General features: G+C 50.4%; 3 protein-coding genes across 3 annotated transcripts; 1 reads left to right on the forward strand and 2 right to left on the reverse strand.

Moving 5' to 3' along the window:
• Positions 1 to 2,690: 2,690 nt before the first annotated feature.
• Positions 2,691 to 4,981, reverse strand: LOC120646320. The gene is made up of 4 exons (XM_039922940.1): positions 3,685 to 4,981; positions 3,391 to 3,549; positions 3,160 to 3,290; positions 2,691 to 3,066 (listed from the first exon to the last, which is right to left on the reverse strand). The coding sequence occupies exon 1, from the start codon at positions 4,807 to 4,809 to the stop codon at positions 4,000 to 4,002; it is 810 nt and encodes a 269-aa protein (XP_039778874.1). The 5' UTR covers positions 4,810 to 4,981; the 3' UTR covers positions 2,691 to 3,066; positions 3,160 to 3,290; positions 3,391 to 3,549; positions 3,685 to 3,999.
• Positions 4,982 to 39,248: 34,267 nt separating this feature from the next.
• LOC120645766 lies at positions 39,249 to 40,915 on the reverse strand. Its single transcript, XM_039922510.1, has 4 exons — positions 40,749 to 40,915; positions 40,132 to 40,663; positions 39,769 to 40,068; positions 39,249 to 39,494 (listed from the first exon to the last, which is right to left on the reverse strand). The coding sequence occupies exons 1-4, from the start codon at positions 40,913 to 40,915 to the stop codon at positions 39,249 to 39,251; spliced, it is 1,245 nt and encodes a 414-aa protein (XP_039778444.1).
• A 10,770-nt stretch (positions 40,916 to 51,685) lies between these two features.
• LOC120645767 lies at positions 51,686 to 57,823 on the forward strand. The gene is made up of 3 exons (XM_039922511.1): positions 51,686 to 52,207; positions 52,643 to 53,638; positions 57,767 to 57,823. Exons 1-3 carry the CDS (start codon positions 51,686 to 51,688, stop codon positions 57,821 to 57,823), a joined length of 1,575 nt encoding a protein of 524 aa, XP_039778445.1.
• The last annotated feature ends 13,311 nt before the right edge of the window (positions 57,824 to 71,134 follow it).

Genomic DNA, 71,134 nt, shown 5'->3' on the forward strand with positions numbered 1-71,134 from the left:
GTAACAACTAAGCTTTGCTAAGCATAGGACATTACAAGTTAAATTTGAGAAGGTGGCAAAGTTGTCCTATTAAACAAGGACGGATTATGCATAAGAGAATTGGCTTGCAATCAACTCCTAGAAGTAATGCACAATCATGAAATAAACCAAATTTTATGATTTTATAACGATTATAAAAAGGGTAGGTATAAATGCATCGGGGCTGGCCTTTAGTCCCTGCTAAGTTAGTATCTTCAAAAATCCCTTCCACAATAGGAATAAGATCAAGAACTTCCTCGGTCTCCTGGGGATCTTCAGATAATTCCACAAACTCCACTTCAGGTGCTTTAGATTCTACGGTAGGATGCAAGTCAATATTAGCGTGCAAAAATTTTGATAAAATAAGACTGTACAACTTATCTCATGATAACATTGCAAGTCAACACTATCCTACCCACAAAAGAATTAACCCACCATTTTCTTAATTACTAATCTACCTTATGCATTTTCTTCTATTAAATAAAAGGGTTTCACAATTAATTTCTAACTCAAAACCTAATTCCTATGAATTATCAAGAATATGTGATTAATAAACAATTATTCATAATTTTATACATTTTATAATTGTTAAGTACTTATTTAAATACCTTAAATAAAAGGCATAGAAATAAATACTCGATACTATTATTATTTTTCTTAGAGTTTAAGAGTTCTCATGCATAAAAGAAAATAAAATAATCCTAGAAAAATTGGGCTTGTTAGATTTGGATAAATCTACAAATATAAAGAATTATGGAAGAAAACAGAATTTACATCTAATTCTATTAAAATCTACACAATTTTACAAGAAAACCCTCTTCACCCTCATCCTTCTCCACTTAACCCTGCTTTCTTTCACTAAACCCCCTCACTTTTCTTTTCTTCTACCCCAAACTCCTTTTCCCCTTCCTCTGTTTCTTCACGCGCATAACCCACGGTGGCTGCCCCTGGCACGCCGGCGACGAGCTTGCCGTGAGACCAGGCCGGCCCGCGCACAGGGATCGCCCCCAAGACCCCCACGCGCACCAGCCCCCAAATCTCCTCCACAACACAAGCCCAGACCCAGAACGCCGACACAGGCGACAACCAAGGCACGACGCATGGCGGCCGGCCATGGCGAGCCCCCCCCCCCCCCCCCAACAGCCCCGACAGACCACCAAGACAGCAGCACCCTCACCACAGGAGCACGCCTACTCCCAACCTGGCCCTGGAAGCGCCAGAGCACAGGGCTCAGCGGCGACCCCCATGGCCACGGCGGCGCGACAACGTTTCGGCCATCCCGACCACGAAACGGGCCGACCAACAGCCCCTACCCCATCTACAACCTCTTTCATCGCTTCTAGACCACCCAGAACTGGAATCCAAGGTCGGGAGGACCATGCTCACCGGCAACCCCCAGCACGACAACGACCCGATGAAGAAGATGATTTTGGACCCGGAGCTGCCGTGAAGGATTTGGCCCGGGAAGGGTTCGAATGGATTTGTAGTGATCCTGGGAGGTCGTGTGTGCTAGGAATCAAACCAATATCATGCGAGGGAGACGATTTTTTGCGAAGAACAGAGAGCTCGGTTTGGGGAACAGAATGGCGCGAAGTGGAAGATGATATGTTCAGACACGGTGTTCTGTAGCAGTCTGAACAGGGTGTGTTTCAGTGCAAAACCCCAATCTTTGAGCCTCTGTTTCCACAAATTTCATTACCAAAATTCATAATCTTCCAAAACGAAAGTTGTATCCCTGACGTTTCTCTAAAACTTTTCTTCCAGAAACATCCTTAATTTAGGCCTCTAACCTGGTCGAAATTGCCTCAGAACAAGGCAGGTTCAGGCCGTTTTTCACAGTTGCAGACTAGACTCTTCAAAACCTGAGCGTTGCAGTGCACTTTTCTCCAAAATTTTTCACTGTACTTCAAAATATCCCAAAATAAAAGTTGTAGATTTCATATTTACATACAACTTCTGTTTAAGATACACCTTTCAATTCTGCCTCTAAAGCACCCAGATTTTACTCTGAAGCAGGGAACCGAATGGATGAATCCATTCAGTTTCGTCAGAACCTTCCAAGTACAACCCGATGCTCCACTTTGATCCTTATTTTAACCATTCAAATCTAATTTATGATACTCAATCCCTACTTTAACATGTTAAACATATAACAAAGAATCCATTTTTCATATGTAAACCTCTCTCCTACATCCAGATTCTTCCAAAATTTCAGGCTAAAGGTGACTATTTCACCATATTTTTAAAACTGAATTGGCAATAGCCATTCAGTACTGTCAGTTAACTGACAGTGCCAAACCCAACTGTGATCTTCCAGAAACTAAAAATTTTCTCTTCTTCCTGTCAAACCACTTGACCAAGATAATTATTATAGATTAAAGTTTACTCACAGTCCAAAATTTCCTAAGGTTTTATAAGAAATCTTTTCTCAATAAACAAAATCTGGATGTGCTTCCCTTGGAAAACTACTTGTAGATCATGCAATGGTGAAAAAAACTGTCAAATGCTGTGTTAAATACAATTGAACCTATTGTTGTGTTTTGGCTGAACCAGCCGGTGATATTGGCACTGGTGATGGCTTTCAGAAAATATACAGAGTATAATTCTCTAAGTCCTAATAACCAAGGATCCAAAACCCAGAAACACAAAATTCACAGGACTCCTAGAGCACATACTTCACTCATCATTAGATTGCTGGCGTGTAATATTTTCAGAGGCAAATAAGTGCAACACAATACATTTACTCTCACTTCATTCAGTTTTCAAAACTGGAAACAGCAGATGTACTACTTATCCATCCCATCCTGATCCGTAACATGTTAACACGTACATTATAAAGATACACATCATATGAAGCAAAAGGTACCAAATCCTCAAGGGTTGGTTCAGGAACCACAAAGAGAACTAATCATTTGCACTACCAAAAGTTACTGCACAAGCTAAAGGGCTAACAGTGGTATCTTCAGATAGGTGAACTGTCACTGCAGTCTTGCCCGAATGATTAAGTTTCAGCAGTTATGCAAATCCATTGTTCTCCAGCAAGCAAATCTGAAACATATACAGCATGAATGTTTAGGATAATAAATTGAAACATTTACACGTACATTGTAAAGGTGTAATGATTTAGTTAACTCCACTTACCCCTAGGACAATTTGTGGCAAACATATTGGTGTAGACCAATGTCGCGGCTGTATCTAGCCCTGGTGAAGCAACCCGCCCTCACACATTTGATCCCAGGACAGCAGTGAGCAGTTATGTTGTGATGCTCTACCTGATTTTTTTTTAGTAAAGTATAAGGAATGCACATGAGTTAATAATTTAAACGGTTGGTTTTGCATTGAAGTGCTAATTCTTTTAGTTGGACATATTACCTTGTTCTGATCTTTAGGCAGCTCCTTCTCTCCGCTAGCAAGGTGGCAAATAAGGCAGTAAGTGTAACCTTTTCGGCAGAGCAGGGCCTTGATCCGGTAGCTCTGATGCATTTTCATTTCCTGGTCAGCTTGTTCCCTGTAATCCTCATCCTCATTGCACTAATTGGAGAAGAAAGAAACAAGGAAATTAACAAGCATAAATGAGGAAGTGTTCACATGTTCAGAAAATGCAGAGTCCAAGAAAGTGGTTCTCTCACGGGCATTGAACAGCAAATCTCACCAAAAGAACCAAACCTGATCCTGATCGGGAGGCTGAGCCTCACGTGGCGCTGCGCGCTTGGCCTTCTTGTTCTTCCTCGCGACGACGAGCTGTCGACGCCGTCGCGCATGGGAGCTCGCCTCGCTGGCTTCGCCGCTCCCGCCTGCAGGCGCTGAAGGAGCCGCGAGGTCGGGCTGGACGAGCACCGCGTCGGAGACGACAGGCGGCGCGTCGAGCTCGTCTTGCGGGTCCTTCTCGGGGACGGCAACAGTCTGATCATCCTCGCCACCAGAGCACCAGCCGTGCGCCACGGGGACGGCGCCGGGCGTGGCTGTGGCGGTATCGTCCTTTTATTCGCCGCGATCGGAGGACTCCGCGGCGGCGTCGATCTCCTGCTTGACGAGGCTAGGCGCGACGATGCTGCGGTCGCCGCCGATCTTGGTGCGCTCTGCACTCGAGCTCCCGCCCGCAGGTGCTGAAGCCGCGACGTCGCGCTGGACGAGCAACGTGTCGGAGACCACAGGAGGCGCGTCGACGGTCACGTCGTCCGCGGCGTCAATCTCCAGCTTCACCGGGGGGCTGGGCGCGACGATGCTGCGGTCGCCGATCTTGGTGCGCTCTGCACCCCCAATCCCGCCGGGCGCCAACAGGTCGGCGCTGGGCGCGGCCGCGGCGTCCATCCCCTGGCCGCGATGAAGTGGGAGGCGCGGCAAGTCCTCCTGGTTCCCCGACTCGTCGCGTGTCGTCGCGGGCGCGGCGTCCCTGCTGGCCTCGCCGTCGCGGGTCTTGCTCTTGCCGCGGTCTTCTTGCGCCGCCGAGGGACTCCCGGTGACGAGGCTGTTGCCGGAGCCCCTCGCATCGCCGTGCCCGTGGTCTTCTTCCTCCCGGAAGCGCGGGGTACTTGGCGGCCGCGGTTGGCCGCGGCCTTGCACCGCCGACGGCAGGCTCTTGGGGTCGCCGGCTCCCGCTGCGGTGCGGGCGTCTCCCTCCTCCTCGGCGCGCCTTAGGCCTCCTCTCTTGACTAGGAGCGCGGCGCGACGAGCAAGCCGGCTCCGCATCGCCGCGGCGGCGCGGCGCACCCATGCCCCACCCCTGGAGACGAGGGCGGAGAGGAGGCCGGCCCACCTCCGCAGGCGGCCCCGCCGTGGCTTGGGGTCCATCTCTCCGCCCGCTTCTTTTCAGCCGACGTGCGGCGGGGTGGCAAGCTCTCTTGCTTGGCTTGTTGGGAGGCAGGGAGGGGGAGGCAGGGGAGCAGGAAGGCGAGCGAGGGGAAGAAGAAAGGCTGGGCGGGCGGGAGGTGAAATAAGCCGAGCGCGAGGCCGTTCCGTTGGGGGTCAAGTGCCAGCTGGCCGTTTCGAGGCGGTTACGGTTCTCAGCAGGAAATTTCATCAAACAATACCCTTTCGCATTTTAAGCTTTATTATCAAAAGTTTGAAACGAGACTATTTAAATTCCACACATGTGTTGCAGTTTGATCTCGAGATCATGAGATCCAAACAAGGGGATTTGTCTTCAAGAATTTATTTTAAAATTAATCACAATGTGCTCATATTTGGCTTATTATTGCTTGGTGCTCAGTTGGTTTCGTGCTTTGGACTACGGGTCAATCTAATAAGTTGATAAAATGAATCAAAATGACATTCCATATAATTAATTTGGGAGAATAAATAAACTAGAGTGTGGTATGGTTTCATAATTAATCAGCTGCTCCAGAAAATAAGATTGGGTACCCTATTGCAATACTGCATTGAATATTGAAGTTTTGGCTAGGCACACCGTAACACACCACAAGTTTCAGTCCATGCAATAGTTTAAAATTTATTTACTTTGTTAGGAGGAAATGTAAATAATCATGGAAAATATCATTTTCTAAATAAGATATTCATTCATGCCGGTTCCATTTGAGTTTTGGTTGAAAAATGAATTTTCACGGTTCTAAATTTCGAAAAGAATTCAAACCCATTATGGTTTGGAGATTGGAAATTTATAAAACCTACTCGCGCTTAGGGGTGCAAAGAGGTGACCCTTAGGTGCACCTCTAATTCTCTTTAGTTCAAAATTTTATACTACTTCTCTAAAATAATATTACATTTTGAAAAACTAGTACAATATTTCCATCTTCACTGTGCAGCCCGAAGGCCACCACCGTTTTGGGCCGAAACCAACTGCAGCTGCTGCTGCAATTGCATTGCCCGGTGGCACCTTGCTGAAGCCCACCTCGGTTTCCTCCTCCAGGCCTCCTCTCCGTGTAACCGACATCCCAACCCCACCTGTCAGCCCCTCCACCCACACTCGCCTGCAAGGCTGCAACAGCTATAGTTGCCCGCCGCCACCGCCATTGCCCACTACAAAATTCGTGGCCCGGCCCCGGCCTACGAGTCCACCGCCTCGGGAGATCTCTGCTGGTTTCCACCATGATCCCCATCGCATCTCGTGCCATAGTGCCCACATGGCCACATACATGATGCCATCGCTCAGCTTCTTGGAGCCATCGCCATCGATCGCCTCCGGGCCGCCGCCTGCTTTCCACGCCGACAATCGAGAACCCCAGTGATGGTCTCGACCCTGCAGATCATGTGTGTTCACCGTCGCCTTCTGTCCTATTGCATTGCTTCCAAGCCTCCTGACTCAAGGGCCTCGTTTGGATCACGCTAGATACTAGAATGCGCGTCTCTCGAAAAAAGAATCTCATATGCATGGAGTACTAAATGAAGTCTATTTGTAAAACCCTTTTAGGAATGAGTGTAACTTTTTGCGACGAATCTAATGCTATTAATGAATTGATGATTGTCTACAGTGATGCTACAGTAACTATTCTCTAATCACGCGGTCAAAGATCTCATTAGATTCTTCAGGGTACCTAGCACAAGGGTTGTGGAGTTATTTTTACAAACTGCCTTCATTTAATACCAGTAATTAACTGTCAAAGTTTCCTAGCGCAAGTTGTGCTAGGAAACCAAACAGGGCCAAGTTCGGACGACGAACAAAGAAGTCCGGCGATCTTCCACCGCTTGTCATGCGAGCGCCGCAATCCCTTGATCATCTCGATCCGGCAACCTGAAGTTAGGGGCGTGAGCGTGATCCGAGCAAAGGTGCCTTAGTAAGCTTCTGAGGGGCGAACCCCCCCCCCCCCCCCCCCCTCCAGCTGCCACATCAGCAGACCCAACTGCGACATCATGCAAGGATTATTACAAGCCACGTGTGTTACGAATCAGCCCTTTTCACGATATCAAGACCCCGAACCCGAAACGTTAGAATTCTTCACTGATATGACACCAGAACCTTGGTTAGTTTGCCTTTTTTTATTATCTTCCATGCTATAGTTTACATTTTTTTAGTGATTCTTGGGGTCATATAGTAATTTCACTAGGTGTTTATTTAAGTTTTTCTGCATGATGTACTGTTTATTTATATTTTGTATATGGTTGAACAAAAGGCTTTCGTTAGCTCGTTGGGCTCGTCTCTCTCCAGTCTGCAGGCGCGAAGCTAGTTCTAGATTTAGCTTTCGTTAGCTCGTTTGGCTCGTCGCAGCTTGGATCGTCTCTCTTCTGTCTGCAGGGGCGAACCTATAGGTTCCGTTTAGTACAGCTTCAACTTCTCATAAAACGGCTCCCGAAGCAGCTTCTCCGGTGGGCCATGGTGGTGCGCCATGCCTCACCCAGGTGTCCCACAGCATGTCGGTGGCAGCGGTTGTAGGGTGGCCCATAGTCGAATTTGTTTTTTATAATATTTTGTTATCTTCAGAACATCTCTTGTGATGAATATTTTTCTTCAAAATAATATTCTTGGAAAATTATATTTTGTTTCAAAAAAATATTTCTTATTTAAAATTTAGTTAAGTGTAGTTCCGTGTAAGCATGGCTGCACATGTGCACAGCCCAGCGATGAAGCCCACCTTCTACGATGGCAGCGATTGCAGTCGCACGGACTATATATAGACGCCTTGTACAAATGTACAACCAATAATTTTAACAATATATTTCATTTAGTTTGCAAAAATATATAGGGATTGTGTGTAGTTAAATAAAATTAAATAAATAGCCTCCTTGGGACCTACCTGGGCTAGCTGCTATGTTGGGTGGTTTCTTGGCGTTAGCCCAAGGAGAAAGGAACGACAGACACAACAAACGCTGGAATCATGTCTTCAATTTGACGTGCACCTGTCTCTCCTCTTTCTCTTTGACTCCCTATGTTGATATCATGTAAAAAACATAGAAATGTCATGGTGAAGAAAAGCATACAAAAGAGCAATTAGCCATAAATGGCCATGTAGCTCGTGTACACGCTGCTCGACAAGGTACCGTGCAGTTTAGGACAGTCCCAACCCTCCACATCAGATGGTGTCCAAAGAATTTATTAGGGTGCCAACTAAGCAAAATTCTGATGTGGCATGGTAGTTATGGAGGAAAGAGAACAAAAATGCAAGTAACGGTGTTGCATGCAGGAAACTGCGTCGAGGCGCGTACCAAGGCGTAGGAAACGATGGAGTTGGGCGCTGGAGCAATGCATTCGTTTCTTCCCCACGCGTCTTCCCCAACCTCCCGATCCGCTGTGGCGGTCACCATGCTGCCGCCATGTTCAAGCTTGCGCACCAGCATTTTTGTTGCCCTCTTCCGAATCCTCTCGGCCCCAACAGAGGCACCAGTGACTGGGCCGTCGTTGCTCCACTCGCCGGTGGTGTTCCCGGCGCCGGCGGTGTCCCAGTAGTGGCCGGTTGTGCAGCTTGTGCTCCAACCGTGAGCCCGTGATCACCGGTGGAGCTCCAGGAGCTGTAGTGGCCGGTAGTGCTAAAGATCAAATTCCAGCATCTTGTGTTATGTGCAACTGATTCAGAATGTGTTGACAGTTGACACCATTCCAACGATTTGCGTTTATTTTTCTTCTATCTAAAATTTTGCTTAGTAGTACTATGTGTTAGATTACTTTGGATCGTGTAGTGGTAGATCGAGTGGGTGACGAACTTGACCAAGAGGAATACCTTGCTGTTTCCATGGTGCGGCCGCGTTCGTCGATGGAGGCTGCGCACAGGCAGCGACGGGAGGTGTAGATGCGTTGTAGTGGCGATGGTGGCATGGTGCAGGGTTGGCAGCGTTGTAATCGACGGCGAGCCAGTGGCGGCAACGACTCGGCACAGTGAAGCTTCCCGTCGCTCTCAGCCCTCCCTCTCGATTAGTCTAGGGTTTTAGGTGGGGAACGGTGGCGGCAGCGATTAACCTCGTACCCCGAGCTGCCAGTCCCCACCTCCTCTTTATAGGGCTGCGTGACAGGGGCCCATCAGCCTCTTCTTGGGCTGGGCGCACCTGATCAGGGCGCGAGTTAAGGCCCCAGACATGGCCGTTGGGCCAAGCCTGATGGAGATCAATCTAACATTCTCCCTCTTGATCTCCTCTTATACTTTCAACTTTATATCTTTTACTTCTTTTCATATTTCATCATAGATTAATGCATAGAGCAGCTTCATCGTCACGGTCAGTTGCCGATAGATTCAACAGCTACAATACATGTCTCTGTTCTGAAATAGATACTTTAACTTTGGGGCCCTTTATTATCCGAAAAATATAGGCTATACCATAAACCCATGTCAACTATGTGTTCTCTGTACACACTGGGCAGCAAGCCTTTAATAAGTGGATCCACAAATACATGTCTGTCATTCTTTTACTCAATGCATTTTAACATAATTCTGGACTTTCTCCTTTACAACATATAACTTTGTGTCAATGTGTTTGGCACCACACTTGACTCGTTGTCATAGGAGCAAACTACTTAAATGGTTATCGCTGTTGTCAACCATCATCAACTCCGGGTACAGGTTCTCTTAACCATTTTGCCTGTCCCTCGGCCTCGTATCATGCTATACCATGTCTTTGCATCACATTGATGTTAATTGTTTTATTTTGGAGATTTTCCACACAAAAACTCCAAGTGTGAAAGTTAGCGACAATTGTGGATTTCGCTACATATTTCACAAACTCTACTTTTGTACTCACAACCCTTTGGGAGAACTAGTTATTTCTTTCTTAGCATGAGGCCGATATTCTCAATTTCATTCCAATGATCTATATCTGGATTGAACTTTTGCCAAAATGACCCGGATAAACAAACTATGTCAGGGTAAATTCTTTACTTGCGCACTCATAAAGCTTCCAACAGCTGAAGCATATAGAATCATTTTCATTTGATCTGTCTTACATTGGTTCCTGGAACACTAAAGTTTCATAACTATTACTCTTGACCATAAGGAACAGGCACAGCTTTGCTCGCAAGCATACTTTATTTCTTTTAGAATCTTTTCTAAGTATGCATTTGGGATAGCTTTAATACCCCTTTCTTTTATCTCAGTAAGTTTCAATTCCTAGAATAAAAAAACCCATCACCGAGATCAAAACTTGAGGACAAGAATTCTTTATCTATAGTGGCAGATTAACACCACCACTAATAAGTAGGGTGTTATCTTCATTTAAGTTGCAGAAATCAAATTTCCCATTCTTAACTTTGCTTAAAAACTATTGTCCTCCTCGATTCTTTTAATTCTTACTATTTCTATGAACTTTAGATACCACCATCTCAAGGCTTTAAATGGGTTTCTTCTTGTGGTATCTCATATATTCTTTCTTTCCATGACAAAACGTCAAGTAGTGTCATGTAAACATTTCTTCTCTTTGTGTGAAACTTTTGTCACAAGCCTTGCGTTATATCTTTTACCATTCCCTCTAGAGTCACATTTATCTTTGTAGGTCCATTACAACCTACTGTGATGACTCTTTTAGGAATCATTTTCCTTTTCCATGGACTTAGCCCATAGAATTCTCATGACTTCTTCAAATGAGGTGGAATCAACCAACATTTCTTTTCTTGGCACATTATTTTCTATATGGGGCTGTTGTTGCTCTTTGCCAAAAGGCAATAGACTCTACAGGCTCTTGCATAACAAGACCCTTCTTTACATTATTCATCTTCTTTGAAAAGCTAACAACATCAACAAGTATGAGAAACTCATTGCTCTTGAATCATTGAAGTGGACACGCATTCCTACTTCTCTTCAAGTCTTAGGTCTCTACATACCATGCTCCCCCAGATTATTCCATCTTCTGTAAAGATGGCATATCAGTAAATCTCTTGTTTGGGTTCCATCTGTTAAAGTCTTTATATATGCTCTGAAGCACCGTCTTACTATCTTTGAGGGTTGTCCAGTATGAATATTGGCTAACTCACTATCTTCCTTTTCGAACTGTAAAAACTCACTATCTTCTTTACATAGGGGTATCAATATAGTGACCGTTGTACTCCCCCTGGCGGTCATATTTATCTTTGATAGATTATCTTTTGCTTTTCAATGCATAGTACGCATCATAAAGTGTAGGGAAGTATCTTTCTTAACTGTTTCACATTTCTCCCCCTCGAAATGTGGCATGAACTTTTCTGCCACAATTTCGAAATATATTCATAACTCTTGTGAATGAGGGAACTTTTATTACTTCATCCACATGATTACGTCATGCAGGACAAAGTAATTTCTAATTCGTATGGGAGTACTTTTTTTCACGTTTCACTTCGAGAACTCAACAGAGTCCTTTATGACCAGTAATTTAGCGAGTCACGCGCGCGTATTCGTATGTAACTTTCCATTCTTCTTAAACTCATTAAGTGCTTAAACAATATGATACAATAGAAGTGTCCGATCAATTTTAGAATAGCATAAGAGCTACTCAAAAAGTTCTCTCCCAGTATGGGATGCACCAAAAGCACATGAGTCGTCACAACTTTCTCCCGCCATGCAGGATGAAACTATGCCAATTTTAACCGCAATGCTGGTATTATTCCATACTCTTCCTGGACATAAATGCCAAGATTAGATCATGTTCAATCATTAATTCAAAAATTAATCCGAATATTTCATGACACACATGCTTAGTCTGACATTGGTCAAATTAGCCGTGCATGCCTTATTACATCTCTGACTGAACTCAAAATAAATTCTTTTTGATGGAAAGTACATAAGAGGCATTTCGCAAACTGAACTTTTATTACTCTATCTTCTTTTCTTGGATCAATATCCATGAGTACTTTTTCTTTTAAGCCATTCTTTTACAGAGAATATATTTTCTGATGCAATGACTTTCTTTCTTTCTTTCTGAGTCACAAGTACCCAGTTCATTTTCTTTTGTCCCTTCAAAAAGGACTACATGCAAAACTTTGTCTGAAAAGACAATAATCAAAACTTTAAGTTCTATTCTATATTACCATTGGGCAGAAATAGAATAAAACATCTTTCCTCTACATTAAAATCGCATCACCGTTGGGCAGAAACAGAATTAATGTATGGAAATATTTGTTCCTCAAAATTAAATTCTTCCGATGGTTCGAATTTAATTAGAGCATGATTAACTATATTGCAGCGGAACAAGAAAATACATTTCTTTACTTTAGCAACAGTTCTTTATGTATTCTCTCAAAAAGGTCATTTTGATGCAATGTTTACAAAAGACTTTAAACTTTAAGCTATGACTCATAAAATTATAATATTGTTATCATCAACGTTGGTCAGAAAATAACAATACTATAATTAACTTTAATTTTCTCTCCTTTGAGAGCCCTCTTTATGGCTCCCGATGTTAAGACAAAACAATGCTCAACTTTGAGACTTTAAATGGCGAAATGATGCCAAAACTTAACTTTAACTGAAGACACCATAAGCTTTTCTGAGACTTTAAACTTCAAATGTGTCTTTAAGAAAGACTCATTTAAGACTTTTATGCTATTCTTCCAATTAAATCTTCTCGTTGGTTCCGACTTAATTGAAAAATAACATCATCATAGCAGCGGAAAACCTTTTCTTTACAGATACAGTACTTTGTGCTCAATTTCCCTCTAAACAATTTATCTTGGTTCAAAATTGAATAGAGGTAAAACTTACTCAAAGTAGGCTCTTTAATCATGCTCTTAAAATTTAATTGTCCCGTTGGTTCTAATTAAATTAAAGAGCAACAATATAAACTTTGCAGTGGAAACATGTGAACATACTCATATTCAGAAGCAAAATCACTTTTAAACATTACTGTTCTCTAGAATAAATTGTCACGTTGGATCAAATTTAAATCTAGAGTCAAAACTGTGTAAAAAGACATTAAACAATAGCTTCTGAAAATGAGTAAAACAATTGAAAGCGATTACTGTTTGGGCGGCCCAAATAGAAATCGGCTCAGCCCCTGTGCGCGGCCCGTAGCAGATTGCGGCCCGCGGCCCACTCCGCGCGGCACACCCCCGCGCCCCCGGCCGCAGCATGGGCCTGGGCCGGGATTTCGGCCCCCCACGCGGCTCCCTCTTGGGTTGCTTGTGGCCCGTTCGCCGCTCGGCCGCCGCCGGCCGTCGGATTAGATCCGACGGTCATCTGGTAATCTCGCCTGGTCAAAACCGGCGGCGCCGGCGGCCTCCCCCTGAACCCTAGGTCATTTCACCTCCTCCCTTCTCTCAGCACGCCGAGCGGCGGCGGCCACTGGGCGGCTTAGCCCATGCCGGCAGCTCACCGGCGACGGTGAGGAGCGCCACGGCCGGCTTATGGCCGGGGTCCTACCCCTTTCCTCTCTACTTTCTTTCCCCTTCCCTTTCTCTCTCCACGGTGCGGCGGCGACCATAGAGCGAAGGCGACGGCGGCCATGGCAGCCGGAGAGAACGGTAGCGCCGCCGCGGACCCCCTCGCTGGCGAGCGCCTTCGCCCTTGCGCGAGGGTGCCGCCGTCGAGCGGCTTTGCTTCGGTGCTCGAGCCAGCGCGTGCACCCAGCGTCCCGGCGGTGAGCGTGGCTCCTGTCTGTGCCGTGCGCCGTCAAGTGGCGGTGCAGGTCTGAGCCGCACAACGGCGGCGGCGGTGGCACCCAGACCAAGTAAGTCCGGCGGCCGCTTTTCTTTGCTAGGGTTAGGGTGTGCGATTTTTCGATCCGAGATCGATTCGGTTCCTTTCTTTGTCTTTGTTTCTTTGATTCATGAACGAATCCACTTTTCCCATCTCGATCTACACACTAGATCGGCTCTGATACCATTGTTGGATTACTTTGGATCGCATAGTGGTAGATCGAGTGGGTGACGAACTTGACCAAGAGGAATACATTGTTGTTTCCATGGTGCGGCCGCGTTCATCGATGGAGGCTGCGCACAGGCAGCGACGGGCGGTGTAGATGCGTCGTAGTGGCGATGGTGGCGTGGTGCAGGGTTGGCGGCATTGTAATCGACGGCGAGCCAGTGGCGGCGACGGCGCGTCACAGTGAAGCTTCCCGTCGCTCTCAGCCCTCCCTCTCGATCTGTCTAGGGTTTTAAGTGGGGAACGGTGGCGGCAGCGATGAACCTCTTACCCCGAGCTGCCAGTCCCCACCTCCTCTTTATAGGGCTGCGCGACGGGGCCCACCAGCCTCTTCTTGGGCTGGGCGCCCCTGCTCAGGGCTCGAGTCAAGGGCCCAGACATGGCCGTTGGGCCAAGCCTGATGGAGATCAACCTAACACTATGTAGGCTGATGTCGATCTTCGCATGGACTGATGCATGCCGCATGCCACAATTGATCCTTCTCTATTTACAAGGCGTGCAAAGAATTATTAAATTTTCTTATCTATAGAAATTGCTATAGACATTATGGGTTGAAGAGGTGGTGTCTACGAATATATTTATCACACTCTCTCCTTTAGACACCACTCATAGGCACCATGGGTTGGGACTGCCCTTAGAACCTAAACGGTGATTACACGGTCCAACCATTTACACAATAAAATATAGGGCTACACCGGTGTACAAAAAATGGCAACTGCACGGTTTTACATGACGAGTAGACCACTTAAAACAACGCCTAGGGGCTATAGAGAAGTATCAACTACGCCTAGTTTTTTAAAGGGAAAATTCGATTCGTGCCACCACAACTCCGTGAAATTGGGTGTCACGTTCAAAATCATGCCACTCAATGGCATGGATTTCAACATGAAATCCAACTTCAAGAAATTGTAGTGGCATGGATCAAAATGACCCTTTTTTAAAGGGTATGAAATTTGCAAATTGTGATTTTTCACGTAATATAAGAATGCTCAATTGATAACTGGAGCATATGATTATATATTTGCTCTATTTTAACAGTTAAGTTTGGTAATCTATAATGTTTGGTTGATAAAATATTAAATTTTTTTGACTTTCACTTGCATAGATATATTAATTTTATTTCTACCGTACAAACCATGTATCGCGTGTACACATCGTTTACACGACATGTACACGGCTTACTCGCTACTCGAGGGGTGACCGAACGACTACCTTTTAGCGTTTAGGTGAACATTGCAAAAGAGAGGGACAAGTCCAACTACTACTTGCACATTCTAACATTTCAAGATTGTGCCTAGAAGTAAAAGCGCAAGTGAGATGCGACTATGGGAGCATTTGGTAGCATACACAGGGTTGGAAATCTAAGTGGTTATTCAAATGTAGTCATCTTTCATTTCTCATTTCTAGCTAGTTAAAGATAAATAGTGTACTCAAAATATAGAAAAACTGTTAGAGAGTGGAAGCATATAGAGAGCGATTTTTATGCAGAAGGCTCTTCAAATGATAATTTAGAGAGTGAAATTTAGAAAGACATTTGAAGATGCTCTCAAGTCAGGCTAACAAGGTGCATCTTGATATGTGGTCTTATTCAATAGACTGGACAATGTAACAGGGCTCTATCTACCGCTCAAAAAAAAAATAAACAGGGCTCTATCTATAACATGTTTGCTTGCAGATTGACATAGTTGCATTATCACCACCTTTTCATACCGGTTCCCCAATCTAAGTTCCTTCTTGTGAATTGGCACCACCGAGCTTAGACCACTATATATCGACACAATTTCTCATGCCTTTGCTTTAAATGGCGAAACATATTCTACTTAAGACTGACCCCAACAGACGAGGAATCACACGAGGCAAATGGAAATTGCATCTCCTCTCGGTACTGTGCATATCCTGCGCCTTCTCCAATAGGCGACGCAAAAGCGAAGGGAAACTGCCTCAGAGGAGAGAGACGATGCAAATATGCACTCCCTCTCACCTCAAATGCATCAGGATGTCCCGGGCGGGTGCGGCGCCCGGGGCGAGCGGGGCGCGATGCGGCCGGCGGCGCGCAGGAGGAGCAGGCGGATGGCCGGCCGCCAAGCCGCCACGCGCGGGCCTTGCCACCGCCGCTCCTCCGCTCTGCCACGGCATGGCCTCCGCCGCTGCTCCTTGGCAGACACTGCGGCTTCCCCAACGGCCGGCGCGCACGCGAGCTCCGCCGCAGCAGCCGAGAGGGGGAAGGGGGATCAGAGGGCCGCTGCGCCGTGCTCGGGGAGGAGCAGAGGGCCGCCGGCGATGGAGGGAGCAGAGGAGGAGCTGGCCCTGGGCGTCCGCCACCGCTCGCCGGTTGAGGAGGAGTAGGGGAGGCTCCGCCGCTCGCCGCTGGCCGACGAAAGAGGTGCAGGGGATCGGAGGGGCCGCGCATCGCAACGGCTCGCCCGCGGAGGAGGAGCAGGGGAGGAGTTGTGCGTCCGGGGCTGGAGCTCCAGGGCCAGTGGCCGTGAGCTCCAGGGGGCCGGGGCAGCCGCGAGCTCCAGGGGAGGGGCACCGGAGCAGGGGCCCCGCGCAACTCGGGCTCCCGGTCTCCCTCCCTCCGCTGCCTCGTCCCCTGCTCCCCCTCCTGCTCATGCCTGGCGGCGGCAGAGGAGTCGAGGCGGTGGCGGCCCGACGGCTGAGCGCGGGGCCGGTGGGGAGAAGCCAAGCCGCGCGGGCCGCGGCGCGCGAGGCCGGTGGCGGAGGGGCGGGGCCGCCGGGGTGCGATGAGGACCCGTAGGTGCGCGCGGAGGCGCGGCGGCGAGCGGCCGGTGGACGAGCAGGGGGCCGGCGCGCACGGAGCAGGGGACGAGCGGGGAGGAGCTTGGAGGCGCGAGCCCGTGGGCGTGGCGGGGTTCGGGCGCGGCCTGCTCTTGCTGCCGTGGCGAACGGGGATGCCGGCGCGGCCGCGGACCTCTGCCTCCTCCTTGCCTTCCTCGCCGCGCGCGACGGCCGCTTCGACGAGGCCGGTGGAATGAAGCAGCGGATGGCGGCATCGGGGGAAGGAAATGCAGCGCTCTGTTGGAGATGGTGCTGTGCGAAGGAGAGGCAAAACACTGTAGACGAGAGGCAATCGTCTATTTGCATCTCAAAAATGCAAGTTCTTGTTGGACTCAGTCTAAGTGAAGATGATATGTTGCCAATTAATCTGGATTAGAAAATAAGGAGGGCTTATATTCGCATTTGATGACGCACCCCTCTACTAGTGGCAGCGCTGAAGGAGAGGTTCGTCGCTACCTTAACATAGCATGCCAATTGGTCCTACTTTGCCCTGCTAAGAAAATTTCTAGAATGTTATTTAAATAAATAAATAAATATAATTCTTACAAGAAAATATAAGCATCATATAAAACTTGATACTCTTATAGGTCTTTCTAGATAAAAGATTTTTTATGCAGAAATGATATTTTGATTTCTATATAACAAAGAGGGTCAGTCGGCGGCGGCGGCGGCCACCAGAGGCACTACGAGGACGGGAGGCGGCGGTGCGGAGTCGCCCCCCGCGTCGGCGACCCGGGGGTGTGGGTGGGTAGGTTAGGCCATAAAATGGAAATGAGCATATGAAATTGGTTGCAGAAGCTTACAATCACATTAACCGGTAGAAGCGCCATACTCTAGCGACAGCAAGCAAGCAGAACTACCACAACCAGTACTACACATACACAAATAGGCAACTGCACAAGTAATGAAGTATGATGCACTATTCTACTATATTACTGAACGATTTACTACAGAAGCTAATAACAGTGAAGCTGAAGCAAACACATGTTAAGACCTAGCAGAAACAGAGCTACGAGACTTCACGTACCCAGAGGCTGGTCAGCTTTCGATGGCATGAAGCTCGATCAGCGATTTCAGAGCAGAAAGAGTAAGAGAGACATCAGCAGCCACAAGCGCACGCATGCATGCGGCCGGGAACTGGAGGGGCAGTGCGCTTGCATGCTCCTGCCTGAAGCCTCACTGTCACTCGGGCAATGCAAGGACGCAGGCGTGTCCCGTACGGCCACCGGAAACTAGGAGCGACGATAGACCACTACTATAGAACAGGCTTTTTGTCCCGGTTGGAAAAAGTCTTTTGTCCCGATTTCCCAACCGGAACCGCCAAGGCTCCCGGGTCAGGCAACCGGGACAAATGAGGGCCTTGCACCAACCGGGACCAAATGGTCTGTCAACGCCGACGTGGCAGGCACCCCCTTTGGTCCCAGTTGGTAGGCCCTTTTTTTTCCTGTTTCTTTTTCTGTTTCTTTTGGGTTATTTCTATTCCATTTCAGATTGAATTTTGTATTGGAATTTAAGTGGAGTATGAACTGCAGTAATATAAATATATATTCATTTACTCATATAAAGTGCAACACAAAAGTCAATTACATACAAAGTGCACCAAAAATTTTACTTAATTTTGTCATATTTACTCCTATTATCTATGTTTGACACGCCATCATAGTAGAATTCTCCTGCCAGATCCAGGACCTCATGAACAATAAATCCGCACATGACTTCTTGAATCGGCAGGATCATTTCCTCTGGTATGAGTGTGTCTCGCATTTGAGAGAGCTGTGGAAAAGTGATAATATTAATTACAACAATTTACAAAATGAGTTCCACGCAAGTTAAATTTAATAAAGTTTTTTACTTACTTCCTCCTGCCATGCGGCAAAGGTCCTTTGAGGACCTATTAGGGTATGGACATTCTCTATGACATAGTATGCGCATAAATTAGTTCCATACGCCTGCCTCCGACACTTCAAGAGAAATAAAAGAAGTAATTAGCTATCAATGTATTCATATATACTAAAGGATATGGAATATGCAAATAAAGTATAATCCCACCCGTACCGGAAAATTTTTCCTCCACTTTAGTTCGGCATTGAAATTATTGCCACTATGCTTTCGAATGAATTTCTTCCAAACCCTGAACACGAACCAAAACGAATAAATATAGTTGTCATTGATTTCAATGCAATGGTGATTGAGGTGGTATGACAAGAATAAATTACTTGTCCAACATGTCGGTCATGTCTTTGTATTGGTTTGGATCTCTGCGCAATGAGTCCATAACAACCGCTAAGCTCTTGTCCGGATATATGTTAATTAATATCCAGTGATCTCTGCAAGATTTCATGTAGGGTTAATAAAATTTAGTTATATAGAACTAAAATAGTTATATGGCAGAAAAGACTTACCCAAAGTTGTACGGAAATGCAATGGTCACCTTATAGTGTTGAATGCTTAAGTACTTGTACAAGTTTTTGAATGTTTCTGCAGGATTACTCTGGAGATTCTTGCAATTCACAACCATTGGGTCCATGAAGCCAATGTGATAATACCCTTTTTACGGCATGTTTGAATCTCCATCCTACAGGATACAAAATGAAGAAAGGAATCTCCATCCTTAGTTATATATGGTAATGAACATGATTTAAAGAACACACTTACCGAAGCCACAAAGTGGCGATAGAGATGTTGACGGCATCCTGATGGTATAGTTGGTACACTTCTTCCCAATCAAGCCATATGATGGCCACTCCGTGAAAGAAATCTTCATCTCCAATCTTTGTGCCCTGCATGAAGTTGCAATCTCTCATCGCCTTCATGTACAAGTCATGTAGCCTTCGCATTTGCCTTGGAAGCAAGTCCACATCTGGGGGGACAAGGCTGGTACCCTCCTTATATTTCCATCTCACCACTGGAGCTATCGGATACTCTTTCCGCGGATCCAGATCTTGATTCGAAGCTCCTGTTATCTGATCGGTAGTGAGCTTTGTTGATTGCAAGAACCCCAGAAAGCCTTGATGTTCCTGGTTTAGAACAACTAGTGGTCTGAAAGCGGCGGTGGCTCAATGAACTTTCTCCTATTTAATTCCTTCATTCCAATAAAAAATTTTAATTTTGCAGGGTCCAGCAGTTTGTCCTGATTCTGTGGCTCCGTCTTCTTTTGCTTCTTTGGCGGTGGCGAAAGAGGTGAGCCAGGAGATGACGGCTCGGCAGGAGTAGTCAACAGCCGCCTAGGAGATGAAGACAAAGGAGAGTGTTCTGGGGCAGGTCTCGGAGATGGTGGCAGAGGAGGTGAACGATGATCGAGTTGCGGTGATACCGGCCTTGATCCCTGATCGGTAGGCTTGAGGACGATGTACCGCTTCTCCCACAATATGTAACCATGAACAGCGTCTGCTAGTGTTGTCTCCCCGTCACCTCCAGGAATATCGAGCTCGAGATTCTTCCAATCATTGCACACCTCCTCGACCCCAACTTTAGCGTATCCAGCCGGGATCTCCTGCCCATGGTACACCTCGATTGGTGTGCTTGGCATGGAAGAACCATACGCTATCGTGAATCTTAAGTTCTTACTGCAAGTTTGAAGCGCACAAGGTGTCCGCTGGGTGATCTCATCCACTGAATAGTGCTGCTCAGCTGTCGTATCAATAGCGGCGATTCCCATATCGGCAGGGAGGCCCGTGGAGGCATAGCTGCTTTAAGGTTGAGATAGGCCGGCCGCATCGACAATAGGCTCTGCAAGCGCCGCTTGCTGTTGCTGCTGCTGGCTCATTGCTAAGGCCACCTGGCGTTTAACCTCCTCTGCCATTCTTTCATCTTGTGAGAGGAGCTGTTCCTCTAGCCTTTGCAAGTGCAGGCGCTCCTCATTCTTCCTTCTATCCTGGCTTCTATATGTATCGATGAAATCTCTGAAGCCATATTTCCACGCAACCACTCCCTTGCCCCTTGTACACCCCGGATGTTCTGGGTTCTGAAGGGCATATGTCAGTTCGTCCCTTTCTCTATCATGCTGGAATGTGCCTTGGCTAACTGCTTGTATGGCCTCCTGTAGTATGCGGGCCACTTACTGAATTTTCTGGCCAAAGATGCACTCACCCGACTCTGGGTTCAATGTTCCACCATGAGCATAGTACTAGTTCTTTGAACGTTCAGGCCAGGTGATGGTTGTAGGCGTGATATCTTTGTCAATCAAATCCTGCTCCATCTTCTCCCATTTTGATTTTGCCATCTTGTACCCACCTTGCCCAAGAGTGTGATGATATATTTTCTTGGAGGCATTTTCCTTGGCCTTTTCCACGTTCCGAATCCCAAGCTCTGAAGACTTATATGCCACAAAGGCATTCCAGTGGTCCTTCTGCTTTGCAAGGTCTCCAGTGAACTCTGGCGTTTTCCCATTCTTGATATAATTCTTCGTCAGATTCTTCTTAAATGTCTGAAGTTGTTCGGCCATCTTGCTCAGGGTCCAGCGCTTAGCAGCTTCTTCTGATTCAGCCGGAATCGTGAAGTTCTTCTTCAGCTACCGCCAGAGCCACTCCTTTTCTCTTTCAAGCACCACATCCCTTTGCTCGCTTGGATTGTTAGCTTTTCATAACCTGAAGCTGATAAGGATGTGGTCCCGGACAAGACAACCATACTGTCTAATGTATTTCTTTGCGGCTGCTTCTAGAGCGATCGGTTTGCCATCTAGAGCCACTTCTATTATGATAAATCGCCCTTCCACTTTCTTGGTCAGGCCTTGCTTTGTTTTTTTGGCCTACTTGATGATCCAGATGGCTTCAAAAAAATTCATATATATTCATGGTGATTACTCATTGTAAGTATGACAAATGAAAAGAATGATCGATGTTAAGATATATACGTTTGTTTCCTGGTCATCAGCATCAGCTATTGGTTGATCAATTTTGTAGCCACCGGACATATTGAGGTATATATCGGTATTGGCGGCATTACCGGTGTCGTCGGCATGACCAGCCGCCGCGGCGCTACCGGATGCAATCATATCCATTAGAAACTGCTCATCATCCATCGCATCACATCGCGGGTCTATCTGAACTAACTATTGAATATACAAATTATTTTGATCAAATTATACACCTATTTATCCAAAATATTCAGAACTAAATTTCCATCTAAATTTCGAAACTAAATTTGCATACCAAATTTCCAAGGATCCAAATTTCCAACTAAATATCCATCTAAATTTCCAAACTAAATTTCAAAGGATCAAAATTTCCATCTAAATTTCCAAACTAAATTTCCATATAAATTTCCAAGAATCCAACTAAATTTCCATCTAAATTACAAACAATCATTTCCAAACTAAATTTTCAATTAAATTTCTGAACTAAATTTACATCTAAATACATCCAAATTGAGGTTAAATTATAAACAAATTAATGCACTAAACAAATTAATGTGAATCACAACAAATTAACTTCAATTACAAACAAATTAACTTGAATTACAAACAAATTAATGCACTAGATTTGAACCTCAAATTAATCCAGAAATTAATGCAACAAATTGAATAATAAAAAAATAGTAGCCCTCAAATTTGAACCTAAAATTTGAACTATGGTTCAAATTAAAACCAAGGTTCAAATTTTAAGTTCAATTTGAGGGCTACTGTTCCATCAACAACTGCCCTGCAGGGCCGGCGTGGGGGCAGGCAGATCGGGGTGTGCCTCACAGGGGACGACGGTGTGGCAGCGCTCGGGGCAGATGCGTGGGGCGGCGGCGCTCGGGACAGACGCGGCGGCGGTCGCGGGGCGGACGACGAGAGCGGCGGCGGCGCTCGAGGCAGGACGACACGGCGGCGGCGCGGTGGAGCGGGCTTGACGAGGACGTGGCTCGGGGGTCGAGGGGGCGGCGCGTGCTCTCAGGCGCGGACGGCGGCGGCGTGGTGCTACGAGGGCCAGGGCCGCGCGGGGGACGGCGGCGCGAGGGCGGTGCACGTGGTCCATGAGGCGGCGGTGCTCAGGGCGGTGGTCGACGACGCGGCGGCGTGGTGCTCCGGGCTGGGGACGACGATACGGCGGCGCTCCGGGGAGGGCACGACAATGGCGATCGACGGGCGTGGCTGCGGATCAAGAAAATGGCTAAGTGTGGGGAGGAGGCAGGGGAGAGGGGGCGCCGGAATATATAGGATGGGGGCCCTTGGTCCCGGTTCCAGCCACCACCCGGGACCAATTGGGGACCCCCGATTGGTCCCGGGTGGTGGCTGGAACCGGGACCAAAGCCCCCCCCCCCCTTTGGTCCCGGGTGGTGGATGGAACCGGGACCAAAGGTCTTTGGTGCCGGGTGAAGCCACCACCCGGGAACAAAGGGTGTTTTGGCAGGCCACGGCGAAAATGCGCCTGCGGCCCACCTTTAGTCCCGGGGGATTTAATAACCGGGACAAATGAGTCCCGTTTTTTATTCTTCATTCTGGCGCCAAAACTTTGAGCTATCAGCTTTTTTTCGTTTCTTTTTTATTTGTCTTTTTAAAATGGGCTATCAGCTTTTAATTGTGTAGAAAAAAATATTGAGTCCAAAAATTATCAAAAAAATTTCTACATTTATTTAGATTCTATATGTCCAGCAAAAATATTACATTTTATTTAAGTGATAAGACTCATAATTTATATAACTTTATACATATTATAATTTTTATTTTGACCATGCAAATATGTATTAAATAATAGAAATATTTGAAACTATTGGCTTTCGAAATAAAATGAGTTTCCTCAACACATTAATGTTAAAAAAAGTGATTTTCACATATAACTTAATCAATTCATGTTATTAGTCAACGTGTTGTTTTGCGAGGAGTTTGTGAGTGTCAATGTGTGAGGAGAAATTGATGCAGTACATATATAAATGAAAATTTTCAAATTTCCCATGATATGTTTATGAAATATTACATCAAAATTCTAATACATCAAGGATCAGCAGGTACTGGTACGGTAATGTTGACGCTCCTTAGCGCCCCCGATTTATATGCCGCAAGCGCACGGTTTCGTGTAGGTTTTCCCTCAGAGTATTCCCCCAAGGTTTATCAATCCACGGAACCAAAGAGACAAGAAACAATCTACTAGCATAGAGATTCCTTTGTGTTGAGATGGTGAAAAACAAATCTAATCTATTAAAAACGACAAACACCGAAGGTAGCAAGAGAAAGTTAGAGATAACCAATCTAGATCACCTAGATCATGCATTTGTTGTAGTTCTAGCTAGATGTAGTGAAGTAAGGTAGATGTGAATCTCAATGAAAAGCCTCTTTAAACCCAAAATCTCCAATCCGATCCCTCGATACTCCGCCTACTCTATGGAGACAGCCTGTCACAACGCCCCCCTTTTGAACGAAATACCCTGAAGCAAGTCGAACCCCCTTTGGTAGTTCCGCCATGAACCTCTAGCCACCATGACTACAAGATCATGCTAAGCGATCCATCTCGATAATAGATCTAGGATGAAGCAAACCCAAAGAAAAGAACGAAATCGAAAGAGAGAACATGGTCGCTAAACATTCGGAATCACAAATAACTTCACCATGAATGGTAGTACATCACAAGATCACAACCGGGGCCCTACCTTGATCTTGATGATCCTAGCTCCAGAACTCTGACGTGGTCTTCCTTGCAAGGTTCCCACGTCGGCTAGGGCAAACCCTAGACAACTAGCACGACCCTCGGATCTTCGAGAGGTGTCCCTCTATCTTCTCTGCTCTTTGGCGTCGTCTCCCGAATTGATCTCTCCGTGAACCTTGGGGAGGGGTCTTTAAATAGCCTCAGGGAACCCTCGGTCAAAGGGGAGGTCGAACCAACCTAAAAAAAGGGCTGGGCCGGCCGGCCCAATAAGCCTAGGCCGGCCGGCCTGGCTCTTTCCTTCACCGTCTCGTGTTCATCTTTCTCCCCAAGTCTCCTGGAATCTTCTAGAGTTTATGTCTTTCACGATTGCACCCCATTAGACGTCGTTATCTTCGAGATTTCTTCGAGGAGAAGGATAGGATGGAAAATCCTTCCTTAAATATCTCTTTGCTTTGCTTAGCCCCGAAGTATCTTGATCTTATCTTGTGGGCTTTGTCTTTTGGGCTTCATTGGAGGGTGGATGTGCATGAACGGGCCTCTAATCATCATGGCCTTCGATCCTTTGTTCTGGCTTTGGCCTTTGTCTTTCTTCGTGTCATCGCGTGATCGTGGGCCTTGCCATTTCATGCTCCAAAATTGGTCAAAAACCTCCAAAAATGAAGTACCTCCAAAATATATGTGCAAACGCGAAAACGACCAATAATTGGGCCAAGGTTAGGATGGTTAGTTATTCTGATATTAAATTCATGCCATTATCAAAGTTAAACAGGGGATAAAATGGATACTTAAGGAGCGCCAACATTCCCCCCATGCTTAAACCTTGCTCGTCCTTGAGTAAGTCTTTGATAAAAATCAGCGCTGCCTTTCAGTGTCCAATCCCTGCACTTGATCATAAACGAGAAAACACAATGCTCCCAAAAAAATATTTTGCAGTTAATAGTTCAAGTTGTAACTAGCTTTTTTCAATGTGGAAGGTAGATACAAGTTAAATGCTTCCCCACAATTATTAAGCACATGCTCTCAAAATTAAACAACTCTCAGAATTAAGAAAGTAAGTTCCATAAGTAATGCTAAACCAAGATTAATAATTTAAACCTCATTGCAATTTGCTCATGGAAACTCTCAGCTCATCTTGTCTCTCAAACTTGCTAGAACTTTCTCCTTTCTTTCTCTCATATGTATGTGTGAGGCTTAATCTGGAGCTCTGGAAAGGTTAGTCCTAACAAAAGATGTTATAATCAAGATATTATCAAAACAAGAAATACTTCTTATGGATTTACCGAGACTCGTCAAAAAGACCATTGGAAAATAATTTCTTTGTGGAGAGGGAGAGAATGGAACACACACTTTGGATGGTGGACATGTGCAAATGGCAACGGTTGATCCCAAGGCACAACTGAAGTCCTTGTTATCGGATTGCACATGGTTGGAATAATTGAGTATAGAATAATCTTCAAAGTACCTGGAGTTTAATGAAGCTAAAGGGACCGAGGAGCTTTTCATCATCATTCATTTTTTTTTCTTTTCTCACTTCCTCCTTTTTTTTCTTTCTTTTTGCTCCTCAGAACTGTTGGCAACACAATGCACTTACTCCACCTCCCCCCATGCTTGAACGTTTGCTTGTCCTCAAGCAATGAAGTGATGATAACTTGATGGAGTGAGTGCACAAAACCTTTATCAATTCTCTGGACTTAACTTTGGAATTCAGGGGAGCATCTCCTCGTGAAAAATTGAAGCCAAGAGAGGAGGAAAAGGGGCAGGCCGGCCGGCCTAGGGGTGTTGGGCCGGCCGGCCTACTACCTGTAGGCCTCCACTTCTTTTGATTTTTCTTCTGCAAACTCTTTGATGCTTCCCAAGCTTATGTTTTACTGAATTTTGCTCTTGATTCCACTGTTTTGCCGTCGAAATAAATATATACTCAATATATAGGTTGTGGTCAAGGAGGTGTTTCACAAAAAGATGTTTTTGGTTAAGGGTGAATATCCAACGAGGTTTGCGATGTTCCCGGTATAGAAACTCACAATGCATGGATAGAATGGCTAGCAAAAGAGAGGTACGCAAAAATACGGAATGGTCAGCTTCTTAGTCTCGTACCAAAGAAGATAAATCCTGAATTAATTCACCTAAAAATAATTCTTACTCTATGGTTTGTTATGATATATCATTTAGGTTTGTGGAAGGGTAGAGCAATTGCAAAAGGTATCATTGACAAGGTTAGCTCAGAATTAAATCCAAATTAAATTTTCCTTGACAAGCTTAAGTAAGAGAGCAAGAATAAAAGATATGGGTCTTAATTTATCATAACCTCCACATTTGAATTAATTGGCATTTAATTAATTTTCAGATCTTGTTAGAGAGAGCATTAGTTTAATCATGCATAAACCAAGCACAAGAAATTATACAAAGCGGCAACGATCATCATATTTTAACATGGCACAAACTTTCTATCATCATCGCTAACCATATCATTAAAACGTGGGTGATGCATTTATTTATCATGGTGATGAAAGCAAAAGAAAACAATTTGCACACATGCTGAAAAATAAAATATAGAAAATTGCTACGCACACACAAGCTTGCACACATGCTGAAAATAAATGAAAAGAAATAGAAAAATCCAAACCACACGTGCGAGCATTTTATTCATGGTCTTGCCGTCGATCAATCTCCTTGATTGGCTCTTGCGTTGTATCCTTGGTCATAATACTGCTAAAATGCTCCTCCATTAAATTGTTCCGGTGGCGTCAGGCCTAGAAGTCCCATTTGATATGCAATTCCCGCAGTTCCATCTTCTAGTTGGGTTGTATGCCTCCGGATGACGTCTATATCTTCCATGTTTCTTCTCGCATAGGCACCCATGATTCTCATTCCTTGTTCCGGTTGAGGGAGGTCAAAATATTGTGCTCCAAATGACGGGTCGGACATCTCTCCTTGGTATGACGAGGGTGGGTAGCTGTAGTTGCTAAATGGTGGGGGTGCCACCGTAGCATGCCCCCATGCTTGTTCTTGACTTCCTTCCCATTGACTCGTCCATCCTTGCGAGTATCCTTGTCCACTTGATGCACCTTGAAATTCATTCCTCCAATAAGCGGAACTTGGCGGTGGAAGGTTTACTTCCAAGTCTTCTTGTTGTGCCGATGCCGATGTTCCTTCAATTAACCTTCTTCTTTTTGATTTCTTCACTTTTTTTCTAATATTTTCAACTCGCCAATCGGTCCTCCCTCTTGCAAATAATTTCAGCCTTTGATCGGGGAGGGAAATATCCATCTCAGAAATAGTGAATCTCTTCTTTTCATCCCCTCCGATATAATGGTCTTGCTCAAATGATCAATCCCAATATCTCTTCCCGGGACATAAAATTTTTGGATCACTCGTAACCTCGGATTCATGGCTCGGGCTATCATTGTGAGATAACACCCCGAACCAACTTCTCCCGTGCCGGATGATGCTTCACAAATCCACCTTTCAACCATGATGTAGGTGGGATCAATCACTTGTTTCTTCACCAATGCAGCATACATCCAATTTAATTCTTGGTCGGTGACCTTTGATTCTCTCATCCTCCCGAGAATTCTCTTGCTCAACCAAGAGTGGAATATTTGGAGGGTCACATTACTTATATTTTTCCTTTGGCGGTTGACATCTTTTGCTATTTTTGTCCAAAATTCATCAAGCTCTCCATCTTCAACTTGCACCATTTCATATGCATTACTTTTGAATCCGAGCAAACTTACTATTTCTCCATAGGTGATTACTTTCTCTTCATTCTTAAGCTGAAATTTCAGACACGGAACTTCTTCATCATCCACCACTTCCGTTGATTTTTCTAATGTCATGAACATCTCAAGAGCCACATCTTCTTGCATATCTACCGTGACACCGTCGGAAAATAACTTCCAACCGATGTTCTCCAAGAGCTCATATATGTCATGATGGAATCCCAACTTCTCTAATGCTTCATCATCGAAATCATAATTTGCTCACAGTCTTCCCTTCATGAACTTGAGCCTTTCTTCGTCTTCCTTCGACAAGATAATAAACCCATATTCTGAATTCTTGGGCTTGTATGGTGGTGGTGCGGATGACCTTGTCGAACGCCGTGGAGGAGGTGGCATTCCTTTGGTGAATCTCATGGAGGAGCTTCTCGGGTCTCTCATCCCACCAAGGAGCAGCATGTCGCTCCTCGGTGTGGGGTTGTCTTCCTCCAAGCTCCGCGGAGACTCGGAGACCGAGTGCCTCCGCGAAGAACTTGCCGATGCGTCGGATGTTGATGAACGCGTCCTTCTCCTCCCGGTGATGAACTTCATGAGGCCACTCATGGTGACTCTTTGCTGCACACACTCAAAAACAAACACACTGGGGGTTTCTTGCCGGTGGGAGAATAATATATCGAAGGGTGGAACAAATTAGGAATTGTGGTGAATTTTCTGAGATTTTTGGAGTAGATTTTGGTGGACGAATTTTTCAGGGCTCTAACTGATGTTTCTGGGCGAAGAACTTGAAGAACATAAGCAAGGAATTGAATGAGGAGTGCACCTGCCAAAGGGGAGCGTCATAGGGCTTTAAAAGGGGCCAGGCCGGCCGGCCTAGGGCCTTGGGGCCGGCCGGCCCAGGGGTTTGCTCGCTCTTCTCCACTTCAATTTTCTCTGGTGGCTTCCTGGTGCAATTATTCGCTTCTGTCCAGTACATCGTTGGTGCTTTGCACCGTCCAAATCATGTGAACCACTCCTTCTTTGCCTTTGATGTCCACTTGCAACATTATTTCTCCACTTTGTGTCATTCACCTTGTCCCATGCTTCCCTTGAACTCACTTTGGTGCCATCTTTGCCGAAAATCTCATGTCCTTCCCATGCATGGCTGCTCCCTTCTTTGGATTATTTGCATGTGGTGGTAGGTAGAGAGTACAACTTCTTCCCATGAACTCTCTTTGATCAATAGATGTTAATCAAGCACATAAACCCTCTCCAAATCATGCTTAGATGTTGAATCCTCCTCTAACTTCGAAATTTCAGAATTAACTCAAAGCATGCAATGAGCTTAAATGAATAATCAGAGGGGAATCAAAAAATCTTTACATTTGTAAGTCGAAAAATATTTCCCGACTACATTAATTTTGGTTGCACTGGAACCGTTCACTTTCATGAATTGATAGCGAACAATCTCGAATTCAACCGTGGGTTTTGGGTTTAGGTTCTAATTTTTGCCAAAATGAGAGAGAAATTTTTGAAAAGGGGACAATTAAAGTTAGGAAAAATTCTAGTCCTATGATAATGAAACTGAAAATTCTCTCTATGTTTGAGCGAACCTAAGGATCAAGAATTTAGATAATATAAACAAAGCGCGGCTTTACTCGTGTCTTTCATCTCAACTTAGTCCGGCCATCATGGAGAGGACGGTAGCCAAAAATAGGTATGGAAATTTTGGATGTGGCTTTCTCAAGAAGAGGCAAATAAATCATAGGATGGCTCATGTCATTGGTTTAAAATAAGAAACAACATCAAAATGACCGAACGAATAAAATCCAAATTGAATTGTTTGACCGAACGACCAATTATTCAAATGTTTATCATGTTCTTGCGTAGCAAAATTCTCGACTCACTTACCTAAATCTCTTGCGGGTTGTCCTCCTGGCAGCTTATTCTTGACTCAACGAACGGGTTGAACTCCCGGCAGCTTTATTCTTGACTCGACGAACAGGTTGCCTCCCGCAAAGCGCTTCGTTTATAGTCTATAGCTAGACTTCCTTCTTCTTCACTTCGGACCAATGCTCGGTGATGGCGCTGCAGTCTTGGGTACCCACTTCCGCACAATCCTTGGTGCGGGTTTGTCTTCTAGGTTAGTTGTCTTTTTGGTCTTCACAGGCAGACTTTTAGCTTTTATCTTGACGGGTGCAGTGATCTTCTTTGTCATGATGGACGCGACGACTTCTATCTCCTTCTTCGCTTCCTTCTTGTTTGGCTCCTCTTCTTTCTTTGGCTTCTCCTTTGTGGTACGGCGGTGAGGCGGAACATATTTGACATTGATCATATTGCATACCTCGAAGCGTGGACGAAACTTGAACTCGCTTGTGGTGCCATTGATGTCGAACTTGATATCCCCCTTGCCAACGTCGATGTTCGCCCTTGCGGTCTTGAGGAAAGGCCTCCCAAGTATGAGAGGTGCCTTGCTCCCTTCTCCCATATCGAGAATCACAAAGTCAACGGGGACTAAGTGTTCTCCAATCTTCACGGGCACGTCTTCGGCGATTCCCAAAGGATAGCGAACGGAATTGTCTGCTAACTCTAGGCACATGGCGGTGGGTTCCGGCTCCGGTAAGCTTAGCTTCTCGAACACGTTCTTTGGCATGACGCTCACACTTGCGCTGAGATCACAAAGTGCTCTTTCGAACATAAGAGATCCAATGGAACATGGGATGGTAGGACATCCGGGGTCCCTCTTCTTCTCAGGAGCTTCATTAGCGATTCCCGCGCTACACTCCTCAGTTAGCTTGACGGTGCTTGGCGGTATCTCGCGCTTGTTTCCCATGATGTCTTTGAAGTAGCGAGAATATGTTGGAACTTGTAGAGCATCCGAGAGCAGTATGTTGATGCTCAACCTGCGTACCATGTCAACAAATTTGTTGAATTGCTCATCTTCATGTTTACCTTTGCGGTATCGTGGCCTTGGCGGAAGAATCTTGGTGTCTATTTCATCTAGCTCAAACTCCGACTCTTCGGTGACTATCTTTGATGATGGTCTCCACTTCAACACTTGGCTTAGGCTTCCTTGCTCCCGCCGCGTGCTCGGGTTCTTCGGTTTCCTTTCCCGAGCGAGTTTGAATTGCCTTAGCCGTCTCCGGACTTTGAGGTTGCCTGGGCAATTTCCCTTCGTTGCTAGATGTCGGGTACCACGATTAGGGACACCCTAATCGGGGTACTAAGATCACCCTAAAAAACGCAAACACATGTTAGGCAACTGGGCCCACGAAGGCCCACGGCCTCCATCCAATCTGGAAGAAAGGAAAGGACTCAAAGAAGCCCAGCATGCGGCCCATTCGCACCCCCTCGAACCCGCGGGGCGATCTCCGCCTTGCTCGAGGGCCCCCATCGAGACCCTCGACTGCACCCCGCATCTCCGCATCGCTTGAGGGTAGCGAATCTACCCTCGAGCGGGCAAATCATCTCCGCCTCGCTCGAGGGTAGCGGACCTACCCTCGAGCGGGCAACTCATCTCCGCCTCGCTCGAGGGTAGTGGACCTACCCTCCAGCGGGCAACTCATCTCCGCCTCGCTCGAGGCCACCCCTTGGCATAAGGGACAAATGGCCCTGCCGCTCACCCGCCCGTCGCACAGAAGCAATAAGTTCCAACCACTCCTCCACAGCGCCCAGGACAGACGGCGTCAGGCCGCCATTCCCCACAGTGGTTGTGACCGGAGTCCCATCCACCAACTCTGGTCCCTGCTCCGCCATCCCGGACGCTGTGGTAACACTGTAGGACCTGCAACACGGGACGAAGCGCGCTCGGCACAGTTCCATTACTATTCTGCCAACTCCGGCCGTCCAGACTCCACCTCATCACACGTATGGCCCCGGACGCGCACCCTGCTCGGGAAGGGATCCGGTGTCGCCACGAGCCCCTCGAAGAGGGACGCCCAGCGCTAGCAGCCAGAGGCCCGGACCTCCCCCCTCGAGGGGTCCGGGACCTCCACGCGACCCTCGGACCTCCTTGGTGCGCACTCCGGCACCCCGTCCATGGGGATCCGAGATCGCCACGTGCCTTGTTACCGCCGGAGCATGCAAGACCCTAACCTGCAGGGCCCACGTAACACCACCACGCCACATCTGGAGGACTGTACGCCCTACAGTAACGACCACGCCACCTGCTGGGGTTGGCAGGACGCCGGCGCGATATCCGCGAGGTCAAGGACGACGCCCAGGACGACCGCCACGCCCGACGCCATACCCCACAGTGTACTTCCCACAGTACTCGACTGTTGTACCCCTGCAACTCGGGGAGAAAACGACGACTTCCGCGATCCCCTGTACATGTACCCGTTCCTCCTTGTGTCTATAAAAGGAGGAGGCGGGCATCCCTTAAGGGGGTTGGTCGGCTCTCTAGGTATTACACCACTCACACACCATTCACAGACCACTCACTCGCTTCCAGCCCCAACATCGTTACTCGCCACGCTCAACTCCTCCTCTAGCAGAGACTTGGGAGCCTCCCTCCCTCTCTCGCCACGCTTGTACCCCCTACTACAAGCACTCCGGGTGCAAGATAATACAGTGCCCTCGCACACCCTCTTGCTGGACGTACGGCCCCGCGGCCGGAACCAGGATAAATCCATGCGTTACTATGTTGCCTCTTGCATCAACATTTGGGACAAGGAAACACACAGCATTTACTAGTTGGGATCCGGACCCCCGGGTCAGGACACCGACAGTTGGTGCGCCAGGTAGGGGAACACTGCGTGACATTTTCTCTCTTGTTCCCATTTGATCTCCAGGGATGGCGGGCAGACCAAACCCATTTCCTATGGGCGTCTTGGATCCGCTCCCAGCAGGATACGTGATCTGGTTCGGGAGTCTCGAGTTCAGAGCAATAGGCAACGGCTACGTCATGGAGCTCCTCCCGCCCAGACGCAACTCCGTCACTCCGACTTCACCAGCCCGGCGCAACAGGCGCTCGGGCCAGCATTCGCGACAAGCGCGCACAGAGCAGCGCCGGTCGGTACGGCTCACCTCCCCTACGTGGGTTGAGGCTGGCATGTCGCAACTCAGCATCGCGGCCAACGGGGCTACCGCACCAGGACCACGAGGCTTCTGTGCACACCCCACCAGCAGGGAAGGGCAAGGCAGCCGTAGCGCCCGGTGCGAAGGCCCCCTCGGTGCACGACTGCATCAAAAAGACTCCCGCAAGGGAGCGACTCCACGACACGCGCGGGCACGCCGACGACGGCGACGCCCGCTACATCGTCAGCGGCAGGAAATACACCCCTCGACGGAGTGGTCATTTCAACCACGAGCATGACAGGGGCGAGTCACCGGAGCCTCCGGGCACCCGGATATTGAGCCGGGAGATTCGTACCGCTTCTTTTCCCCCGCGCTTTCGACAGCCCAACACCCTCGTCAAGTACTCGGGCGAGAAAGATCCTGCAGTCTGGCTCAATGACTATCGCCTAGCATGCCAGCTGGGTGGTGCGACGGATGACGCGGTCATCATCCGCAACCTTCCTCTTCACCTTGCCGACGCCACACGAACGTGGCTCGAGCATTTGCCCGTGGACCAGATCCACAACTGGGCTGACTTAGTCAAGATCTCCGTGGGCAACTTCCAGGGCACATACGTGCGCCCTGGGAATTCTTGGGACCTCAAAGGGTGTCGCCAGAAGCCTAATGAGTCCCTGCGCGACTATGTGCGGCGCTTCTCCAAGCAATGCACCGAGCTCCCCAGCATCACCCACATCGAGGTCATCAACGCCTTCCTCGAGGGTACGACGTGCAGGAACCTAGTGCATGAGCTTGCGAGTAGCCAACCCGACAACACCAACGAGTTGTTCGACGCCGCCACCAACTACGCCGCCGGCGAGGAGGCTGTTGGTGGCATTTTCGACGATAAGCCGAACAAGCGCAAGGAAGATGCGCCCGCGGTGGGCAGTAACGCCAAACCCAATGCTCCCGCCAAGAAACAGAAGCGGGGGAGGAAGGGAAAGAAGCCGGCCCCACCGAACCAGCGCGGATCGGGGTAGGCAGAGGACTCCGAGGAGGCCTTCGCTGCCGCCCCGGACCGCAAAGGACCTCGAGGCCCCCCTCGAGGCGGTGGCGGCCTGTTCGACGACATGCTTAAGAAGCCGTGTCCTTACCACAAGGGCTCGGTCAATCATACCCTCGAATAGTGCGAGATGCTCCGGAATTACTACAACCGCATCGCGCATCGCGACGAGGACAAGAAAAAGGATGCTGGCGACAAAGGTGGAGATGATGAGTTCCCCCCGGTGGAGAACGCCTTCTTCATCTTTGGAGGACCTTCGGCAGCGCAAGCGTGAGCGCCGGGAAGTCTTCTCCATCACCAAGGCCACGCCATCCTACCTCGATTGGTCGGAGGATACCATTTCCTTCAGCCGCTTGTTGTCGACCCCATCATCGGCAACACTCGCTTCTCCAAGCTGCTCATGGACGGAGGCAGCAGCCTAAACATCATCTACGCCCACACCTTGGAGCTCATGGGGATTGGGTTGAACGAGCTTCGCCCCAGCAAGTCGCCATTTCATGGCGTTGCGCCAGGGAAGCGCGTCCAACCCCTCGGACAGATCGATTTGCCTGTCTGCTTTGGCACGGCAGCCAACTTCCGCAAGGAAGTACTCACCTTTGAGGTGGTGGGGTTTCGGGGATCCTATCATGCCATTCTTGGTCGTCCCTGCTACGCCAAGTTCATGGCCATCCCCAACTACACCTACCTCAAGCTAAAGATGTCGGGTCCGAAGGGTGTCATCACCGTCGGCTCTTCGTTCGAGCATGCCTACGAGTGCGACGTCGAGTGCGTTGAGCACGCGGAGGCTCAAGCGGAGGACGAGGCCCTCGCAGCCACCCTCGACAAAATGGCAAGCGAGGCCTTGGACTCCACGCACCGACATGCAGGAAGCTTCGAACCCGCAGAGGGTATCAAGAAGGTGCCCCTCGACCCGAGCCACCCCGACGACAAGGCGTTACAGATCAACGCCACCCTCGACAGCAAATAGGAAGTGGTGCTCGTCGACTTTCTCCACGCCAACACATACATCTTTGCATGGAGCCCCTCGGACATGCCTGGCATACAGAGGGAGGTCGCCGAGCACTCCCTTGATATCCGACCCAACTCCAAGCCGGTGAAACAGCACCTGCGACGCTTCGACGAGCTCAAGCGCCGGGCAATCGGCGAGGAGCTACAGAAACTTCTGGCGGCCGGATTCATCAAGGAAGTATTCCGTCCCGAGTGGCTTGCTAATCCTGTATTAGTGAAGAAAAAGAATGGGAGTTGGCAGATGTGCGTAGATTACACTAGTTTAAATAAAGTATGTCCGAAGGTTCCCTTTCCTTTTCCACGTATTGATCAAATCATAGATTCAACTGCGGGATGCGAACTTTTATCCTTTCTTGATGCTTATTCCGGCTATCACCAAATCAAGATGAAAGAGTCCGACCAGCTCGCGACTTGTTTTATCACACCCTACGGCATGTACTGCTACGTTACGATGCCCTTTGGCCTCAGAAACACTGGAGCTACATATCAGCGGTGTATGTTCCACGTTTTTGGAGACCATCTCGGGCGGAATGTAGAGGCATATGTCGACGATATCATTGTAAAATCCAGGAAGGCAGACGACCTGGTTATCGATCTCAGGATCGCATTCGATTCCCTACGGGCCAATGGAGTAAAACTCAACCCCGAGAAATGCGTGTTCGGGGTGCCTCGAGGCATGCTCTTGGGCTTCATTGTCTCCCAGCGAGGCATCAAACCCAACCCTGAGAAAGTCTCGGCCATCACTCGGATGGGACCGATCCGAGACCTAAAGGGGGTACAGAGGGTCATTAGCCGGTTCATCTCGCGTCTCGGTGAGAAAGGCTTACCCCTGTATCGACTCTTGAGGAAAATTGAGCGCTTCACGTGGACCCCCGAGGCTCAGGAAGCCCTCGACAGGCTGAAGGCATCGCTCACTCACGCCCCCATTCTCACACCACCCACGGACGGCGAGCCCCTCTATCTGTACGTAGCCGCGACGACCCAAGTGGTCAACGCGGTGGTCGTTGTCGAAAGACAAGGGGAGGGCCATGCTCTGCCCGTCCAACGGCCGGTGTACTACATCAGCGAGGTGTTGTCTGAAACTAAGACACGCTATCCGCAAATTCAGAAGCTGCTCTACGCAGTGGTTTTGGCACGGCGCAAGCTGCGCCACTACTTCGAGGCCCATCTCGTCACCGTGGTCTCGTCTTTCCCTTTGGGAGAGATAGTCCGCAACCGGGAAGCTGAGGGTAGAATTGTCAAATGGTCTGTGGAGCTGATGGGAGAAACTCTCACCTACGCCCCCCGCAAAGCGATCAAGTCCCAAGTCTTGGCCAACTTCGTGGCTGAGTGGACGGACACTCAGCTACCCCCGCCGCAAATCCAGGCCGAATGTTGGACCATGTACTTCGACAGGTCGGTGATGAAAACCGGCGCCGGTGCCGGCCTCCTCTTCATCTCACCCCTCGGAGACCACATGCGGTACGTGATACGCTTGCACTTCCCTGTGTCTAACAATATGGCGGAGTACAAGGCCCTCCTCAGTGGCCTCCGCATCGCCATCGAGCTCGGCGTCAAACGCCTCGACGTGCGCGGTGACTCTCAACTCGTCATTGACCAAGTGATGAAGGAGTCTAGCTGCCACGACCCGAAGATGGATGCATACTGCAAAGCAGTGCGCCGCCTCGAAGACAAGTTCGATGGCCTAGAACTCAATCATGTCCCGTGCAAGTACAACGAGGATGCCGATGAACTAGCCAAGATTGCGTCGGGGCGAACCATCATCCCCCCGAACATCTTCGCTCACGACATCACCAAGCCCTCCATCGAATTGAAGGATCCGACGGAACCGGGCCCCTCGACCGCCGGGCCCTCCGGCGGGAACCCCCCGGCGGACGAGGCCGAGCCCATGGACATTGACTTCGAGACCTCCTCTATGGATGAGGCCGAAGCAATGGAGATCGACAAGGCCCCCACTTTGTAAGATTGGCGTACCCAGTACCTTGATTGGATGATTCGAGGGATCCTACCCTCGAACCGCGCTCAGGCGCGGCGCCTCGCTAGGCGAGCCAAATCCTTCATCCTAATCGACAACGAGCTATACAAGCGCAGTCCATCAGGTGTCTTGTAGCGATGCATCCCCACCCCCGAGGGCAAAGAGCTGATCCGCGACATTCACGCTGGCATCTGCAGCCACCATGCCACGCCACGTACCCTCGTGGGTAACGCGTTTCGGCAAGGCTTTTACTAGCCCACCGCGGTCACCGACACCACCGACATCGTGCGGACCTGCGAGGGTTGCCAGTTCTACGCTCAAAAAACACACCTCCCGGCCCATGCTCTGCAGACCATCCCCATCACATGGCCATTTGCCATGTGGGGACTGGACCTTGTCGGTCCACTGCAGAAGGCGCCCGGGGGCTTCACCCACTTGCTGGTGGCAGTCGACAAATTCTCCAAATGGATCGAGGCTCGACCCGTCGGCAAGATTAAATCCGAGCAAGCGGTTCTATTCTTCACCAACATCGTCTTCAGGTTCGGGGTCCCGAATTCGATCATCACCGATAATGGCACTTAGTTCACAGGCAAGAAGTTCTTGGAGTTCTGCGACAATTTCCACATACGTGTGGACTGGTCGGCTATGGCGCACCCACAAACGAACGGGCAAGTGGAGCGTGCCAATGGCATGATCCTCTAAGGACTGAAGCCAAGAATCTTCAACAAGTTGAACAAATTTGGCCGGAGGTGGCTCGCGGAGTTACCCTCGGTCATTTGGAGCCTGAGGACGACCCCGAGCAGAGCCACAGGCTTCACCCCGTTCTTCCTCGTCTATGGCGCCGAGGCCATACTCCCCACGACTTGGAGTATGGGTCGCCAAGGCTCAAAGCATACCAAGAGCAGCAAAACCAGCGAGCCCGCGAGGACTCGCTGGATCAAGTGGACGAGGCTCGAGACGTGGTGCTCCTACACTCTGCACGCTACCAGCAGTCTTTACGAAGGTATCAGGCGCAGAGAGTCCGGCGCTGAGACCTCAACAAAGGGGACTTGGTGCTGAGGCTTCGACAGGACAACAGGGGCCGCCACAAGCTCTCACTGCCATGGGAAGGCCCGTACATAATCGCCGAGGTGCTCAAACCCGGCACGTACAAGCTGGCGAACGACAAAGGTGAAGTCCTCACCAACGCTTGGAACATACAGCAGCTACGTCGCTTCTATCCTTAGAATTCTGAGCTATTTGTACATCATTTGTACTCGCATTTTCGATTACCCAAAATAATAAAGAAGTACGCCTTACTTGTTTATTTTTTGGAACCTTCCGGACCCTCGAGGGCTCGGATGCGCATGAACATTGAGGTACGCTTGGCTTTACCCTCGGCAAAGCCAAGCCTCCCTCGGGGGGTACTACGGGGGGAACCCCCGAACATCCCCAAAAATCACCAACATTTTTTCGAAAAACTTCCGTCTCGTCCCTAAGTTCCTCGTACACTTGGGAAAAACGGATGCGAGGCATAAGCAACTATGGTACGGGGCCGGCCGAGTCGTGGGGCCAACTACGCCTCCGGGATACGGCAGCCCACTCACCACCCCACGCCTACGTCGCTTATGAACGTGAAATTCCTCGCAGAAGTTTACCTAAGTCGCATACGAGGACACGGAAGTAGAGTAAAGAAAACACGGGCTCGAACGCACAAGGCCTCGATGGGCCACACTGTCAATTTCAACGAGAACAAATTTCTTACATTCATAAATATAAAGTGTGATTACAACGAGCACTAATCTATTACATGGGCTTCGAGGCCCAGTCTATCTACAGGTTGTCATCCCCCCTCTGTGGATCTGCGACAGCGTCGAATTCAGCTATCGAGGGGATGTCGACTTCGAGCTTCTCGGCTAAGGCAGTGGCAAACTCCTCCGCGGCTGCATTGGCGTCGTCCATGATGGTTGACGCGGCATTCGCATCGGCATCGTCAGGAACCACGTACCCCGACGACACTCTCTGCAGGTCCATGAGGTAGTGCGTCGAGGCCACGGCGAGGGCGCGAAGGACACTGAGGCGGAAGGTGCTCTTGGCGTGCTCAGCGATCCGGCCACCTAGCGCTCATAGGCGGCTGATCACCGAGCTACCAGACATGGCGCCCTCCTCCTGGCACACGCTCATGGTGGTCCGCTCTAGATCAGCGTACTCCGTCTGAGCCGCCATGAGCGCGGTTCCTACTGCCTCTTTTGCCGCGGTCTCGTCGGCCACTCTTTGCCTCAGCTCTGATCAAAGGAATCAAGATCAGCTGCGAAAAGGTAAAATCCAAGTACAGTGAAATTTTGAGTACTTACCCACGATGCTCTTCTATGCCTCCTCCCTCTGGACTCGGGCGGCCTCCTCAAGCGAAGACAAGGAGTTTTCCTTCTCCTTGAGGGTGGCCTCCACGTTCTATATAGCCACCTCCTTCTCCTCGAGGGCTTCGCCCTTTTCCTGGAGGGTCCCGGAGAGCGTGACGATGGTCACCTCGTTCTGGAGAAGCTCGGTCTCCTTCTGCTCAAGTGCCGTTCTAAGGCACTGTAGCTCGGCGGTCTGCGCCTCGGTTTCCCGAGCCTTCTTCTCAAGCGTCGTCCTAAGGTATTGCAGCTCGGCAGTTTGCGCCTTGGCTTCCCGAGCCTTGTGCTCCGCTGCGGCCCTCTGGACATCACGCTCACCGGTAACCCGCGCCAACTACTCCTCCAGCGCCTGCTGACCCGCCCCCAGATCCGTCGTCCTGGTGTTGGCCTCGATGTTCTTGAGCACCAACTCAGCATTGTGCTGCCCAAGCCAGCCTATCTAGGAGTGCAGCTGGGTCATCTCGGCACTTTTTCTGCGCGAGATATCCCTCAGCCGCTGCGAAAGGAAAGACGTGGGTAAAACAAGCAAAATCAGGGCCAAAAACACGAACGATTCTCGGGGAGGAGTTGCTTACCTGGCTGATCTGGTAATCCGTCATTCGATGGAGCTCCAGGGCGCGTTCAAGATGGTTCTGAATCTGAGAACCTGCCTCGAACTGCGCCTGCCAGACGGCCTCCTCATCTCGCTCATTGCGGAGAAGCTCCGGGGGGACCACAGACTGGATAATTGCCCCGTGTTGCGGCCCCCTGGTTGTCCCCTTGTCGAGCACCTCCACGCAGGCCGACGTGAACTCAGCAATCTTGTCGGCAGCGCTCGCCGCATCAGCAGGGTCGATGTCTCTCGAATCCCCGTATTCCCCGCTGCTGTCTGGTAGCTGCACTACCGGGATCACGATGTCCGTCGTTGCCTAAGCCGTCACCGTCGATGCCATCATTACTGCAACGACGCTCTCATCCCGGGCTTCTGTAGGCCCCGAGACGCGGGCTTCCTCCGCCACTGGCGCCCTCGGCGCCAACTTCTCCTCTGCGGCTCCCTCGACCCCAGCCCCCGGGGGGCCGGGGACGAGGGTCTCCGCCTCTGTCTGGCTGGCGGGGCGCTCCTGCGCACCCCCACCAGATCCTTCCTCTGCAACCGGCCAGGCGGTGCTATCCGCGCCGGTCCAACCGACCTCGGCTTCGACGACCGGCCGGGCGGCGTCGTCAGCGCCTCCCCGACCGGCTTCCCCCATGGCATCAGCCGGAGCAGCTGTTTCAGCTCCGCTCTGGCCGGCGTCGCCCCCGTTCCCCGGCGCTAGAGCCTGCTGCGCCGCTTGAGTTCCTTGAGCCATCGCTGCCTGCAGCTTCGCGGCCTCCGCCACGATATCTACGACGGGCAGAGGTTGCGGCGCCATGTGCGGAATGGCGCGTGCCCCGGTCTTGAGGGCTTTAACCGGCGCGAGCGGTGCTGCGTCCTTGGCGACGGCCCCGGAGCTGGAAATCGGGGAAGGAAAGTCAAGGTTAGCAGGATTGGGGGAGCGATCAAATGGACACAACAAATAAAACTAGAGACACTCACCGGGCACTCATGCTGCGCTTGCCCGCGCCGCTGCTTCGGGCCTGCGGCACACCGACGCCCCTCGACACCTGATCCAAGGGTGTCACCCTCGGAGCAGGCTGAGGCCTCGAGGCCATCTGCGCAGACGTCTCCACACTCGCCGCGGACTCATCACCGCCCGTCGACATCATAGGCGTGGGGACCCCCTCGACCGTCGTCGGCAGGGGCGACCCCCGCTCTATCGCGGGCCCAGATGACCTTCGTCCCGCCGCCGGCGTGGGCGACCTTCGATCCACCCCCTCGAAGGACGGGACCGCCAACGGCTCCGGCGTGGGCCTCGCCTCACCCAGTGTCGCCAGCGCCTCGTTGCCATCCCTCCGATAGATTGGCAGGGAACTCGCGCCCACCGCCACCTCGCTGCCGCCCAAGGGATGAGCCTCGACATCCGAGGCCTCCTCCTCTTCGTCCGTGGATTCGGGCGTGGCGGGCCACGGTTTCCCCTCCGCGTGTGCGATCTTGCACGCTTTGTCGTGCTTCTCCTTCCTCTTCCTCTTCCTCTCGGTCGTCGCCTCCGCCGTGTCTTTTCGCTTCTTCACCGCCTCTGCGTGCAGGCGGTTGATTTGGCGTTCTTCCGGGACCAGAGGCCTCGAGGGGTGGCACTTCAACCCCTGCAAAATAAATCCAAGTCTAAGTCAGAAGGTAGGGGAAGGAACAGCACAAGTTGACAACGAATCCGGAATCAAGACTCACCAGAGAAATGTACCCCGGCTCGGGGCGCATCTTGATCCTCCAAAGATCCTCGGGGTCATTGGGGAACTCCGCCACTGCGCTCCTCGCCCTCCGGGCAGCGATGTCCCGGGGGAGCAGCTTGACCGACGTCCTCGAGCCCGAGGCCTGGGCCCCGGGGGTGAGCTTGAAGATTGGCAGGGCCCTCTCCATGAGAGGGATCACCCTCTGCTAGTGGAAATTCGCGATGACGGCCGCCGCCATCAACCCTCTTCGGTCCAGCTGCTCCAGCGCGTCGGTAAGGGTCTTGAGCCTGGCTTGATGCGATGGGGGCGATACCCCCCAGTCCCACTTCTCGTGCCTCTCCAGGAGCACCTTGTTGGTGAACACTGGGAGCTTGCCGCTGAAGTTGCGCAAGTAGAAACACCCTCGAGTCCACCCGGCGTTGTTTGTTGTCATCTTGTTGGAGATGTACAAATTCTTCCGGGTTGGGCACAAGTGGAGCGTCAGGCCGCCTGCGCGCGCGTACCTCTTTGCTTGGTTTCGCACGTGCTCGACGAAGAGCTCACCATGGAAGAGATGGATCCACAGATCCCAGTGCGCCTCGATCCCCAAATATCCCTCGCAGATGGCAACGAAGACCGCCGCCTACGAGATGGAGTTGGGGCTGAAGTTGTGCAGCTCCGCTCCATAGTATTCGCACAACGCCCGCATGAATCGACCCACGGGAACGCCGAATCCCCGCTCGTGGAGCCGCACGAGGCTCACGACGCAGCCTGCGGAGGAATTCGGCTCTGTCTCCTCCGGCCGTGGGGAGATCCACGCCGGTGCCCCTAAGTTGGCGTTCAGCGGTAGCAGCCTGTCCTCGACTAGCCGCTCCAACACCGCCTCGGTGGCGGTGGATCTCTCCCACGGCAACAGCTCTTCGACATCCGCCATTGCTTCAGACCAAGGGGGGACACGAGGAGGCAAGCACTGCGGTGGCTAAGGTGCGCTCTCGCTTTCCTTCCTCTACTTCCTCTCGCTCTTGGCTATGTGCTTAGAATGCAGGGGAGACGAAGAAGGCAGGGGAGGCGAAGGCAAATGGCCAGGTGATTCCAAAACAACCCCTCTCTCGCTTTTATTTCACCACGGTGCGCAGATACGCCGCCACGACCCGAATCTGCCGCATTCAATGCGGTAGATTTTGCCATCGCTGACGGATAGGTCCTACGACCGCGGAGTCTCCCACGTGCGCACTCGGCAATAATTACGGCGCGGTAATCAACGGGCACGGCGCGACTGTTGCGTTGTTCCATCCGTCAGCCGCCGCCCACGTCGCTTCGCCTGCCCGAGGTAGACGCCTGAAAAGGCGCGCCCGCACCGCACCGCACGAGCCAGGCCACATCGCCCATGACCGGCGAAAAATCCGCTCGCGTGACCCGCGACTCCGCGCCGTTCGCGAATTGTGATGGAATATTCCTCCCGGGGGCTCTTTACCCTCGAAGGAATTGCATTTCGAGGCCTTACTGATCAGGGGTTCTAAGCCTGGCCCATCGAGGGTTCGACAGGCACCCCTGATCGCCAGAGTCAGGGAATGCATGGATGTGCCGTACAAGCTACCCTCGAATGCGGAGTTCGAGACATCCTACGCAGTGTTCAAGGCCAGTCGAGGGTGCCTAGTAGGGGGATCCCATCGAGGGAGAGCATCGAGCCCTCGGACCCTAGCGAACGGGTCCGGGCCCCGCCTAGCGAACCTTCGCAAGCGCTTTATGTGACGTGTCCATGGACCACGAGCCGACCCTTATCGAACGGGGCACGGACGTCCGCTTGAACTACCCGCTAATAGCTCACTGAAGCAGCCATAGCTCGCAGCCCGGGCATGGGTATCATGGTGCGCTTCACCCCTCCTCCCTGTGGAAGGGCGATGAGGGTCGTAATCAAAGTTCAGGGTTCCCCTGAATGCCTTCGAGTAGACCTAGGCTCGGGGGCTCCTCACACACCGCGTCTCAAGCCGCACCCTCGAATAGGTCGACGACCGTCGATTGCGAAGCTCCGTATGTCTAACCAAAACCCCTACCATTAACGCGCGCCTGCCTGATGGTTAAGCTGGATACTAGGTCACTGTGCCAGCACTGAGAATGCTGAGGGCGGCTGAAAGAGTGCAGATGCTGGCTGAAAAAGACACTGGACGGCCACCCCAGTGAAGCAACCAAGCAAAGCGACGCACATAGCCCTTGGACGAGTGCAAACGCTCCTCCAAGGCCTTGGGGGCTACACCCGCGGGTGCGCTGGTGTGCCCCCACGGAGGAAACTTCACACATATTCGAGGACTGAAACCCTCTATATACTCCTATACCCTCGGTCATCCTCCCCGTGAAGGAGAAAGGGACTTTATTGCTCCATGCAAATAAAGATTACAAAGGGTTACCGGCGCGAAGCCGTCGAAAAGTACAAACACGTTGCCACCTGCGTGGCAATTTTCCCTGTCTTGGGGAGGAGCGAGCGCCGGTGAAGAACACCGGGTTCTTGGCCAACATGGCGGCCAGACTGCTCGGGATGCGAGGAACAGCCCCCAGACCACACGGGTCTAGCGGGATGCACTCCTCGCAAGCTTTCTTCTAGCATCTCCTCCACCGAAGACTATGCGGGGGGTCGAGCTGGCGGACAGCACCCTCCACATCATCTCCCCGAGAGCAAGCTTGTTGCAGGGGGGGACGACGCGAAGAACAGTCACCAAACCTGGCACTAACGCCATGATCAGGCATCTCCAATCCCCTTCGGGCTAGGGGACATCGCAGAAGCAGGACCCCACGGCCCGATGTTCTTCTGCTGATCCCACTGAAGCTAAGGGATGGTGCGCAGGCCCTCTCCAGCTTTCTCCCGCCGCTCGCAAGTATTCTTCTAGCATCAAAGCCTAAAAACGCCAGGCCACCCCATTTGGGGGCCAATCGCAAAAGGCAAAGGAAAACATTATGAGACCTAGGCGATGCTAGGAATAAGAGCAAGGAAGTTGGACAAGAAAGGGAGTCACTCAACCCCTATTTATAGCTGCGTCGGGCGCCAAGCTTCAAGCCTGTCGAAGGGCGAAGGGTTGGGCAGCCCGTGACGGCACGGCACTCCATGAGCAAAATATGCCCTCGGTTATCGCGCCGAGACGCGACCGAACAAAACAAAGCCGAGTCCATGGACGCTGAGCGACACAGCATCGGCCCAGGCCGACCGCCCTCGGAAGGCGCGTCGCAAGGCGACCAGGGAAAGCGGGGCCGAGGCCCTGAGCGCAGGACAGCGCAACGAAGGCACCAGCTGCTGAGTAGCAGGCGCCATCGTCGCCCTGCCCCACTCAGCATGCGGATGCGTCTCATCCCCGGAACAAACCAAAAAAGGCACGTGCCTCGAAGCACTCTCCCCACAGGCGCACTACCCCGATTGACGAGTTGTCACATCCGCCGGGCTGGTGTCCAGGTGCGCCTGGCGGGTGCACAGCACCGACCGATCACGTCAAAGGGGGAAAATCGCCGAAATACCCTTTGGCCGAATCCCTTGACTCGACCAAAGCCTCGGGGGCTACTATCGGGTACCACGATTAGGGACACCCTAATCGGGGTACTAAGATCACCCTAAAAAAATACAAACACATGTTAGGCAACTTGGCCCACGAAGGCCCACGGCCTCCTTCCAATCTGGAAGAAAGGAAATGACTCAAAGAAGCCCAGCATGCGGCCCATTCGCATCCCCCTCGAACCCGCGGGGCGATCTCCACCTCGCTCGAGGGCCCCCATCGAGACCCTCTACTGCGCCCCGCATCTCTGCCTCGCTAGAGGGTAGCGAATCTACCCTTGAGCGGGAAAATCATCTCCGCCTCGCTCGAGGGTAGCTGACCTACCCTCGAGCGGGCAACTCATCTCCGCCTCGCTCGAGGCCACCCCTCGGCATAAGGGACAAACGGCCCTACCGCTCACCCGCCCGGCGCACGGAAGCAATAAGTGCCAACCACTCCTCCACAGCACCCAGGACAGACAGCGTCAGGCCGCCATTCCCCACAGTGGTTGTGACCGGAGTCCCATCCGCCAACTCTGGTCCCTGCTCCGCCATCCCGAATGCTGTGGTAACACTGTAGGACCTACGACGCGGGATGAAGCGCGCTCGGCACAGTTCCATTACTATTCTGTCAACTCCGGCCGTCCGGACTCCACCTCATCACACGTATGGCCCCGGACCCACCCCATGCTCGGGAAGGGATCCGGTGTCGCCATGAGCCCCTCGAAGAGGGACACCCAGCGCTAGCAGCCGGAGGCCTGGACCTCCCCCTCGAGGGGTCCGGGACCTCCACACGACCCTCGGACCTCCTTGGTGCGCACTCTGGCGCCCCGTCCAGGGGGATCCGAGATCGCCACGTGCCCCGTTACCGCCGGAGCATGCAAGACCCTAACCTGTAGGGCCCACGTAATGCCACCACGCCACATCTGGAGGACTGTACGCCCTACAGCAACGACCACGCCGCCTGCTGGGGTTGGCAGGACGCCGGCGCGATCTCCGCGAGGTCAAGGACGACGCCCAGGACGACCGCCACGCCCGACGCCATACCCCACAGTGTACTTTCTACAGTACTCGACTGTTGTACCCCCGTAACTTGGGGAGAAAATGACGACTTCTGTGATCCCCTGTACATGTACCCGTCCCTCCTTGTGTCTATAAAAGGAGGAGGCGTGCATCCCTTAAGGGGGTCGGTCGGCTCTCTAGGTATTACACCACTCACACACCATTCACAGACCACTCATTCGCTTCTAGCCCCAACATCGCTACTCGTCATGCTCAAATCCTCCTCTTGCAGAGACTTGGGAGCCTCCCTCCCTCTCTCGCCACACTTGTACCCCCTACTACAAGCACTCCGGGTGCAAGATAATACAGTGCCCTCACACACCCTCTTGCTGGACGTACGGCCCCGCGGTTGGAACCAGGATAAACCCGTGTGTTACTGTGTTGCCTGTTGCATCAACATTTGGGACGAGGAAACACGCAGCATTTACTAGTTGGGATCCGGACCCCCGGGTGAGGACACCGACACTAGATAAGCGTCCGGCGAGCTGGGCTACTTGCGTCTCTAGTATCTTCATCATGTTGAGTACATGAAGGTTAGAGCTCCCAACCTCCGTCACCTTGCCATCAATGTTCTCCAATATCTTGTCCATAGCCTTGAACTTGGTGACGGTGTCCTTGTTGATCTTGCCTTGCTCCTCCATGAACTCCTTCAATTGTATGTGAAGAGGCACTGAGTTTTGAATGGAAGAGCTTGCATTAAATTGGGGTCTACCTTGGCCGTAGCGGAAGTTGGATTGCGGGGTCCATTCTCCCTTCTTCATGTACTCGAGCATCTTGGCTTCCTCTGGGCAATTCTTTTGGACATGGCCGTACTCTCCACATTCTTCACATGTAGACCTTGCTTCGGCCGCCTTCAAATCAATAGCTTGGGCTTCTCTCTTTTCTACTTCCATCTTCTCCAACCTTCTCATGAGTGAGTCGATCTTCCCTTCTAGCATTTCTTCACGTTCCACTAGCAATACACTCTTCGCGGCGCCCATGGCTTGGAGTGGTTGTAGGCGCCCCGATGATGCCCATGTGTCATTGTCCGCTACCTTCTTGAATAGCTTGAAAACTTGAGTCGGTGTGAGCTCAATGATCGAACCTCCGGCCGACGCGTCAATAATTCCCCTTGATACAGTAGTGAGGCCTTGATAGAACTTCTGGACCACATCCTCCCTTGAGAACTTGTGATGAGGTATGGCGCAGATGTAGTCATTGAAGCGCTCATAGGCTTCCGCAATAGTCTCCGTCGGGGCTTGCGCGAATGTAGCAATCTTGTTGCACAAAACTTGGGTCTTGCCCGGCGAGTAGAACTCCTTCATGAACTCCTTCATCAAGGAATATATCCTTCACTACGGGAGACGCCTTGTTTGCCGTGTGCCCAAAGCACACGGCAAAGCCCGAGAAACCCACGGCAAAGGTTTTGCCGTGTGCTGCACACGGTAAAGAGCACACGGCAAACAGTTGCTAGGGATTGAAGCCATCAGTTGCTAGGGCAACACGCACATTACGAGCTTCATCTGCTTTGACTTGATGAATCCCGTCAAAGTAGGTCCATGATTCAGCATCGGATGGATGTATAAGCTTATCAGGATTGTATCGAGTTTCCATTTTGTGTCATGTCATCTGTTTCGCAGACTCCTCGGTCATGAATAGCTGTTGGATCCTCGGTATGGGCGGAAGGTATCGTAGGACTTTAACGGGGACCGCGAGCTATCTCTTCTGACCATCAGTAGTCTCTACCTCTACGAACCTAGAGGATTCACACTTTGAACAGTACTTTGCTTCCGCATGCTCTTTCCTAAACAAGATGCATCCCTTGGGACATGCATGTATCTGCTCATACGGCATCTTCAATGCACGAAGGAGTTTTTGTGCCTCATACATGCTCTTTAGAGGAATGTGACCTTCCGGAAGTAGAGTGCCAATAACTGTCAACATAACATCAAAAACATCTCGACTCAGGGTAAACTGGGATTTCACGACCATCAGGCGGGCAATGGCATCCAGTTGTGAAACCTTGGTATGCCCATGAAGGGGTTCTTGTGCTGTAGTCAACATGTCATAGTACGCCTTCGCGGTTGGCTCTGGCTCCTCCTCCCTACGTTCTCCCTCGAAGTGTGATTCATAAAAGTCATCTATACCCTAGCATCAGCATCATAATCTTCAATGCGTTGCCTAACGACCTCGTTTTTCATACGATTGGCTTCACCATGGTAGGTCCACCGGGTATAGTCTCTAATAAATCAATAATTGCAAAGATGTTGTGTCATGTCTTCCCGTGTGTGTCGACACGTGTTTCCACATTTGGTGCAGAGACACCAAGTGCATGAGCCTCCTTTAACCTTTGAAAATGCTCGATCCAAGAAAGCCTCGGTCTTCTGAATCCATTCCAAGGTCAAATCCCCCCCTTGTTTCCAACCGGAGTACATCCACGCACAGTCGTCCATACTCTATCATATCAATGAGTAATATAATATATAAGATAATTTTTGCATCTACACGATGTCCAAACTTTCTACTAGATTCAGATAGGTCCTAATCCCACCCGAACATGCGTAGCTGGAGTCGATTTCCATGATCTACTTCGATCCGGGATAGAATTTCGGCAGCATTTCCCCGCTGTTCTCCAAATACACGTCCCGGAAGGGAGATTGTGTATCTGGAGAACAACGGGAAAATGATGTCGATACTCTGTCTCGAATGGGAGTAGACCATGGAAACTAACCCCATCTACGCATCATCGGGCTGTCCAAAAAATGTGGACAATTCGAAATAGATACGGTCGTATATATGCAAAGTTCTGCATATTTCCATCCGTATCTATTTCGAACGGGAGACGCCTAACTAGGTTACGTGGTATACGAACATGCGGTACAAAAAGCAGAATCTTGTATGCCTCACCTTGCTATACGTCCTGCAAACTAAGGTGGGTGGCACAAGTGGTCCGGTGCTGAAATCCTGCAAAAAAATAACATGTGTGAAATTATAATCAATGATTTGTTACTATTAGTCATCTCAACGAAAAAGTATTGAACTAGTGTTTTGCCTCAGATATGTTTCGTTTCATTTGATCTTGAACTTGCAGCATAAGAAATCATGTCAAAAATAGAGGTTCATGATATACATGGAACCATGTGACACACCCAGCCCAACTATTATATCAACACAAACGAGAGTTGCTTTGGGCATGGATGTGTCACATGATTTGATGACAATCATGAGAAGCATAACTACATGACACTATTACTGCAGCCACAAGCTCAAGATCATCATATGTTACCTAGAACAAATCTAGGTAACAAAATATATCATCATGGGCAACAGGATCATATAATCTACTACGACCAATAGGAGCGAAGCTCTCTTTCACATGCTCACCTAGGACTCGACGGCGATCGAGGCGGGGACGCGTGTGTCGGTGCAGGAGACAAGCTCAACAAGATGGCGTATACGTACTGCAACGTTTAACCCTACAAAAATTATAATTTTATGTGAGGTCATCTTATTTATTACACTAGTGCATAACTATTTCCACAACTACCACTAGTGCGGCATCTAAGGCCAAATTCACTACAATTTTTCTTTAATTTCATGCAAATAGAAAAAATACAGCTATAATATCTATATACATTTGCATCAATTGCAATGAAATGTCAAAGAAATGGCCAAAAAAATTCACCAGCTTTGAGGCGGGATGGAGGTCGGCCGGGGCTGTCGTGGTGGAGGGTGGCCGAGGACCGGCCTGCGGCGGCACCGAGGGCCACCGGCGAGCCTCGGGCGAAGGAGACCTCGAGCAGTGGCCTCGGTGCGGAGGCAGCCTCGGGCAGCGGCGAAGTCGGGGTCAGGGTGGCGGCCCGCGTCCCCTCGGGCAGCGCGGCGGCCTGGGCCGCTGGCGGTGGGTCAGCGCGGTGCGGCGAGACGGGGCGGTGGTGGTGGGGCGGGGTGGTGGGTGGGGTGGCGGGCCGGTGGCGCGGTGGGGCGAGCCGGAGCGCCCGCGGTGGGGCGGGGTGGCGCAGCGGGGACGTGCGGCTGCGGCGCGACCAGCCAAAGTTGTGGCGCGGCGGGGCGGGGTGGCGGGGCGGGGAGGCTGTCGGCGCGGGGCGGCGCGGGCGCTGTCGGGGCGGGCTGTTGGGAAAAGCGTGTGGCAGGGCGGGCGCTGTCGGGGTGAGCTCATTGCGGATAAGGGTGGGACACCCTTTTTGCTGTGTGCTAGATCGGGGGCACACGGCAAAAAGGGAAGGTTTGCCGTGTGCCGCCGATCTGGCACATGGCAACCTTGCCACATCGGCCAGGGCGGTGTGTTGGCCGCTTTGCCGTGTGCTTGCGTAGTGGCACACGGCAAAGGGAAGGTTTGCCGTGTGCCGCCTCTTCCAGGGAACACGGCAAATACTTTGCCCATTTTTATTTCAATTTTTTATACAATTTCTTTTCAAATTTTGTTTTCAAGTGCTTCGGTATTCTATTTCATCTTTTAAACTTTATCACATTTTATCATTACATTACTAAAGTGACTGAACAATTCATGTTTTACTTTGATATGGTTATTATTTCATGTGTTTCAAAGAAATATTTGATTGCAAAAAAAAATTAATAAATATACCAGTCATCCGAAAATTGATCAAAATTGGGCATTAAAGAACCTAAGCGGTTTTTTGCAAACACAAAAAGTTTTAAAGTCAACTGCTACTTCGTTCGTAACGTTCTGTCCAAATGTAAACGATTCCTTCTCAACTCTACGGATTTTCTCTGGACATGTTCCGATTTCTAACAATCGTACATGGAAACTTTTGCAGAACGTTCCCAAAATTTTACCACCATCTCCATGCATCAAAACATGATACCATGACAAAATTCAGAATTTTCTGAATTCGTTTGCTGTTAATGGAATTTTAAAACGATTCGTTCTAACAGTTCAGAGCATGGTTTGCGAGCAAGATCTTCAAAATGTACTTCTATTTCATGCTTACGTCATCAAATTGAACTCCTTAACATGAATATCATTTTTCTATCCATTATACTCCCCTATTCAAAACACTTCCAGTTCAACCCCAAAAATTCAATAAATGAAATTAAATTACTAAATATAGCCAAAATAACGAGAAATATATCAGATTTTAACAAGGAGTACAATACATTGTATATGTATAGCAGAAAAAATTGGGAGTGTTGCATCAATTTTTTTTGTACAAGTTTGCTGTATGCTGAGTGATTGTCATGTGCATTTTGGAAGGCACACGGCAAATAGGGACTCTTTGCCTTGTGCTTACTGATTGTCGTGTGCCTTCATATGTAGCACACGGCAAAGCCACACATTTGCCGCGTGTTGGGCTTTTGCCGTGTGTGTTTTGGCCTGACACACGGCAAAGTTTAGGTTTGCCACGGCAAAGTTTAGGTTTGCCGTGTGCTAGCCGTTTGCTGTGTGCTGTTTCTGCTGGCACATGGCAAAAGGATGGTTTGCCGTGTGCCTGTGTTTGCGCACACGGCAAACTAGGGTTTCCCGTAGTGCTTTAATAGGCTTAATACGCAATAATTAAATGATAATGGGACAACAATTCTAAACCGAGCATCCTAGAGAAAAACAGCTACAGACCTAAATTAAAAATCGGTTTGGACGAATGGTTAACACAAAAGTTACAAGTCGCGCCGTGAACCAGGCGCGGGTGCCCATGCCGGCCGACGCCTTGGACCTCGACGCCCGCCGCGGCACGAGCGGCATCACGCTCAGCACGGTGACCCCGTACACCACGCTTCGCCTTCTGAACTGTCGACGGCGTCGCGCAGGGGCGCTGGCCTCGCTCGGCGCGACGCTGCGCTCGCCGGTCTGGGCGCCCTCGCCACCAGAGCACCAGCCGTGCGCCACGGGGACGGCAGCCGGGCGTGGCGGTGGCGTCCTTCGGTCTCCGCGTGCAGGCGGAGAGGCACGGCGACCGCTGCTTGTCCGAGTGGTCGTGGAGGCGGCGTCCCAGTTTTCCTTCTTGGGACGTGCACGGCGATTGGCGATGACGCGCTGTCCCCGGCCGGCCAGCCTTGGTGCGCTCGCCAACCGTGGCGTCCTTCGCCTCGCCGCGGTCGTGGTCACCAACACCGTGGATGTCCGCCGTCTGGCGTGCGAGCGGCCGATCGGGAGGCGCGGTGACTGCTGGTTCTCCGAGTCGGCGCGTGTGCGGCCGTGCCGGAAATCGCTCCAAGTCCGATTCAGGTTCCGAATCTTTCTCGGGGCGGTAAACCTTTCCCGTGTTCTTGGATTCCGATTTCATTCGCTCACCGAATCGAATTCGAAGTTGGCTAGCAGGTTTCTGATCTATAAATCCCTCGGTGTGCTCTTCCCATGACCCAACCCAGAGATCGCAAGCGCTAGCTTCTTGAAGCAACCGTCTTCAGCCATCGATCGAGAGAGAGAGCAGTTTTAGTTTACTCCAATGGAGACGTGCATCAGAGCCAGTTCCAGGCTGTGCCGTCTGCTCTTGCCCAAGATCTTTGCCTCTTCCCCCGGTTTACTGAAGACACGCCAGACGGAGTCAGCTATTGTTGCTGCGGAATGCCCACATCTGCGCCTGTGCAATCTGCTCCTTCGAGCTCTTGCCACCAAGACCTTTGCTTCATCGACCTGTTCGCTGATGCAGACATTACGGCAGCTTGTTCATCCATCACTCGTGGCGGCGGCACCGATTGCAGGCAGCAAAGTGCCGTGGCTGCCACAGGACATTCTGATGGACATCTTTGCTCTTCTGGAGATCCCTGACCTCGTGCGGGCAGGATCAGTCTGCGCCTCGTGGCGTGCCGCCTGCACAAGCCTATGCAGCACTGAACATTGCTGCAAGCTGCAGCAGACACCGTGCCTCCTGTACACTTCTGAATCCCTCGGCGACAGGGCCATGGGTCTCTACAGCCTCGCGGAGAAGAAGGCCTACACACTGGCTCTCCCGGACCCGCCTATCCGGAGTAGGGAGATCATCGGCTCCTCCTACGGCTGGATAATCACTGCAGACGAGAGGTCCGAGCTGCAGCTTGTCAACCCCATCACCGGTGATCAGATTGCGCTGCCATCGGTCACCACCATCGAGCAGGTGCAGCCGGTATATGATGACAAGGGCACGCTTTGCAACTACGAGTACTCGTGGTACACTGCACGTAAATGGGTCTCGGTCTCGAGCAACACATCAATCCTTGACCTCAACAAGCTGCGGGATAAACTGTTCTACAAGGCCTTTCTGTCCTCGGATCCATCCACGGGGGACTACTTCGTGGTGCTCATCCACAACCCACATGCGCAGCTCTCGTTTGCGAGGTCCGGGGACGAGGAGTGGACATGGTTGCCACCACACACTTTCTATGAAGACTGCCAATTTCAGGGTGCACTGCTGTATGCCACCACTGCAAGGGGAGAAATCCATGCATTCGATCTTGGTGCCCCTGCATTTGTGGCGAAGATAGTTCTGAACAGGGTGAAGTTTTCTGCGTCCGATAGGATTTACATGGTTCAAGCTCCATCTGGTGAAGTGCTGCAAATTAGGAGAATCACTACTGGATCCGATGGAGAACTATCTCAGTTACCCGAGAAGACCGACACGATCGAAGTACATAAAGTGGACCTTACATCGGAAAAGCTTCTAGTTGAGGTAGATACCTTGGGTGAGAATGTGTTGTTTATTGGGCGTAGCCAATCACTTTGCCTTTGTGCCAAAGAGTATCCACAACTGAAGCCAAATCATGCCTACTTTACAGAAGATGACTCTCTCAATGTCACGAGATTCAAGCATCTTAGACGTGATATGGGAGAATTTGACCTGGAAAATAATAGGAACATGGAAATTTTATCCCCTCAGCTTTGGTCCAACTCTCCAACCCCTGTGTGGCTGGTTCCAAACCCCAGGAGAATGAATTTGGCGTCGCACAATTAGATATCACCAGATGTTTCCCAACCATATGATAAAAAAATTTGTACCTCTTTTACTATGCTACAGTCATTTACTTTTATTGAACTAGCACGAGAGCTGCGGGTAGCTAGTCTTTTGCTAACTTTTATATTTCTACAAATAGTGTCATTGTAATTCTTTTCCAAATGGCTCAAACTGTGTGTCATCTATGTTTCTACATCTGTCACATTTTGTGAATTGTTTTTTGGAACACGAATTTTAGGAGAAAAAAAGGAATATCTTATGTATATACATATATTTTTATATTATTCACACCTTACCCTTAAACCAATTAATGTAAAACAATCCTAGCCCAAATTTTGCTGGTGATCTCATTCATGTTACTAGTTACCATACCTAGATGCCCAACATGATATTCTCAAAAAAAAACTACGATGTAAAATGTAACATCCCATATTTTTTTGGAATGTTAAATAGTCCAAAAATGTGAATTTTCAAAAAATTGTGGCAGTGCTGTAATTAATTCATTAAATAGGAATTATGCCCTTCCAAAATCCTAGTAATTAAAATTTTAAATATAAATAAGGATTTTTTGGACTCTACCTTGTTTATTGGAATTCGAATTGGATTTATTTTCCTTGTTTGAAAATTTGTATGGAAATTAAATTGATGTGTGCACCTCAATTTAATTTTAAATGCTAACTCTTGCGTGCGATTTAGTTTGAAATGAACCATACAAATTGAATTCAAACCTATCCCTAACCCTAACATGGACCCGTCCAACCCGCGACCCAGACCAAACCCGATACAACCCAAGCCCAGGTTCTAACACAGCTAACCCCAAAAACCTAAATGCCATTTCGGCTTGCGCATGAACCAGCCCAGCTAACCATCTCGGCTTGCTTCTCCGTGCAGCCCAGCTCGCTACCCGCACCGGCCCGCCTGCATGACCGTGGCCCAGCAAATCGCTGCGCCGGCCTGTTTGCGCACCAGCGGCCCAGCTCGCCGCTCGCCGTCTGCCCAGCTCTCATGCGTAGTGTTTCTCAAAAAAAAAGCTCTCATGAGTAAATTGACTACATAAATTGACTAAACATGTTGGACTACTTTATAATTTAGTTTTCTTAGTTAATTCAAGTTTCTAATTTGTTAAAAAAAACTTAACTCTTTTCAGAGTTGGTACGAGATATATCTAAAATAAAGTTTTTTCAAGAAAATGATAATGATGTAAACATTTTTCACTATTTGGCATTCTTTTAGGCAAAATAGCCACTTTGGTCCTTCAACTTTTCTCCAAACGTCAAGTTGGACCCTCAATTTTCAAAAATACCATTTGGTCCCTCAACTTTTGTTTTTAGGTCAAATTTGTCCTACAATAATGTGATGCTCCATAATACCATGAGATAGATGTGAAAAGTACTTTTATTGAACTAGCGCGAGAGCTGCGGGTAGCTAGTCTTTTGCTAACTTTTATATTTCTACGGATAGTGTCATTGTTATTCTTTTCCAAATGGCTCAAACTGTGTCATCTATGTTTCCACATGTCACATTTTGTGAATTATTTTTTGGAACACGGATTTAGGAGAAAAAAGAATATCTTGTGTATATACATATATTTTTATATTATTCACACCTCACGCTTAAATACCAATTAATGTAAAACAATCCTAGCCCAGATTTTGCCGGTGGCCTCGTTCATGTTACTAGTTGCCATACCTAGATGCACTACAAGAAATCTTTTAATCTATGACGAATTTTCGGTGACATTTTTGAAAACTGTCATAAGCAGATAGAATCTATGACGATTTTTAAATTTTCGTCGCAGACTTGCAAATAGCCCATACGGGCTCTAATTTGGGCCCAGTATCTGTGACAAACCTCTGAAAACGTCATAGAATAAAAATAAAAATCGTCATGGATTTGATATCGTGCTCAAACCACAATGATGATAAAAAATACGTTATAGGTTGTGTCACTTCAACATTTTTTTAGAAAGAAATTGCAGGGGAAAAAAGAAATAAAAGTGGAGAAGTCGTAGGGGAAAAAAAAGGTGGACCAAGGGGGCTTCTAATCTAAGAAGAAAACTCGTGTACCTTTCCATAATTCATAATATAAATAATACTTATTTGGTGTCCCTCAGCCATACTAGTACATCACCTCTGAATAATATACTTTTTGGCATTAGAGTTTTTACATATATTTCCTTATATTTGCAGATATATTTTTGCGTAATCTAATATTTTCATGGATTGAGTCTACAATTTTTTAGCCCACTTCCAACATTTTTCTGGGGCGAGCCCACTTTCTCTCACGGCCTACAATTGGTCTGGGCCGAGCCCACTTTCTCCCACGGCCTACAACTGGTCAAAACGGGAAGAAAAAAAAGAAAGAGTGTCAGAAGCATCTACAAATGAAGGTCCTTATCGCTACACCATGGTTGAATTAGTGATAGTTCCCTCGGCGTCATGCTATTAGTAGGTATAATGGAGGTAAAATGGAAAAACCTGTGGCAACAAGGATTTGAACACATGACCTCCAACATGAGTTGAGGACATCTAACCACTAGGCCACACATCTGATTTTGATGACTTTTGGCATTCCATTTTTATTGTTATTTCTTTACGTCGAGTATGATGAACAAGTGCATTTTCTCTTTTTAATTCGGAATTAAAATTTGTAACTAGTATTTCTTCCCCATATGAACTCCAAATTTGATTTTTATTTTTCCTAAATTTTTCTAAAGTCATGATTTTTCATTTAATAGTGTTTGTTTGCATGTTAATTGCTATTTTTGGAATTTTTTATAAGACTTGCTTTCTTCCACGGAGAATAGATAAAACATGTTTTTAAATAACATTTGTTAATGTGGCTTAATATTTTCTTATATTATAGACAACATAAGGTTGTGTCCAAATTTGAGGTGCATACGAGTTTGAAAATGTTATGATATATTCAAATTTCAAAGTTTGACTTGAGTTGTATGAAATATGAGAGATCTATCCATTTTCTGAACAATGTATACTCCAATTATCATAAGTATACAACCATAAAATGATTCTATGCCAATTTTTAGAAGGTTTAGAGAAATTTTAGGTATTATCATTATTATTTTATAATATGATTGTAAATAGAAGTTTGAATAGTCCCTAACAAACATTTGAAATTTTTACCTACTTTCGGATATGAGCTATAATATAATAGAAGTACTTAAGATATATTTATTTGGAATTTTGTAAATATTATTTGTATTATTTGAGATACATGCCGTTCAAATTTTAATTATTTTCAATAAGCACCTAGAAATTCATTTAAAATACTAAAAATAGTAAATGAGCTCAAAAATTATTGAAACTTCTAAAACATAACTTATATGTACTCTACTATATATAAAAAATATATGGGTAAAAATAGGATAATTATTTTTATGTGTTACTTTAGGATGGTGCAATGAAATGAAAAATAAAAAAGAAGATGTTAAACGGGCTGGAAAACCAAACCAAGCCAAGCCCGTTTCTTGGAAGGCCTGATTTCCTCGAGCCGTTTCTTGAACACTGATATATTTTAGATCTATACTTGTAACATGATTACATTTTTTTTCTAAAATTATAGGCTTATTTGTTGGCTGAGGGTAACTAGAGCTTTATTTCTTTTTTCTCCTATAAATGAATAAATGAGTTTTATTTGTCGACTAGATGAGAGTTTATGTTCAAAATTAACGTTAGCAGCTATGTTACTTTATTTGGACTTCAAATCTGATGAGATGACCAAACATATTTCTTTTCCCTTGTCAGGTTGCATAACTAATCGTAATTTATTTATTTTTCCTTATCAGGTTGCATAACTAATCATAATTTATTTATTTTCCCTTGTCAGGTTGCATTACTACCAAGGAGCTTGGAATGGAGCAAAGCTGCAGGGTTTGATCAATGAGGTTGATGATGGATGAACACTTGTTATGTTGTTGGATGTAATGTTCAGAATTTGTATTTGATGTGGTATTGGATGTTATTGAATGTGATACTGTATCAGCCTGGTAAATTTTTTTAGAGAAAAATCAGCCTGGTAAAGTAGAAGCTGAGTTCTTGTACAATTTGTTGTGTAAACAAAATTACAATGTATTTTTTGCATGAGTTGTATGGCTTGTTTTGGGCTGTAATGGTTATTTTAAAAAATGGGCTGGAATTGTTGAAGTTTGATGGGCTAGATTGTTTGGGATCCATATAAATGGTCTGAGTTTGGGCTAGAATATATAGTGGGTTGAAAAATGGCCCATTGTAGTGGCCCAGTTTGAAAAAAATGCAACGTCAGCAGCCACATCCGCTGCCATGTCAATGTCCATGTCACTAATTGGGGATAACGTGGCACCATCTGTGACAATATCCGTTACGTTTACTTTCGTCATAGATATTGGGCTTGGGTCGAGCTAAGTGGGCATCGGATTATTCTGTGACGGTTTAGAAACATCATAGATCGCGCTAATCTGTGATGTTTACGCAAAAAACGTCACCCGATTTAATCTGCGACGCTCATTCCATGACGTTATCCAAAATCGTCACAAAATCGTCATAAACACTGTTTTGTGATGTTTTTTCAGCAATCTGTGATGAATTTATTTCATCATAGATTAAATGATTTCTTGTAGTGATGCCCAACATGCTATTCTAAAAAAACTACGGTTAACATCCCAAGGATTTGGAAGGTAATTAGGCTCTAATTTTGGTTGTTAAAAATTGTTTATCATTTGGGCAAAGGAGCCACGTGTGATAATGAGATCAAAAGGGGGATTTTCAAATTTTGAAAGAGAAGTGACTAAAAATAGTATACATTACCGTTAAGGTTGCTTGCACCAGGGTCCGGTATCCCATCCTGGAGTACCGAATAGCAGACGAGCGAGTTGCAACGGCGTATATACCATCCCAATTCATCTATTTCTAGCGGGTTAGAGGAGCTCCTCTATCTACCATCATGGCGCCTGGCGAGGGGCACCACCCCGCCAGCGGAGGGAGCCGCCTGGCTGGCGGGACGGAGCAACCACCGACAGCGGCGGTGGTCGGTGAGGCGGACCAGTTGACGACGAGCTGGTTCTCAGCCGCTCCACACCGGGGCGAAGCCTCCGCTGCTCCCCTGCGCCGCACGCTGCGGGCTTGCCCCCGCGCCAGCTCGCCCACCACGGGTCGCCTCCATGCAGCTCGCCCGCCGCATGCCGCACGCCACGGGCCTACCTCCGCGCCAACTCGTCCGCCTCGCCACCGCCCGCTGCACGCTACACGCCGCAGGCTTGCCCCTGCGGCCGCTCGCCTGCTGCGCTGCCGCACGCCGTGAGCCGCCTCCGTGCCAACTCACCTGCCGCATGCCGCGGGCCTGCCCCCACACTGCTCGCCCGCCGCGCCACAGGCCGCCTTCGCGCAACCACGGAGTAGAGAAGAGGGAGTGGCCCCTGAGCACCATCAAGGGCTGGCACCTGCTCGGCTCTCCACCGGCCGCGACGGAACTTGAGCTGCAGCAGCTCGCCGCTGCCGTCGAGTAAGAGAGAGGGGAGGACAGGCGGAGGAAGCAGGGGAGAGCGAGCAGGAGGGAGAGAGAGAAATAGCGGAGGGGATAGGTGAGGGAGATAAGGGTGGGTCCCACTTGTCAGATGCCATAGAAGTGGTGGTTAGAGTAGATTTGAGTAGAAAATGTAGATGACTGGGATATAGAGGATGGGATGTAGAGTATGACGAGTGCGGGAGAAATATGGATATAAGAGAGAATTTTGATGATCAGGACAAAATATTCCTTTTAGAGGATGGATTTAGACAATGACGAGTGTGCATAGTCTAATGCCAATACTAGGATAAATATGTGGAGAAGATTTAAATGCTACTAAAAGAATATTTGAATTTGGACAAGTTTATGAAGAAGAACATTAAGGTCAATTAGCTATTTTGGGGAGCTTGATGTTTAAAATTTAGTTAAACAGTGAAGTTTCGGACAACATGAAAGGTGTAATATAAGCCATATAAGACAATAGCGAAATAAAGTTAAAATGAGGATTTGAATGATCTGGACAGGGATTAGACAGATAAAGCTGGATAAAAATGCTGAATTGGAGAATAAAGCTGAAAAGAGGCCAAGTGTTGGTTCTGCCGTGTTCAAAGCCATAGTTTGGCTCAAAATTTAGTTTTTGTGTAGAAAGTTTGGATATAAAATGCACCTGATTATAGAAGGATGTATAGAGAATGTAATAGTGTCATTTGAAATCCAATAAATTTTGGACAAGATATTTAAATTGAGTTCCAAATTTTGAGCCTAAATAAAATGAGACATTGTAGATCAACCATGCATGGCAAGTACTCAGATACAAACCTGGATATCTGTACAGAAAGAAGGTGCCATTTGTTTGGGTGAATACCTTTGGAAGGTCACTCAAAATCAACTTCTAAAACAGGCAGTTTGAATTAAAATGCTGAAGTTCAGGAAAAAAGCAGCCTGAACCCAGAGCAATTTTTCGAAGGGTTCGAGGCCAAATTAGAAAATATGCCTGAAACAAAAGTTGTAGGGAAATATCAAATCAATAACTTTGCTTCTGGGATAGTTTGAAGTGCAGCAATTAATCTTGGAGATAACGGAGCTGCAATGTTCAGGTTCGGAGGAGTTCAGTCTGAAACAGATGTGCATAGCAAGGATCAGACCAATGTTTAGAAAAGTTCGAAATAGAATCTGAAGAACTGCCTGTAACAGAAAAATGAGAAGAACGATAGGGATACAATTCTCCTATTGGAAGATCTCAATGTTTAGTAGTTTTGGAAATAATTTTCATCATTGTTGACAGATTTGAATAAGTTTTAACTAAAAGCCTTGTTCTTCAGTGGCAACTGAAATGTTTAGAGCCATTTTGAGCAAGAGAGACTGAATCAGAGAATGTGCATAGAAAGAAAAATGTAGAGTAATTTCTTCCCTAAAATTTTTATTTTGGGAGTTTTTGAGGTTTACACCCGGAGTTTGCAAGTATTTGGGTTTAAACCTAGCAGGATTGAGCTGATGACTGAAGCAAGTACTGCATTGTTGGCCGAATACAGTAAAACCGCAATAATCAGGGCAGAAGTTAAAGCCTTTAGAGGCAGATTTGGGGAAAGTTCCCAACATAAAAGTTAAAGATGAAGGTTCTCTATATAATTTTTATTTTGGCTGATTGCAAAGTTTGTATATGAATCTGAGAGAAAAAGGAAGATCAAACTTGATGGTCCAGAGAAGGAGCAGAAGAGAATAGAGCAGGTTCAGACCGAGCCGTTATCCACTGCCGTCGCCACCGGATCGAATTCGCGGCAAAATTCAAGCATCCACGCGTCAATCCCATCCCGAGCCAGCAGCAGGCGATGCAGTAGGAGGCGGAGGGGGTAAGCGCTCAGATTTGCCATTCCTTGCAGCCGGCCATTTCTTCTTTCCCGACAAGCTCTCGCTGCCGTCCCGGCGCCCTTCGTTGATTCCTTTCAACCATCACAGCGAAAGAGCTCAGCAAACTGTCCCCCAACTTCCCAACCCATTTCCACCTCCAAGTTCGCCGGATTTCGGCCGTCTCCTGTCTCCTCCAACTCCGAGCGCCGCCACCACACCTCTCCGGTGAGCTAGGTATTCGAGGCCGTTATGGAGCAAATAGGATGGTGTTCCGGGTTCCGCGGGTGTTTTTGAGGATCTTGCAGCTGTCTGTGTCTCGGGTCCGCCCCGAACGCCTCCTCGCCGCCGCGGCATGGCCGCCGCCGCGGGGAGGTTGGTTCCGGCCGGTTTTGTCCTCGGGATTTGACTCAAACGGGATATAGGGGTCACAGTTATGCTATCCGTCCAGAGGCCTGGGCCTAGGGGCCCTGTCGTCGCCGGTCACCTGAAGCCGAGCTTCGGTCACCCCCGGCCATGGTGGCCACCGCATAAAAGAAGTGAAGAAAAGGGGGGTGGGGGTGAGAGAGGTTCCGGGTGTTCCAGGGGTGCTCGTGGGCCGAGTCTCGTCGCCGGCGAGGCCGCCGGTGGCGAGCTGGCCGCCGTGTCCGTCGCTGTGCCGTGGTCATGTCCGGGAATAAAGAGAGAGATGGATGGCCCACTTGTCTGTGAGAGGAGGAGAGAGGGAGGGGTGGAAGGCGGGCTCGCCAAGACGCCGACTTACCTTCAAATACTTCCGCCCGCCTCCTCCCGTGTACCCAAACGCCCCCCTCCTCTCCTCCCTCCTCCCTCCCACTCGACCGAGGCCAAGAATCGTCGCCGAGAAACTTCCCACCAAGCCACCGGACATGGCGCGCGGTCGCCGTTCCAAGCGTCGCCACCGCGCACCGCGAGCTCTGCCTCCGGTTCCGCCGCCAGCTCCGCCTGGGAGGCTCGCTCTGGCGAGGATCGTCCGCCGCGTTGCGGAGTTTCTCGAGGCCGGAGGGAGGCGCCTCCTCCGGTGGGTCGCCGCGGCGCTGATGCGCAGACTCGCGCGCGCGGGCGTCGGCGAGGCGGCGGGGCGCGGGGACGGCGAGACGCTGCTGAACGACGACATCGACGAGAGCGCCGAGTCGGAGGCCGCCCCATCGTCTGCCATCGGCGTGCCGCTCGTGCAAGAAGACGCGGCTGAGGGGAGCGCGAGCGCCGCCGCCGCGGTCGAACAAGACGGAGCGGGAGAGGATGGCACCGCCGCGGCGCTCCAAGAACTCGGCCGGGACTGCTTCCACCGCGACGCTCGCGCAAGACGACGAGCCGTCCGAGGACCGCGCCGCCGGGACGCTCGTGGAAGACCGCGCCGCCGCCGCCAAGAGCTCCGCCGCCCACGCCGCTGGCAAGACTGCCGCGGCCAAGAACGGCGCCGGCGCCGCGCGCGAGAGGCCGAAGAGGAGGATCCAGCCTGCGCCGCCGCGTCCGCGTCCCCCTCCCCCTCTGCCGCGTCCGCGATCCCCTCCGGTGAGGATTCCCTCCATTCCGTCCGCTCCCCTGTTTGTTGCGTTGGTTCCTTCTTGGTTTTTGGATTGGACTCTCGAGTGCTCCGTTCTTTGATTCTGGTCTCTGAGTGCCCTCAGTTTGTGAGTGTTTCTTGATAATTGGCGTTCGGCATGAACCGTTTGCAGCCGGATCCGTTCGAGGATGGATACAATATCGCCGAGCTCTACCGTGAGCGTGAGCACCGCGACGACGAGGTTGCATTGGCTTATGCCTGGTTCTGCAGGAGCCGGCAGTTGGCCCTGAGCGTTAAGAACAAGAAAAATGATTGGGAGTTGTGTGATATTTGCTTCTTCCACGGAGATGAGTCGAAGTTGTTTCTCAAGGAAAAGGTAGGAATCTCAAGTTGTTCAATTGAAACAGAGTAGCAAGAAGTATCCTAATTTGTGACACTGATGACGCTTGGTTGCTTCACAGCTCAAGGAGCATTGCGAGGAGCTGCACGGCGGTGGCTTCCTCTGCCAGAGAAGGGGATGCGTGGTAAGGTGTCAGACTCTCCGAGAGGCAGGTCTCCACTACTACTACCTCCACGAGCAGAGATACCGAGGTAACGAGCTTCTTCACTCCTTTACTGAACTGAACGTACCTTGAACTGCAATCCCCTACTCGTGGGTTTCATCTGATATGCTCTCTTTCCTTGCGTTGGACTGCAGACTGGTGGCGCTTTCTTTTGGAGCAGCATGGCATTGAAGCCTGAGATAGATCGACTCTAGAACTTCTCTTGCCCACTGTGCATCCGATCTGTGTACTTGAGTGACTCCACAACTTACCTACTGTGAATCCGATCTGTATACTTGACTGATATTGCTGTCTTGTGTGTGCATTTGATCTGGGGGTTATTGACTACTGAACTACTTGTCATTCTGATCTTATCCACCTTTGGGGATCTATTTTTGTTTTTGTTTTTGTTTTTTCTTACGTCCAATTGTGTCGTGGTGTGGCAAACCACAACCTTAGCCCACAGGGTGAGTACTCAGAGGGTAGCTAGCAGCTAGTCCAATCTCTCTCAAGAACACGATGAACACAGCAGGTTTAGAGTGGTTCGGGCCGCCGGAGCGTAATACCCTACGTCCACTGTGTGTTGTATTGCTCAAGTCTGGAAGAGCTTGGAGCTGAGTCCAGCATGCGTCTGTGTGTGTTCTGGATCGCCTGTGCAGCGAGCGCCTCCCCTTTATATCTCAAGGGAGGCGCGTACATAGCTGCTGGGTCCCCGACAGGTGGGCCCAACGATGTAGTATAAAATAATGTACTGTTCATACATTATGGCATCGCAGGCGAAGGAGATCTCTCTCCTGGATTTCCTTGCCTGCTCCTGGAATCCCCCGTTCAGCATGTCCAGGTGCTGTCTTGTCGAAACGGCGCCAGGCGTAGCAAGCAGCGTCACCTGCCACGTAGCTGAACGGGCTGTGTAGCTTACGACGTAGGAGGCATGATGGAAAAGTACCGTGCCGTCGTATCCAATTAATGCGGGTACGGCGCAGGCGGTTGCACTGTGTACCTTGGTAATACGCGGTCTACAGTGGCGACTGACAAGGTCTGCCCCGCGAGCCGCGGCGGCAGAGCACGCCTCAATCGCCCGCATTCAATGCGGTGGGTGGGCGAGCCTTCCAGTAGAAGACTCGTGCCCGCGCCCGCAAACACGTGGCGGCTCCGGACCCCCCCCCCCCCCCCCGGCGGTGTGTTTGTTCTACGCGCGTGGGGGCCCGGATGGACGCGAGGGGTCCCGAACGGTCACGGGAGGTCCCGGACCCCTATGGGGGTCCGTGGCCTCGGCTGTCGGCTCGGAGCTTCCCCTCCTCAGAGGCACGTGGCGTCTCCGGACCCGTCCCTGACCGGGGAACGGGTCCGGGGCCGTTGGCCTTATGAGGTAAGGGCCTGACCCATAGGGCCCGGCTGCTCCGCCCTTTACCACATAGTTACGGATGACTACGCGGGTCCTGCCTTGCTGCAGTAGAAGTGGGTATCCCTGCTACAGGGTACCGACAGTGGGCCCCCGGGCCCACCTCGGGGGAGGTTCGAACCCGCAGGTGGGGCCACTACTGCGATTTGGCCCTGCATAACTTGAGGCATCTCACTGCAAGGGTCTTGACCGGCTTTGACCATCCATCGGGTTGGTTGCTACCTCATCACATCGCAACGGCTTACTGACTTGTGGCCCCCAAGCACAGTGGTTTGCCTAGTCACACGCGCGATGCTCGGCATTGTTGCGGCTGGAGTAAATGGGATATTTACTACCGGTGCAGTTCCCGAAAAGCTCGGTCATGCCAGCGCTTAATACGCGCACGTTAGCTCAGCTTCCGCCTCGCTTCACGCGCGGGCGACGGTTCAGATCCCGCCTTTTCACACCTTTGTTTTTTACCCTCTCTCCGTGACAGGCGGGCCTGGGCCCCCCTGTCATCGACTGGGAGGTTAACACCAGGTGCAGGCGCCGCTTGGGTTCCAGCGACGGTTCCGGGGCGCGCCAGTTGGGTCATGCTACATAAAGGGGCGAACCGCATACCGCGGTTACTTTCCCGCATTCACCTTCTCCCTTCCAACCTTTGCACCCCATTGTCTTCGAGCTTCCTCGCCCCTTGCTCCCCCGCGTAGACTGCTCCTCACCTCCTTGGAGAAATGGCATCCCTCGCTCATCCCCGCCGCTTCCAGACTGAGGAAGAGCTGAGCACAGTGCGCCGCCTGCTTGGGTGGAGCGCTCAGGAGACTGCTTGGGGGGTTCGAGCAGGCTCGGTTCCCCTTGGCAACCTGCGCGCCGGAGAGTTTGTGTTGTTCATCTCGCACATCTCCACCGGCTTGGGGCTGCCGATCTCCTCCTTCTTCCTGTTGCTGCTGGAAGATTTCGGCCTGCAGCTTCAGCACCTCACACCGCACTCCATCCTCCTGACGGCCATTTTCGTGCACCTGTGCGAGATGTTCATGGGGGTGCGGCCCTGCATCATCCTCTTCCGCCACTTCTTCCAGTTGGTGAAGTCCGGGAAGAGCAAAGACGAAGTGGGGGCATACTATTTCCAAACGAGGAGCGACCTGCGGTCGCCGTACATCCCCGGGCTCAATGGCGGGAAGTGGGAGGAGTGGTGCAAGGAGTGGGTCATCACCACCACTGAAGCTAACGAGCGCCTGGTCATGCCGACCGAGGGACCCGCCACCGACCGTCTATCCTGGAGGGCCAAGCCGTCCCTGCCACCAGATTTTGACTCTGTGCTGGGCAAGATCAGGTCGCTGGCGGAGAGCAGTCTCACCTCGCTGCACGTACTCGGAGATTTCCTGAAGCGCCGGATTGCCCCCCTAAAGCAGCGGCCACGTCCTGCTTTGACCCACCGCAGAGAGAGGAGCGACTTGACCCAGGAAGCCTTGGAGGTCCTGGTGCGGGCGGTGACGGGGGAAGTCTTCGTCCCGGAGCACCTGATCCTTCCCCAGGGCGTCGTCCCCCTCTGCGAGGACTCGCGCCTGAGGACGGCGGTGCTGGATACCCTGCCGACTCTCGACGATGGTGGGCTGGCCGCACGCCAGACCGGAGGCGACCCGAACCGTGGGCTCCGGATCCCTGGCGCGTCCGGGGATCAAGCAATGCCGAGCGCCGCGGGGTCAGGCCCCACTACGAAAGGCAAGCAGGCCGTGGCCGGCAACGCCGCCACAAGCGGTCCCAGCCAGGTCCGGAGCAGTTCCGGCGCATCATCGGGAGATGCAGGCCGGCGCAGGTTACACAGGGGCGACGGGACCCCAGTCACGGAGCCCGCCACGAAGCGTCAGAGGACCGCTAAGGGCGCGGGCCAGGGTAGCTCCCGGGCCTCCGGCCCTCGCGGGTCCTCCTGGGCGACCGCGCCGCCACCATCACCGCCGAGAGATAGCTCCCTCCGGCAGCAGTAGCAACAGCGGCGGCAAGCACGGGAGCAACAGCAGCAACAACAACAGGAGCAGCAGCAACAACAGCAGGAATAGTCCCGGGTTGCGCCTCCGTCGCCGCCACGGGAGCAGCGGCAGCAGCAGAAGCAGTCGTCGAGCCACCATGGTCGCTGGATACCCTGCGCTTCTGGGTTAGTGTTATTCTGCTCACTCCCCTTATTCTAGGTGCTCTGTTTTTTTATGAAGGCTTCTTCCCTTTGTTGCCAGGGCCCCTCGCCCAAGCAGCTCTTCCACCATCGCCGGTTCGTCGGCTGGTGCCCAGGCGACCAGGGCCTCGGCGGCGACAGTGGGAGCGACGGCAGCTGCGGGAACCTCGGGTGCAGCGACCTCTGCTAATCCGGTGGTGCCCGATGCGGCAGTGGCTGGCGCGCCATCATCAGGCACGGCAACGCCTGACACAGCGGCAGCGGATGCGTCGGTGCTGGATGCGGCGGCGACTGATGCATCAGTGTCGGGTGCAGCCACACCCGATGTAGTGGTGGCGGATGCGCCAGTGCTGGGCGCAGCCGCACCCGATGCAGCGGTGGCGGATGCGCCAGTGCTGGGCGCAGCCGCACCCGACGCGGTGGCCCTCGAGACCCCGGCGGCGGACGCGATGGTGACAAGTGCTGCAGCAGCGAGCACAATGGCTATCGAGGCCCCGATGTCTGCGCCAGAAGCTCCCACCACAGGCTCCGATCCTGTTGCAGAGGAGGAGTTGGAGGTGATCTTTGGCAGGCAGCTCCTGCAGGATCCCCAGGCAGAGGAAACGGCTCCCCTTCCCCAGGTGTTGGTCCAGGTCCGGGAGTCGATAATGGAGGCAACCTCTTCCGATGAGGCAGCCTTCCGGCGAGAGTGGGCTGCCCTGGAGAGCGAATGCCAGCGCCTCTCCAACTGGCACACCCGTCTGGAGGCGCACACGAAGGCCGAAGCCTCCCATGCTGCAGAAGTCCGGTCGAAACTCAAAGCTGACCAAGAGGCCTACCGGGCCAATCTTCGAAAGGTGTTCGACCAGGAGTTTGCAGTATCGAACCGGGAAAAAACCCTGGCACAGCGGGAGGAGGCTTTTGCCCAGGAGGTGGCCAGCTTCGCGGCTCAGCGGCCGATCTTGAGACACGCCTGACGGCCCAGTGGTCTGAGCTTGTGACTCGCAGCCAGGGTCTCGAGGTCCGGAAGCAAGAACTCGACAATCTCTCTGCAACTCTGCAGGGATGGCGCGAGCAGCTGCAAGAGAGGGCCAGCAAGCTGGCTGTTGCCAAGGCAGAGCTGGAGGAGGACCGGAAGTCCCTCGATAAGCGGGTGTCCCATGCCACCAGCATAGAGAAGCCGCTTGAGCACCAGCGCGACTCCCTCAAGAAGCTGAAGGAGTGGGCGGCGCAGAGGAAGGCTGAGCTTGAGGAGAGGTCCCGCGAGGTGGAGGCGACCAAGGCGGCTCTGGACACCCAGGTGCAGGAGGCGGTCCAGGAGGCGGTCCATAAGCTCCAGGAGGACCAGCGCACGGGGGCCCAGCGAATCGCCGACTGGACGACCGAAGCGAGCTTAGCACTGGTGCCACTTGGAATGAGCCCAATCCAAGTGGCGGAGCCGCCAGCTTCGATTGTTGACGCCCTCCCAGTGCTAAACTCCGCTTCGGATAGGCTCCGGCGTCTGGAGCCGGTCCTTGCTGGCCATCTTGAAGCCGAGGGCCGCGAGAAGATCCGGATGGTGGCGGAGCACATCCTGACCTGCCTTCGGAGCCACGATCCGGCCATCTTGCTAGCCCCCGTGGTCGATGGTCCTGTGGCGGAGACGGAGGCCGCCGCTCGGGACAGTGTGCGTGAGGTCGTCGACTTCGTGGCCGCCTACTTCAAGCGGGAACCTGCAGACTCCTGAGCTGCACATTGTACCCCCTTTTTTTTGCGTTATGTAACAAAGATTGTACCAGCTGAAATTTTAATAAAGGAAAAAGTTTCAACTTAGCTGTTTGTCAGTTGCTATTGTTGCAGTATGTAGCACCCCGGCGCCCTGGCCCCCTGGCAGATAGGTTCAGTTGTAAGGACCTATCTGCCATCGGAGCCGCAGAAGACACTCCGGACCCCCGTATGAGGTTGGGCATCCGTTCTTAGGCGTAGGTCTAGCATAAATTGCAAGCCAAGCGAGCGTCTTATTTCCTGTGTAGCAGAAAGAACTACAGAGAGGAGAATCAACTCGCTTATATGATAGTAATGATACCGCAACTTAGCTGTTTGACGCATGCAGAATCGATTCGTGATGTCTAGCTGAAAGTGAACACCCCGGCCCCCTGAGAGATAGGCTCAGTTGTTTTGAGTCTGTCTACCACCAAGACTAGATCACGATCTGCATGAAGCCTTAAAGCGGATGCCGGGACCCCCTGGTAGGTAGGCTCAATTGTTTGAGGCTAGCTACCACCAGTTAAGGCTCAACCTGCATACCACTCAATGTCACAGCTTAGTAGCAGACCTGCGGGACCTTTTGTAGACCGGCCCCCAGGCTAGTATGAGGTCCGGAGCTCCCGATGCACAGGTCCAGGTAGTTCAGTGCTTGTTACAGAGTGGTGGAGTGTGTAGGCTTAGGGTGCGGAACCAGGCTAAGGCGCTACACAGGGCTCCGGACCACTCCAGGAAACAACACGACTTTTCCGAACCTGGCTCCGACGCTCCAGACCCTTCCTAGAAGTGGGTGAGGTCATTTTGTCGTACTCGATCCTTTGAGATATGGAGCTGGACCTGCCATGTAGGACTTGGGAAGCCGACTCTTGAGCTAGAACGAGGTCCGGGCCCCTAATTACCCGGCTCCAGGTACTAGAGCACTCGTTACAGGATAGTGGAGTGTGTAGGCTTTGGGTACGGAACCGGCTAAGCGGATACACAGGACTCCGGACCACCCCAGGAAACAAGCACCCCCTCTCCAGAGCAGGTCCGTAGGGGTCCGAACCCTTCTCCTAGCAGCAAGAGGGTCCGGATCTGTATGGCAGTCTAGCAACTCAATACAGATCTTAGTTGTAGCGACAAGAATGGAAGTCCGCGCGGGGGTTAGAAAAGTAAAATCTCGAGAATTGAAATGTGGAATCGAATCTTGACACAAAGATAGAACTAGGAAAATCTTTCCTTTGCAACTTGATACACATGGCTTGCGCGATGGATGCCAGAGGCCGGGTTTACGAGGGCAGACCTCTACCGCTCTGATCCGTGCGTTAACGCTAGCCAACAGTGCGATTGGTGCCAGAGGCCGGGTTTACGAGGGCGGACCCCAACCGCTCTGGGCCGCACACTAATTCTATCTTATTACAAAGGAAAATTTATTTCCCCGCTCCGGCTAAGTGTAAAACTTACGCAGATGCTCTATATTCCATGGGTTGGGGAGCGGCACCCCATCTTCTGTGGCGAGGCGAATGCATCCGGGCCGGCATACTTCTGTAACCTTGAAGGGCCCCTCCCAGCTGGGGGAGAGTTTGTGGAGCCCTGTCCGGTTCAGGATCCGTCTCAGGACGAGGTCGCCAGCCCGGAGCTCCCTACTGTGCACGAACCATTGATGATAGCGCCTGAGCACCTGGTTGTAGCGTGCATTTCGGATTGCTGCTCGCCACCTTCGTTCGTCAATGAAGTCCACATCGTCACGCCACAGCTGCTCCTGCATGGATTCGTCAAAAGCCTGGACCCGTGGTGAGCCCAGGTGAATTTCTGGGGGAAGGCATGCTTCAGCCCCGTAGACCAGGAAGAATGGAGTCTCCCCGGTGGCTCGGCTGGGTGTGATCCACGGAAGCTCATCAACCCATTTGGCACCATGCTTCTTCCAGCAGTTGTAGGTGCGGGTCTTGAGTCCCCTGAGGATCTCTGCATTCGCTCTCTCAACATGTCCATTGTTGCGGGGGTGTGCTACGGACACAAAGTATAGCTAGATGCCGATGTCCTCGCAGTACTCTTGGAAGAGTCTGCTCTTGAATTGGGTCCCGTTATCCGCGATGATGCGGTTTGGGACGCCAAATCTGCACACTATGGACTTGAGGAATGCGACTGCTGATTTTTTAGTGATGTTTACCACGGGTGTGACTTCCGGCCACTTGGTGAATTTGTCGATGGCGACGTAGAGAAACCGGTACCCGCCGACGGCCCGGGGGAATGGTCCCAGGATATCTACGACCCACACGGCGAATGGCCATGAGGGCGGGATCATTTGCAGAGCTTGAGCAGGTGTGTGTATTTGCTTTGCATGGAACTGGCATGCTTTGCAAGACTTTACCAGCTCAGCCGCATCCTGGAGCGTTGTCGGCCAGTAGAAGCCATGCCGAAAGGCCTTGCCAACAAGCGTGCGAGATGAGGAATGACTTCCACACTCGCCTCCATGGATCTCCGCAAGCAACTCGCGGCCTTCTTCCTGGGAAATGCACCGCATGAGGATACCATTGGTGCCACAGCGGTAGAG

Source organism: Panicum virgatum, chromosome 8K (genome assembly GCF_016808335.1).
Source record: "Panicum virgatum strain AP13 chromosome 8K, P.virgatum_v5, whole genome shotgun sequence".
Taxonomy (NCBI): domain Eukaryota; kingdom Viridiplantae; phylum Streptophyta; class Magnoliopsida; order Poales; family Poaceae; genus Panicum; species Panicum virgatum.

Excerpts from the sequence above, each read along its gene's own strand:
- LOC120645766 (XM_039922510.1), bottom strand. The coding sequence starts at position 40,915 with ATGTCGACGGGCGGTGATGAGTCCGCGGCGAGTGTGGAGACGTCTGCG. Across the intron at positions 40,069-40,131 it reads GGGATGAGAGCGTCGTTGCA|CTACCAGACAGCAGCGGGGA; the intron begins GTAATGATGGCA and ends CCGGTAGTGCAG. Across the intron at positions 39,495-39,768 it reads CGGATTACCAGATCAGCCAG|AGGGCCGCAGCGGAGCACAA; the intron begins GTAAGCAACTCC and ends CGTGATGTCCAG.
- LOC120646320 (XM_039922940.1), bottom strand. The coding sequence starts at position 4,809 with ATGGACCCCAAGCCACGGCGGGGCCGCCTGCGGAGGTGGGCCGGCCTC.
- LOC120645767 (XM_039922511.1), top strand. The coding sequence starts at position 51,686 with ATGCCGGCCGACGCCTTGGACCTCGACGCCCGCCGCGGCACGAGCGGC. Across the intron at positions 52,208-52,642 it reads CGTGCCGGAAATCGCTCCAA|ACATTACGGCAGCTTGTTCA; the intron begins GTCCGATTCAGG and ends TCGCTGATGCAG. Across the intron at positions 53,639-57,766 it reads CGGAAAAGCTTCTAGTTGAG|GTTGCATTACTACCAAGGAG; the intron begins GTAGATACCTTG and ends TTCCCTTGTCAG.